The sequence below is a fragment of the Mustela erminea genome, chromosome 8 (genome assembly GCF_009829155.1).
Source record: "Mustela erminea isolate mMusErm1 chromosome 8, mMusErm1.Pri, whole genome shotgun sequence".
In the NCBI taxonomy this organism is placed as follows: Eukaryota; Metazoa; Chordata; class Mammalia; order Carnivora; family Mustelidae; genus Mustela; species Mustela erminea.
This window is the reverse complement of record NC_045621.1, coordinates 79975593-80047681: the sequence shown is the minus strand read 5'-3', so window position 1 is coordinate 80047681 and position 72089 is coordinate 79975593.

The following is a 72089-nucleotide window of genomic DNA, read 5'->3' as shown; positions in this document are numbered from 1 at the left end:
TTTAATTTCTTAAGGAATCTCCAAACTGTTTTCCACAGTGGCTGCACCAGCTTGCATTCCCACCAACAGTGTGAGAGGGTTCCCCTTTCTCCACATCCTCTCCAACACTTGTTGTTTACTGTCTTGTTGATTTTGGCCATTCTGACTGGTGTAAGGTGGTATCTCAATGTGGTTTTGATTTGAATTTCCCTGATGGCTGATGATGATGAACATTTTTCATATGTCTGTTAGCCATGTGTGTGTCTTCTTTGGAGAAGTGTCTGTTCATGTCTTCTGCTTATTTTTTGATGTAATTATCTGTTTTGTGTGTGTTGAGTTTGAGGAGTTCTTTATAGATCTTGGATATCAGCCTGTTGTCTGTAGTGTCATATGCAAATATCTACTCCCATTCTGTGGATTGCCTCTTGTTTTGTTGACTGTTTCCTTTGCTGTACAGAAGCTATTGATCTTGATGTAGTCCCAAAAGTTCATTTTCTCTTTTGTTTCCTTTGCCTTTGGAGACATGTCTTGGAAGAAGTTGCTGTGGCCGATGTCGAAGAGGTTACTGCCTATCTTCTCTTCTAGGATTTTGATAGATTCCTGCCTCATGTTGAGGTCTTTTATCCATTTCGAGTTTATCTTTGTGTATGGTGTAAGAGGATGGCTAAGTTTCATTCTTCTACACATAGCTGTCCAAGTTTCCCAGCACAATTTATTGAAGAGATTGTTTTTTTTTTTTCCCACTGTATATTTTTTCCTGCTTTGTCAAAAATCATTTGACCAGAGCGTTGAGGGTCCATATCTGGGCTCTCTACTCTGTTCCACTGGTCTATGTGTCTGTTTTTATGCCAGTACGATGCTGTCTTGGTGATCACAGCTTTGTAGTAAAGCTTGAAATCAGGCAACGTGATTCCCCCAGTTTTAGTTTTCTTTTTCAACATTTCCTTTGCAATTCGGGGTCTCTTCTGGTTCCATACAAATTTTAGGATTGTTTGTCCCAGCTCTTTAAAAAATGCTGGTGGAATTTTGATCAGGATGGCATTGAAATTATAGATTGCTCTAGGTAATATAGACATTTTAACAATACCACTGTTATTCAACATAGTACTAGAAGTCCTAGCAACAGCAATCAGACAACAAAAAGAAGTAAAATGGATTCAAATTGGCAAAGAAGAAGTCAAACTCTTTCTCTTCGCAGAGAGAAGAAAGCCCAAAAGACTCCACCCCCAAACTACTAGAATCATAAAGCAATTTAGTGATGTGGCAGGATACAAAATCAATGTACAGAAATCAGTTGCTTTCTTATACACTAACACTGAAAATATAGAAAAGAAAATTAGAGAATCAATTTCATTTACCGTAGCACCAAGAACCATAAGATACCTGGGAATAACCCTAATCAAAGAGGTAAGGGATCTATACTTGAGGAACTACAGAACACTTGTGAAAGAAATTGAAGAAGATGGAAGAGCATTCCATGCTCATGAATTGGAAGAATAAACATTGTACTATAATTTTGATTGGAATTGCATTGAAGCTATAGATCAAGTTGAAGCAAATGGCTATCTTATGGTATTGTCTTTTACTCCCTGTAAAGTTTTCCATTTAAGGATATTTACAAGTATTTCTCTCAACTTACTAAGTTGCTTTTTCATTTTTCTGATGTTATTTATACTTTTTAAATTTTGAAATACTCTCCACCTCACAAGAAATTCGAGGTTTCCCCAATTGTTTCCAGTATTTTCCATTTTCCATTTATTCTCTCTCTCCATACACACCTGTAAGTTCCCAGATATTCACCCCTATTAGATTTTTCTCAATTAATTGATAGTAATTTGAAAGCATGATATATCATTATTGCTAAATACTTAAGTGTATAATTACTTAAAATGCAAGGACATTCTCTATATAAATATTACAGTAATCAAAATCAGAAATTTAACATTAATATTAACACATATTGCCTTCTAATCCAAATATCTCATTTAAATTTTGCCAGTTGTCTGAAGATGCTATTATGGCAAAACAAAACAAGCCAATAAATAAATTCTAATCCAGGCCTCAGGATCTGGGATCTGATCCAGGATTCCAGGATCTGAGATCATGTGTTAAAGGAGTCATGTCTACTTTGTGTCCCTCACTACTTTGAATAAGTAACAGTTCCTTAGTCATTACTTGTCTTTTGAGTTCTTGATACAATTTTAGGTGAAGACAGTTATTTTGTAGAATTTTCCTCATTTTGTTTTTGTATATTTCCTTGTGGTTAGATTCAGGTTAAGCATATTTGACTAGAATACCACAAATGCTGTCTGTATTATTCTCAGTATATCTTATTAAAGTTAATTGGTCCCACTACTTAGTTATCTAGTGAAGGTAGTATTTCCGGTTTTCTCTAATAAAAAGCCTCTGTTGATAGGAACAGTGAAGTGTGAGTTCTCATACTACCACAATATATATGACTTCCTAGGTTGCACTTAAATAGTAAGGATTCTGCCACTCCCAAGAATTTTTCTTTGCCTTTCTTATGAGGATTGTGTACCTCTTCATTTACTGTCCTTCCTGAGTGGTCCAGAGACCCTACGGAAAAAAGAGACTAGGAATTTGCTTAATAAGCATTGTCAGTATATACTTTTTAAAATTAGCATATAATGTATTATTTGTTTCAGGAGTACAGGTCAGTAATTCATCCGTCTTACACAATTCACAGTAATCCCCATAGCACATACCCTCCCCAAGTCCAACCCAGCCACCCATCCCTCCCACCCTCTCCATTCTAAACAAACTGTCAGTTTGTTTCCTGAGTCTCCTGTGGTTTGTTTCCCTCTCTGGTTTTGTCTAGTTTCATTTTTTCCCTCCCTTCCCCCATGATCCTCTGTTTTCTCAAATTCCTCATATCAGTGAGATTGTACGATAATTGTCCTTCACTGATTGACTTACTTCACTTAGCATAATATCCTCTAGTTCCAGCCATATTATTGCAAATGGCAAGATTTAATTTTTGACAGCTGCATAATATTCCCTTGTGTATAGACACCACATCTTCTTTATCCATTCATCTGTTGATGGACATCTAGGTTCTTTCCATAGTTTGGTATTGTGGTCATTGCTGCTATAAACATTGGGGTGCACATGCCCCTTTGGATCGCTACATTTGTATCTTTGGGGTAAATACCCAGTAATGCAATTGCCAGATTGTACAGTAGCTCTATGTCAACTTTTTGAGGAATCTCCAAACCGTTTTCCAGAGGGGCTGCACCAGCTTGCATTCCCACCAACAATATGTGAGGGTCCCCCTTTCTCTGCATCCTTGCCAACATGTGTCATTCCCTGACTTGTTACTTCTAGCCATTCTGACTTGTGTGAGGTGGTGTCTCATTGAGGTTTTTGATTTGTATCTCCCTGATGCTGAGTGATATGGAACACTTTTTCATGTGTCTGTTGGCCACTTGGATGTCTTCTTTGTCAAAATGTCTGTTTGTGTCTTCTGCCCATTTCTTGACTGGATTATTTGTTCTTTGGGTGTTGAGTTTGATAAGTGCTTTATAGATTTTGGATACTAGGCCTTCATCTGATATGTCATTTGCAAATATCTTCTTCCAATATGTTGGTTGTCTTTTGGTTTTGTTGACTGTTTCCTTGGCTGTGCAAAAGCTTTTTATCTTGAAGTCCCAGTTGTTCAATTTTGCCCTTGCTTCCCTTGCCTTTGGCGATGATTCTAGGAAGAAGTTATTGTGGCTGAGGTTGAAGAGGTTGCTGCCTCTGTTCTTTTCAAGGATTTTGATGGATTCCTGTCTCACATTGAGGTCTTTGATCCATTTTGAGTCTCTTTTTTTGTGTGGTGTAAGGAAGTGGTCCAGTTTCATTCCTCTGCATGTGGTGGTACAATTTTCCCAACACCTTTATTTCTTTTCAGAGTAACAGAATTCATTATTTTTGCACCAGTGCTCCATGAAATACGTGCCCTCCTGGGCAATACCTGGCTCCCCCAACCTTCCACCCCCGCCCCTTCAAAACCCTCAGATTGTTTTTCAGAGTCCATAGTATTTCATGGTTCACCTCCTCTTCCAATTTCCCTCAACTCCCTTCTCCTCTCCATCTCCCTATGTCCTCCATGTTATTTGTTATGCTCCACAAATAAGTGAAACCATATGATAATTGACTCTCTCTGCTTGAGTTATTTCACTCAGCATAATCTCTTCCAGTCCCATCCCTGTTGATACAGAAGTTCCCTAACACCATTTTTGAAGAGACTGTCTTTTTTTCCATTGGGTATTCTTTCCTGCTTTGTCGAAAATTAGTTGACCATAGAGTTGAGAGTCCATTTCTGGGCTCTCTATTCTGTTCCATTGATCTGTGTGTCTGTTTTTGTGCCAGTACCGTACTGTGTTGATGATTACAGCTTTGTAATAGAGCTTGAAGTCCAGAATTGTGATGCCATCAGCTTTGCTTTTCTTTTTCAACATTCCTGTGGCATTTGGAGTCTTTTCTGTTTCCATACAAATTTTTGGATTATTTGTGCCAGCTCTGTAAAAAAAGTTGATGGTATTTTGGGTATTTTGATAGGTATTGCATTAAATGTGTAGATTGCTCTAGGTAGCATAGACATTTTCACAATTATTTGTTCTTTTAATCCATGGGCATGAAGTGTTTTACCATTTCTTTGAGTTTTAATTTCTTTCATGAGTGTTTTATAGTTTTGCTGAGTACAGATTCTTTGCCTCTTTGGTTAGATTTATTCCTAGGAATCTTATGGTTTTGGGTGCAGTTGTAAATGGGATCAACTCCTTAATTTCTCTTTCTTCCATCTTGTTGGTGTATAGAAATGCAACTGATTTCTGTGCATTGATTTTATATCCTGACACTTTACTAAATTCCTGTTTGAGTTCTGGTAATTTTGGGGTGGAGTCTTTTGGATTTTCCACATAAAGTATCATATCATCTGCAAAGAGTGAGAGTTTGACTTCTTTGCTGATTGGGATGCCTTTTATTTCTTTGTGTTGTCTAATTGTCAAGGCTAAGCCTTCTAGTACTATGTTGAATAGCAGTTGTAATGGTGGACATCCCTGCCATGTTCCTGACCTTCGGGGAAAAGCTGTCAGTTTTTCCCCATTGAGAATGATATTTCCTGTGCATTTTTTGTAGGTGGCTTTTATGATATTAAGGTATGTACACTCTACCCTGCACCATGAAGAGTTTTGATCAAGAAGGAATGCTATATTTTGTCAAATGGTTTTTCTGATTCTATTGAGAGTATCATCAGTATATACTTTAAAATTGTATGTAAGATTTGAAAGTTTAACATAAATGTTGGAAAAGTAAACTTAACATATTCTATAAAACTCAGGTAGGCAGGACTTTGTTTAATCAATAATTATTTACTGGGATTCTAATGTTTTCAGACCTTACTAAATAGTCTACCTATAATGGATACTAAGACACATTCTCCTTTTCAAGGAACTTATTTTCAATAGGTGAGACATTTTAGCTAGGCACTTAAAGTACAGTGACTGCTCTTCATGAATACTATGTGGGGATATAGAAGAGTCTTGACAAAGCACTGGGGAAAAAGGAGATCTTAGCCAGAGAAGACATCTAAACATTTGCAATGGATCAGTATTGAGAGAAATCAAAGTAATGAGGAGCTATACAGAATTCAAAATAATTGTATTTCATAAAAAAGGTGAGCTCATTGAAGAGTTTTAAGGAAGATAATATGATCAACTCTTGAGTTTTAGAAAGATTAGTCACACAGTGCCTTGTCTTATAGTATATAGCTAAATAAATAGTAGATTCAATGAATGAGCGAAAGAATGCAGTACAAAGATGAATTACAAGAGTTCAGTTATAAGAAACAGGTAGCCTATAGTTCACATGCTGTTGCAGTAAGCTAGCTATAACAAGCTAGGGATCATGGGGTTAGTTGAATATTGTCTTGATGATGGAGAAAAGGTATAGATTCTAGAAATAATGAAGAAGTAGAATAAAGAATACTTTGTGATTTATTTAATTAGCATAAGGGTAGACAAAGCAAAGAGAGGAGTTAAGACCACATCCACATTTGTGGCTTAAACAAGTTACAGAGAATGGAAATATGGGGGAAGAGAAGATATGAGCATCAGTGAAGAGAAATTCCAATGATACTTTCATTAAAACTTAATGTTTGTGGGAGTTTTTATAGGATAAAAACATTTCTGTTTTATAATATTCAAGTTTTAATTAATGTCTAACATTTTAAAACAAGTAAGGAATATATATTTGTACTATATTTATAATTCAGATTATAGTGTGCTGGTTTTACATATTAGCAACAGGGTTCTTCCATGGATTTAAGAGTATAGTTCTCTAAATATGTAATTATGTTTGACTCTATATATGACAGTTCTATGTGGGTAAATGTGAGGGCAGACCTTGTCTTATGTAATATATACAACAGTCTCTATTATGAATGCTGTAATTTAACCAGCTAGTTAAAACAATAAAACTAGTAGATTTTTCACAAGAAGTTGATATTTTGAAGTAAGTTTTATACTTCTAAAAAGTTAGATCAAAGAAAATTCTAACTATTATGTTCTCTAAACAAAAATGCTCCTTTAATCTGTGCAATATATAATCCCATTGTAAATACTTGGTGACTAACCATGGACATGCAAAATCATATTTGGAACACTCCATTTATATTATTGACACCATCTTATGGAACCAATATAGGGACCTGATCTTAAGTTGGGTTCTTGTTCTATGATAGGAATGGGTTTTCAGAGACCGTTTAATATCAAATGAATACCATTTTTTTCTTAAACTGGTCCCTGATTCTTTTGAAAAACAAGTATTTTTGCAGTACCCAGGCTGGTAGCAGATAGAACCTTATGTCTGAATCATTATGTTTTGATTTATTTTGTTTTTTAAAGAGAAATTTTCTGAGATACCCAGCCATGAGATCTTTGTTTCCTTTTCAATGTTGAATTTATATAGGTAACTAAATAACAAAAGAAGTAATCCAAGTCAGTTAAAAATTGGTTTCCATGTATTTTAAGCATGAGATATTTTTAATACCCAACTATTTCAATGATTTATCATGCTAGTCTTCACATTTTTGGACTGAGTTGATTGATGGAACATATTATGAATAATAGGTATATAGATTCAGTTGTTCTTTAAACATACTATATATTTTAATAGAACAGATGATTCAGCAGTGACATCAGCATCATGCCTGTATAAGTCATTCCCTTTGTATCTCTCCTTCAAATTTACAACCGGTAGGACACACACAACCCAACAAAAGTTTCTGTGCATACCTGGATGCTGAAGAGATGCACAGATCTATACATCTGAATGTGGGTGGATTAGACATCATGGAGACAGCATAGCCGGGAAGCAGTGACTGTACTGGTGTCTGTAAACCAGGAGCACCTGGTGTCTGTTCCAGGAGCACCAGCGGTACCTCTGACCCTGGCAACAGAAACGGTACCCACAACTCTTGACTATCCCAGCAGTGGCAGTGGCATTGAGGACCCTAGCAGCATAAGCAATGACCTTGGTGCCGGTGGCCCTTCTTGCAGAGGGGGTGGAAAGGGGAAAGTGCACACTTCCAAATACAGTCACAATACAAGCTTAGGTAATAGAAACTAAAGACTTGTGCCGTGGTGTCATCTGCTAGAAAATAAAAGAAAGACCTCTAGTTCCCAACCTGTAGAACCATTAAAATCAAACAAAACGTTACATAAATAAAAGATGCACTGGCAGAGGCATATTTCATCAGGTACCATAAAAAATTACAGTAATGCAGTATTACAAAAAGAAAATGACTGTTGTGGACATTGCTGCTATGAACATTGAGGTGCATGTGTCCCTTCTTTTCACTACATCTGTATCTTTGGGGTAAATACCTAATAGAGCAATTGCTGGGTTGTAGGGTCGCTCTATTTTTAACATCTTGAGGAACCTCTATACTGTTTTCCAGAGGGGCTGTACCAGCTTGCATTCCTACCATGTAAGAGGGTTCCCCTTTCTCCACATCCTTGCTGACATTTGATGTTTCCTGTTTTGTTAAGTTTTGCCATTCTAATTGGTGTAAGAGTATTTCATTGTGGTTTTGATTTATATTTCCTTGATGGCTAGTAATGTTGAGCATTTTTTTCATGTGTCTGTAGAAGGAGCCAGGATGCCCTTAAGAGATCAATGGATAAAGAAGATGTGGTACATATATAGAATAGGATATTATTCAGTCATCAGAAAGATGAATACCAACCATTTGCATCGACATGGTTGAAACTGGAGGGGATTATGTTAAGTGAAGTAAGTCAAGCATGGTTTCACTCATATGTGGAACATAAGCAGTATCACGGAGGACCATAGGGGAAGGAAGGGAAATCTGAATGGGGAGAAATCAGAGAAAACCATGAGAGACTATGGACCCCACGAAACAAACTGAGAGTTTCAGAGGGGAGGGGGTAAAGAAAGGGGTAACAGGGTGATGGGTATTAAGGAGGGCACGTGTTGTGATAAGCACTGGGTGTTACACATAACTAATAAATTATTGGACACTACCTCAAAAACTAATGATGTACTATACAGTAGCTAACTGAACATAATAATTTTTTAAAAAAAATAAAATGAAAATTCTTCAGCAACCCAAATCAAAGTTATAGAAGAGTGGGATCTAACTGACAGAGAATTCAAAATAGATGTTATGAAGAATTTCAGTGAGCTACAAGAAAAAACAAAGGCAAGTTGATGAGCTCAGGAATAAAATTAATGAACAGAAGGAGTACCTTACCAAAGATACCGAAAATTTTTAAAAAGAACCAAACAAATTCTGGAACTAAGAACTCAATAAATGGAAGAATGCATTAGAAAGCTTTGGAAATAGAGCAGATGAGATGGAAGAGAGAGTAAGTGATCTAGAAGATAGGAATCTTGAAACGATTTAGGTGGAAGAGGAGAGAAAACTAAGATTTAAAATAAAGAAAAGACCTGATAAGAGCTATCAGATTCCATTAGGAAAGTCACCATAGGAATAGTGGGTATACCAGAAGAAGAAGGAGAAGGAGGCAGAGAGGTTTGTAAAGAAATAATAGAACTTTCCAAATGGGGGCAGATAATTAACCATGCAAGTCCATGAAGCTAATAGGTCACTTTACTATCTCAATACAAAAAGACCCTCTCCAACATACATTATCACATGAAGCTGTCAAAAGTCAATGATTGAAAAAAAAAATCTTAAAGGCAACCAGGGAAAAAAGAAAGTAATCTACAAAGGAGTTCCTATTAAACCATCAGCAGATTTCTCAGTAGAAACTCTATAGGCTAGGAGTGAGTGGAATGACATATTTAAAGTACTGAAAGATAAAAATTGCCAGCCAAGAATACTCTTAAATTTAATTTAAATTTAAATTTAATTGAGTAAATTGAGTAGTATAAAGGTTAAAGGAAAAAAGGCATTTAAAATAAGTATAGCTATTGGGGCTCCTGGGTGGCTCATTGGGTTAAAGCTTCTGCTTTTGGCTCAGGTCATGGTCCCAGGGTCCAGGGATCAAGCCCCACATTGGGCTCTTTGCTCAGCAGGGAGTCTGCTTCCCTCTCTGTCTGCCTGCCTCTCTGCCTACTTATGATCTCTGTCAAATAAATAAAATATTTTTTAAAAAATAAGTATAGCTATTACAATTGGTAACAGACTCAGCGTAAAAAGGATAATTTGTAACAACAAAAATATAAAAAGGTAGAAGGAAAATGACAGAACCTGTAGGCAAATGAAGACAAATTGTGATCAATAGAAAAAAATACTCTCTTATCTATGAGGCATTTTATACAGACCTTATGGTGATCACAAAACAAAAATCTAAAAAAAATTAAAAAAAAGAAAGAAAGCAAGCAAATATGTGAAAAGGGGAAATTGAGTAAATCATCACAGAAAATCACAACCAAAAAAGTAAATAAAAACACAAAAACAATGGGGCTTCTTGCAATACCAAGAAAACAAAATATAAAATGGCATTAGTGAGTTTTCATATACTAAAAATCACCCTAAATGTGAATGGATTGAGCTTACCAGTCAAAAGCCACAGCATGGCTGGATGGATAATAAAACAAGTGTACTATAGGTCCAGAAACAGACTTAAAGTGAAGGGGTAGAAATCACATGGTAGAAAACAGATGTAGCCATACTTAGAGAAAAATAGACTTGAAGCCAGAAATGGTAACAAGAAACAAAAAAGTCATCATATAATGATAAAAGGGTCAAAACATCAAGAAGATATAACAAACATAAATACAGTTTACTCTTAATAGGGGATTGGGGTATGAATCCCCCATGGAGTAGAAAATCTGTTCTATGTGACTCCCCTAAAACTTAGCTATATATAGCCTGCGGTTGATGGGAAGCCTTACCAATAACATAAACTATTGATTAACATGTGTTTTGTATATTTTTACAAACTGTATTATTAACAATATAGTAAGCCAGAAAAAAGAAAATGTTATTAATAAAATCATAAGGAACAGAAAATTAATTTACAGTACCATATTATATTTATATTAAAAAAATGTGGACCCACACAGTTCAAACTTCTTTTTTTCAAGGATCAACTATATATATATGCTCCCTACCATCCAAGCACTGAAATGCATTAAGCAAATGCTAATAGACCTTAATTAATAAATAGACTACAATATAATAACAGTAGGACATTTTAGTATCCACTGTCAGCATGAGTAGATTGGGCATAAAATTAGGAAGGAAATGTTGGAATTGAGCAACTCTTTAGAGCAACTGGACTTAGTAGACATATATAGAACATTTCATCCAACAACAGCAGAATACACATTCTTCTCAGGCACGCATGGAACATTCTCCAGGATAGGTCCTAATGAATATTAGTCCATAAAACTAATCTTAGCAAATTTAAGAAGATTGAAATCATATTGGCTATCTTCTCTGACCACAGTGGCATGAAATTAGAAATCAACAGAATGAAAGCGAATAGATCTTCAAATCTATGGGAAACTAAACAACATACTTCTAAAAAACTAATGGATAAGAGAAGAAATCAAAAGGGAAATAAAATTATCTTGAAATAAAAGAAAATGAAAATACAACATGTCAAACTTTGTGACATGCAGCAAAAACAGTTCTGAGAAGGAATTTTATAGGAATTTTGGTATAAAGAGATTAGAAAAATATCAAATCTAACTTTGTATCTCAAAGAAATAGTAAAAGAGGAACAAATTAAACTTAACTTGTTAACTGATGGATGAATGGATAAAGAAGGTATGTTATACACAATAAGATATTATTCAACCATGAAAAAACAGGGAAATCCTATCATTTATGACAACTTGGAAGGACCTTGAGCATATCATGCTAAGCAAGATAAGTGAGACAGAGAAAGACAAATACGGTATGACATCATTTATTTGTGGAATCTAAAAAAGTCCAACTTGTAAAAAATAGTAAAATGATGGTTACTAGGGGATGGAGTGTGAGGGGATTAAATTAATGGTGTTTAAAGGTATAAGCCATAGAGATCTGATGCACAGTGTGATTAATATAGACAATAACATTGTACTATAATGATATAATGTGATAAACATTACTTCAATGGCAATCATATTACAATATATAAATGTATTAAAGTAGCATGCTGTATTCCTTGAATTTACAACATATAACATGTCAAAATTATTTAAAAAACAAACAAACAAAAAAATCCCACCGAAAAACCACACCAACTAATAACGTAAAGAATATACACATTTAGGATGACGGGGGAGAAGTTAAGATGGCAGATGAGTAAGGGATGCTAAGTTCGTCTCATCCCTTGAATACAGCTAGATAGTTGTCAAATCATTCCTGAACACTAAGAAATCAATCAGTGAGTGGTCTGAGAACACAAATGCTGCAAAACTAGAAGTAGAAAAGCAACCACTTTTTCAAAGGTAGGAGGTGTGGAGATTTGAATCCAGACTGATATACATGTGGATACAGAGGCTATTGCAAAGTACTGTAAGTACTTTGTACGAAAGTACTCCAAAAATCAGAACTTTTAGAAGTTTGCTATAGGCTTCAAAGTACTCAGGTGACAGAGCAGGGTAGAATTCCAGGTGTGACAGGTGGTCTTAGGATCTCCAGGGTCATAAGAGAAATAGGGGTACCTGCATGTGGCAGAGTTTCCAGGCATAGGAGTGGGGAGGCCAGCTGAAAACAGTGAGTCTAGGTGCTGTCTTTCTGCTTTGTGTTGCCATAAACTTCAAACCACTGCATAGTTGTGCAACTGCTTTCATGGCAGGAGTCTAGCAAAAGGCAGAAGCATGTCAAGACCCCTGCTTGAGTAGCATGGATCCACAGCACAGTTTCAGAGTTTGGGATTTGGAGTTTTCAAACTCAGTACTATACCTGAGATAAAAATTCTTGGTCACAGGCAGGGAAACACAGAGTTCTGATGGGAACCAAAGAGACAAGAGTGATAACTGCATTTCTGTGAGGGCTCACTGAAGAGTGTGGGGCATGAACTTTCAGTTTTGGGACTAGAGCATTGTCACCACCATATTCATCCCACCTTCAGTGCTGAAAGCCTTCAGGGAACAAAACAGCACCACTTAGTGGAATTCACAGCTGCTTACACAGCATGTAACCTCCTGGCAAGGAATGCACATTTCCATAGGGCAAGTGCTCGTGAGAATCAGTGCAACAAGCCCCTTTCCCAGAAGACCAGTAGGAACAACTGGCTGGCACTGAGTTTACTAGTCATAGAGGACTGCAAAACTTTAGCTTCTGGGGGAAAACATTACATAGCATTCTTTCTTTTTATTCTTTAGTCTTTAAGCATTATGTTTTCAATTATTTAAATTTTTTTTAATTTTTAAAGTTTTATTTAAATATTAATTTAATTCAATTTGTATTTTCATATATATGCTATATATATTTATTTTTTGTTTCCTTTCATTGTATTGTGTTTTATTATATATATATTTGGTCTGCTAGTTAAAAGAAAGAAATCTTTTATATTTCTTCAACAAATGATATTGGGAAAATTGGACAGCCACATGCAGAAGAATGAAAGTGAACCATTTTCTTACATGTGCACAAAAAGAAATTTCAGAATGGATGAAAGCCTACATGTAAGACTAGAAGCAATCAAAATCCTAAAGGACAACACAAACAGCAAGCACTTTTACCTAGGTTGCAACCACTTCTTGGTAGACATATGACCAAAGCAAGGGAAATAGGAGCAAAATGAACTTTTGGGACTTCATCAAGATAAAAAGCTTTTTGCACAGCAAAGGAAAAAGTCAACAAAACTAAAAGGCAACCTACAGAATGGGAGAAGATATTTGCAAATGTCTTATTAGATAAAGGGCTTGTATCCAAAATCTATAGAGAACTTATCAAACTCAGCACCCAGAAAACAAACAAAAAAAAATCCATTCAAGAAATGGGCAGATGAGATAAACAGATATTTCTTCAAGAATACATACAAATAGCCAACAGATACATGAAAACATGCTCAATGTCACTCGACATCACAATGAGATACCACCTCACACCTGTCAGAATGGCTAAAATGAGTAATTCAGGAAACAACAGATATTGGTGAAGGTGCAGAGAAAGGGGAACCCTCTTACACTGCTGGTGGGAATGCAAACTGGTGCAGCCACTCTGGAAGACAGTATGGAGGTTCTGCAAAAGGTTAAAAATGGAATACCCTATGACCCAGCAATTGCACTACTAGGTGTTTATACAAAGGATACAAATATAGTGATTTTAAGGGATGCATGCATGCCAAATGTTTATAGCAGAAATGTCCAAAATAACTAAAATATGGAAAGAGCCCAGATGGTCCATTGACAGATGAATGGATAAAGAAATATTTTATATATACATATATATATATATAGTATTAGCAATCAAAAAGAATGAAATCTTGCCATTTACAGCAACATGGATGGAGCGAGAAAGTATTATGCTAAGCAAAATAAGTCAGAGAAAGACAAATACCATATGATTTCACTCAAGTGGAATTTAAACAACAAAACAAACAACAAAACAGATGAACATATGGGAATAGAATGAAAAATAAAATATGAAAACTAGAAAGGCAAAGAATAAGAGATGCTTAACTCTAGGAACAAAATGATAGTTGCTGGAGGGGAGGTGTGTGGGGGTTGATGTAATTGGGTGATGGGTATTAGGAGCATACTTAATATAATGAACAATGAATCACTGAATTCTACCCCTGAAACTAACAACATAGTACATTAACTAAATTGAATTTAAATTAAGAATTAAAAAAAGTTAAGATGACAGAATATATATAACCAGTTAAATTCAGCTTTAGAGATTATAGAATGCTCTTATTTATATCTTTAGAAATGTAATATTTCTTTTAAATTTTCTATCCAAACCAAAATATGCATTGATATTTCATATTTTCTTTTTCTTTTTTTTTTTTTAAAGATTTTATTTATTTATTTGACAGAGAGACACACAGTGAGAAAGGGAACAAAAGCAGGGAGAAGTAGGCTTCCAGCTGAGCAGGGAATCCAATGTAGGGCTTGATCCCAGGACTCTGGGATCATGACTTGAGCCAAAGGCAGATGCTTAATGACTGAGCCACCCAGGGACCTCATTTCATATTTTCAAACCGAGATATATTTCATTTTTGTATGTAGGCACTAGATTATATATGTATGTCTGTTGTGTGTCTCTGTATAGAAACAACTTGAAGGACAATGTAAACTCCCTGACATTAAGTTCATTTGGGGAAACACAACATAACTGTGTGAAAAATAGAAATAATGCCACAAATGAAAGGTCACAGGTGGCACATGATTAATTCTAAGTGAATGACGTCTGATGATATCATAAGCGAGCATATGTAAAGGTTTTATGAAAGTAGTATGAAGCAAAAATGATTGGATTTCACTAAGCAGAAGGACTTTTTTTCAGACCGATATTAAATTTAATGTGATTTTTAATGTATTAAAATAGTAGTAGAATAATTCAAAAGAATAATTGCATTTTTAAGTTAAATTTATTGCAAAATACATAAAGTTGTATACTTGTGAAATAATCACAGGAAGTCTGAGATTTATATTACTTAAGTTAAATAATATTTAAGTCCATTATTACTAAAATCTGGATTAGACATGTCTTTATTAATTCACAAGATATAAAATCCATTTGATATGAAAATGAAAGAAATTGACACTTGAGTTGATTTTAATCAGCATGTTAGACAATGGTTCATCAAATTTTTTTTTAATTTTTTTTAAAGATTTTATTTATTTATTTGATACAGAAGGATCACAAGTAGGCAGAGAGGCAGGCAGAGAGAGAGGAGGAAGCAGGCTTCCTGCTGAGCAGAGAGCCGGATGCGGAACTCAATCCCTGAGATCATGGCCTGAGCCAAAGGCAGAGGCTTTAAGCCACCCAGGTGTCCAGGTTCATCAAATATTAACCTAGGTAAAATTTAAGGCATATTTATTCTTGGTGTCATATTGTATACAAATGAATAAAATCCTTTCTTTTTTTTACTTTTTAAATTTTGTATGTGGACATTATTCTATAAGTTTACTTATTTTATGAACCCATTTTGTATCAGAAGTGTATCTTAAAGTTCCAACTTACATTGATTAAAAAAATACTAAATTACTGTGAAAACTTTTTAAGTTGACAGTTACATAGTAAAGAGAATATATTTACTTATTCTGCTTAAGTCCTGTTTGTATATCACATATTTGCATATTTTGCTATCAGAGCCATGTGGAAAAATTCAGTAGGTAGGTTAAGCTTAGGCAGTAGCAGACATTTAGGGTTCATATCTCTAACAAAATATTTAGTACATTGTAGACATATGTTAATGTTCATTTTTCCCAGTTCCTTTATCTGCATCCTGTCTCCTTTTTTCAATGTCATACTTGTCTAAATGTAAGAGTCACAAATGGCTCAGTCAGTTTGGTATCTGACTCTTGTTTTCTGCTCAAGTCATGATCTCAGTTTTGTGAGACTGAGCCCTGCGTGGGGCTCAGCCTGGAGTCTGCTAGACCTTCTGTGTCCTTCCCCCTGTACCCCTACCCCCATGTGCTCACACGTGGATTCTCTTCGTCTGTATCTCTGAAGTAAATATCTTAAAAAAAAAAAAAAAAGAGTTGTAGAGATAAATGCTACTACTGAAATAGTTGGACTGATAGAATGGTTGCTTATAATAGATACAGGATAAAGTTCTTGAATTCATTTGACAGTGGTTCAGTAATATAGTTAAATGAAAGCAAAAGGTCCATAAAAATACCTCTGGATTAGACATGTCTTTATTAGTTCACAAGATATAAAATCCATTTGATATGAAAATGAAAGAAATTGACACTTGAAGTTGATTTTAATCAGCATGTTAGACAATGGTTCATCAAATATTTTTTTAAATTTTTTTAAGATTTTATTTATTTGATAGAGAAGGGTCACAAGTAGGCAAAGAGGCAGGCAGAGAGAGAGGAGGAAGCAGGCTCCTCTAGATAGGCTAGTCTCCTTACTAATTAGCTGATATTTTAGTGGATGCTAAAAGTAGCTTATACATATTCTGCCAGAATTTGTTGTTTGGCTTGGAGGAATGAGCATCTAAGACACTAGTCCTTACACAGGTAAGTTATTAGTAACGCTGGGGGAAAATAAAACACTACTTTAGTGCTCAATAACTTAAAAAATGTAGGTGATTTTTTTTTTTTTTGGTGGGGGGAGGCAAAACTTAGGAGAATAAATCAAAATTGAATAATTCCCACCATAGTTCCAAAAGTGGCAGCACCAGATTCCAAAAGTTTAAAGGAAAATGTGAAATCTTTCAAGCTGGAGGAACTCAATGAAGGAACCCCAGTAAACCAGAGCTACTGGAGTGGGGGAAGGAGTCACCAGAAAAAAAGAAAGCCAGGAGAAAACTCCTGATTGTTTCCTAAACACAGTCCATTTCTCTGAATGATCCCTGAACAAGACATATGAAGGTCAAATTGAAAACAACTTGCAACCAACAATTAAGAAACTGAACAGAAATCCAAGCTGCCATTCAGTGCAGGTATGAAGAGTCAGCAGTTTAAATCAAACAAGCTAAAACAAAAACCTTTATATCCTAGGCAAGATGACAGAATCTAGGATGTACCCAATGTGCTATTCGTAATGCTTAGAACAAAATCAAATTATTCAGTCAGGAAAATGTAATCTACTATCAAAAAACTATCAACACATGGTAAATGCTAATTAACTCAGATGTTGCAACTGTCAGACCAAGACTTTAAAACAACTATTTTGACTATGTTTATTGAAGTAAAGAAAAATATATTAACAAAGGAAGAAAATATAGCAAGTATCAGCAGAAATAGCAAAAAAAAAAAAAAAATCCAGTGGAAATATTAGATCTGAAAATTCAGAAATGAGGAGCTCCAAATCCTATGTATAAATTCAGAAAAAAGTCTCTGACTTACTTTGAAACCATGCATAACTAAAGCAGACTCAAAGCAGCACAGATCAACTTGATTCTTTATTAAAGAAATGCAATTTAAAACTCCAATGAGATCTGCTACACATCTATCAAAATGTCTACAGTTAAAATGACTGCCAACATTAAATGTCAGCAAGAATGTGAAATAACCAGACCTATTTGATTTTTGATTGGCATAGCCAGCCAGTATAGAGTTGGTTGAATATAAAATGGTGAAACATCTTTGGAAGACAATGTGGAAGTTTTTCTTTTCTTTTTTAAGTAAAAATAAACTACTTTTTGACCTAGCAGTCCCCACCTAGGTATTTATTCAAGAGAAATGAAACTTATTTTTAAAATATAGGTGTAGATAAATGTTAATAGCAGCTCTGTTTCATAATAGCCAAAACCATGGAAACAGACCAGGTGTCCTACAATAGGACAATTGCTAAACAAATGTGGCATATTTACACAATGGAATGCTACTCAGCAATGAGAGGGAACAAACTAATGATAATACACAACAGCAGGGTCAATCTCAAGAACGTTTTGTTGAGTGAAATAAGCTTTCTGTAAAGAATGTATACTGAATGATTCCAATTACATGAATTTGTAGAACAAGTAAAACTAATGCTTATGGAGGAAAAATCATGGCAATGCAAGCATTTGAAGGAATGTGGGTGAGAACTAAGTGGGAAGGGAAATAAAGGAACTTTCTGTCTGATGATAGTGTTCTCTATTTTGATAAGGATTTGGGTTACACAGGAATATTCACTCATTAAAACTCAACTAAGGTACACTTAAGATTCATGTATTTTATTGCATGTGAATATTATATCAAAAAATCTTGAGCAAATATTGAACTTTGTTCATACTCCAGTATTCAGAGATAAGTATGATACTTGCATTCACTTTGAAATGCATGAAGGAAAAGATAAAATGAATTATGGGATACCTACTTAAAATAAAGAGCCACAAATAGCTAAATGGTAAGAAAATTATAAGAAGAAAACCCGTGAATATTTGATTTAAAAGTTTATTTTAGTTTGATGCAGTTTGTTATGTCAGCTCCCAATAGAAAAAAGAGAAAGTTGTTGTTCAGACTGATGGAGAATGACAAATGACAAATCAAATAATAACCAGATATTACACATTTTGAATTTGTAAGATACATCAACTTGTTCTCAGCAGAACGTTAGAATATTAAGAATATCTATGTAGAAGTCAAGATAGTGTTTTTTAAATTCTCATGATATAGCATATGGGCAGATTAAATAAATTCTTGTTATAGATCAAGGATTTTACAGTTCAGATGTGAGGTAGCATTCTGAAATGGACAATATATGATTGGAGGAAAAAGAATCAGAAATTGAATTATCTGGATTCTAATTTCATATAAACTTGAGGTTTCATGAAGAAAGAAAATGCAATACCACTATTGAGTATATGCATGTCCTCAGATGGAAGACAGGAACATTTAGTGGATCTTCAGATATTTTGACAGGAGAATAATGTTTATGTGGAAGGGATTCCTTTGTTTGCCTTGGAAAACAAAAGCTATTAATACAGATAAAAGGAGATTCTATTACTTTGTATGGAGGAACCCAGAAAGAAGTTACTAAAATAAACATTTGGGTATACTAATTACATCCTGGATTTCCAGTGTCCCCTCTCTCTTTACTACCCATACTTTTGTCCAGGGAGGCATATGTTCATTTAAATATATTCACCTCCTCAGACTGTCTTGCAGCTAGTGTGGTCGTGTATTACAGTTCTGGATAAAAAGATGTAAAATCAGTAGATCTGAGTTTCTGGGAAGAATTTGGCTTCATCCTGTTGTTTTCTTTACACCTGAAACATCGATAGACTGGTCAGAATACTCTTCTTGGACCACGAGGGAAAAAAGTCACAGAGTTCAAATGCTGAAAGATAGAAGGATTTTTTTTTTTTTTTTTTTGACAGCTAAATGAGCTCTGGACTTCCTATCCAGACTTCTAATTGCGTGAGAAAAATGGTCTTGTTTGTTAAAGCTTCTGTAAGCAGGTCTCTCTCTCTTTTCTTTTTTAAACTAAATCCAATGTTAAATTGATAGAGAAAGGATGACCAAATATCCAGAAGTAAATTCTGAAACAAAAAGAGGAATATAAAGCTTGGATTCCAGAGACTCAGGAAAACAGTGATAGTATTCAAACAATCAGCACAAAACAGAAACAAAAATATGAGTTATGTTTAAATGGAAATTAGTTTTAATGTAGTACCTCAAAAATAACCTTCAGATTTACCTCTTACATCTAGAGAATTATAGCAAAATACTTATTGTATAGAAATGCAAACCTAAAAAAATAAAAAAGAATATTTGAGCATAGGATGAGTATACATAGGATTTAAATGAGCTTTATGTAACAGATGGTTCAGAGTTAACATAAAGGGCTATTTCAGTCGAGAAGGAAATTCCCTTTACAGCTATAGGAGCTGAATCCTGACTTTTTGGGAAGTGAGGTGAGGTAGAGATTTTAGCTGATATAGACCAAAAAAATTATAAAAGGTTTTTGAAACTGAGACAACTGAACATATCTTGAAAGAAGAAGTGACACTAAGGCTCAAGGAAGAACCTGTCTTAGGATATAGCTTTCTGGGACTCACTGTTTGCTCTGATTTTCTATTTGCCCCATCTATTAAAAAAAAAAAAAAAAAAAAAAAAAAAAAACAAAAAAAAAAATTTAGCATTCCATGCTATCTCCTCTATGGATTCATATCTGTATCTCTTTGATATATTTTTAGTCAATGCTCTGAAGAATACAGGTTGCATCTTTATTCTTCCACAGTCTACCTGCAAATACTACTAAACAACTTTATATAGCATAGTGTAAGAATCCTATAAGCATATAAGACTGTGAATCAATAAAGATGCAAATTGATCTTTGATATATACTTAGAAGCAGTATTGCTGGGCCAAATGGTATATTCCATGTTTAACTTCGTGAAGAATTGTCAAAGTGTTTTACATAGAGACTATACCATTTCATATTTCCACCAGTGCTGTATGAAGCTTTCAGTTTCTCCACTTCCTTGCCAAAACTTGTCTTTTATTTTTGTTTTTTCATAGTAGGTATCCTAGTGGGTATGAAGTTGTATTTCACTGTGGTTTTGAAATATTCCTAATGACTAATGATGATGAATATTTTTCATTCCATTATTATTAACATCTTGCATCACTGTGGTAAATTTGTTAACATGGTTGAGCCAATATTGATACATTATTATTAACTGAAGTACATAATTTACATTAGGGTTCACTTTGTTAAATTCTCTATCATTTTTAACCTATGTATAACATGTATCCACCATTATAGTCTCAGAGGGAGTAGATTTGGTGACGTAAAAATCCCTGTAATTCACATTTTTATCCCTCCTTTCCTTCCTCCCTCCTTTTTGTGTCCCTTTCTTACCTCCCTCTAAACGCCTGAAAACCACTGATTTTATTGTATTTTTGGTTTTGCCTTTTCCAGATGTCTTATGATTGGAAATGTATGTAGGCTTTTCAGATTGGCTTGTTTCACTTAACAATATCCATTTAAAATTTTCCCATGTCTTTTTGTGACTCAATAACTCATTTCTTCTTAGTGCTGAATATTATTCCATTTTGTGAATATACTACAGTTTGTTTATTCATTCACTTATTGGAGTTCATCTTGGTTGCTTCCAAGTTTTGACAATCATGAAAAAAGCTGCTATAAACATTTGTGTGCAGGCTTTTGTGAAAATATAAATTTTCAGTTCATTTGGGTAAATACCAAACAACACAACTGCTGGATCATGTGGTTAATAGTGTGTTTGATTTTGTAGGACACTCGCCAAAGTGTCTTTCAAGTGGCTATACAGTCTTATATTTTCAATAGCAATGACTAGAAGTTCCTGTTGCTCCACATCCTCACTAAGATTTGAGGTCAGTTTTAGATTTTAATCATTCTATACGTGTGTAGTGGAGTTTAGTTTTTTAAATTTGTAATTCCCTCATGATATGTGATGTTGAACATCTATTCATATGTATATCTACCATCTGTATATCTTTTTGGTTCAAATCTTTTGTTCATTTTTTAATTGAGTTATTTGTTTTCTTATTGATGAGCTTTTTAAAAAATTTTTTATATTATTAAGTTCTTTGCATATATATAGCAGTCTTTTATCAGCTATGTGTTTAATGAATATTTCTTCCAGTCTGTGGCCTGTTTTTCCATTCTCTTAACAGTCTTTCACAGTGGAGAAGTATTTCATTTTATTAAATTTCAGTGTATCAATTTTTTGTTTTTCATGGATCATACTTTGGGCTGTACCTAAGAAGTTATCACCAGACCCGAGGTTAGCTAGATTTTCTCCTATCTTCTAGGAGTTTTGTAGCTTTGCATTTTACATTTATGTCTATGATCCATTTGAGTTAATTTTTGGAAAAGTTTAAAGTTTAGATTCTTGGGGGTTTTTTTGGGTTTTGCGTTGGGAATTTTTTTTTTTTTTTTTTTTTTTGGGCTTATGGATGTCCAGATGTTCCAGCTCCATTTGTTGAAAAGACTATTCTTAGTTAAATTGCTGTAGCTTCTTTGTCAAAAAGCTGTTGACCTCTGGAGTTGTCTTTATAATTTCCTTCTCTATGATACTTCATTTTCAGTAATTTTTTTTTTTTTTTTTTTGTGCTTGAACTAGATTTCCTGTAAAGACTCGGTAAATCAGGAAAAAAAAGAAAACTGATTTTTGAATATATTATTTTATTAGTAAGCCAGGTTCTCAAATTTATTTGTTTCCCTAGGTAAATTACTTGAAGGAAATGTCCCAGAATTTGCACTTGAAGGAAAGGACACTAAAAGAGCATTCACAAAAATTTTTTAAAAAGGTGCTTTTCCCTTATTAATCCTAATATTATAGGAATACATTCAGAATAGAATTTCAAGTTCAGTTTATTAAAATATTATGAGATTTATAGCCTTGCTAGAATGTACAACTACTGTCAAAATTGCAATAGCAATGTTAATATCCAATATTACAATTTGACAAGTTAAATGAAGAAATAATTGGAAATTAATACAGCTCATTATTAAATAGGAGGTGGGCAATAGTAAGTCATTCTTTTATTTCTGCAAATTTAAATAATTAAGAATTGTACCCTGATGCCAGTAGATCCAAAGCAACAATCTCTTAATAATATATAGTATCTATAATAATCTTTTAAAGGTATAGAAATATGCAGAATTAATAATTTTTCTTATAGTCTCACTTCTCATTCTCATTCTCATCTTCTCATTCGTGATAGTTTAGTTCCCAGAATATTATTTTGTTATAAATTTTGATCAAGGTTATTATGCATAATTGTCTAGAAAATACATATTTCTCATTATGTCTAAATTATCCCTGAATATAATGTTACCATGGAACTGGTTCTGAAATATCATGAAATTTTAATTACAGTTTCAATTTATCATGACATATTAAAAAATAAATATTCACAAATTTTTAAAGAATGAAATGAGTTTTACTTAACAGTTTTGAAAATACATTTAGTAAGTGTATACCTGAGTAAGTGTATACTCATTTAGTGAGTGTATACCTCATATATTAATGCTTGATTCTACTGTACAAGATGCCTCAACTTTAATAAAAATAATTACTAGCAAAATGTACTCATATATAAAAGTTACAATTGTGTAGGAGTGAAAAAGATATATAATAAAATCCATAAATACAAACATGATAAACCCACTTTATTGATTAAGTTTGTATGGTTATTAGGAAAATAATTTATTTTGTGGTTAATATATTTTAATTATAGATTAAAATAATACAGAAAGAAATGTCTGTAGCTGCAGTGGGTGAAATTATGTAAACAGGAGTAATGCAAGAAACTGAGGTTCAGAAAACAAGAAAACATGGTGGTAGGAACTTAAACTATAGCCATGTAAAGGAGAAAAATAGGTGGATTTGAATGATACAGAGGTCTTACTCACTGATTAATTAAATGTTGAAGTTAGAAGAAGGAGCCATAAAAAATAACTTCCATATTTCTGGCTTGTACAACTAATTCGTTCAGAAAAGAGGTAACTGAGAAGAAAGAGCACTTTGGACAAAATGTATGCTAGGAGTAGATGAGGAAAGGGAAAATAAAAGAAATTATGAATGGTGATGTACATTGACAACGTTTAAAGAGAATACAAAGTTATAAATGTCTATATGATTGTTGAATTGTTGACTGTAAATGGCAAACTAAAGAAGCTATTATTTTTGATAAAGAAAATACATGATGTGATATAAAATACACAAGATATTTTACTATTATTCATCAGCACCGAACTTCCAGTGTATATCATAAAAGTCTAGGAAGTAGCTAGAGAGTATTTGTGGGATTGGCCAATAGATTTTCTTTCATTTATGATATTGCTGATCAGCAGAATTTAGTTTCAAGTTGGCTTAAATAACATAAAAGGTTTTCTTCTCAAATTTAGTAAAGCTTAAGGGCACCTGGTTGGCTCAGTTCGTTGAGCATCCGACTCTTGGTTTTGGCTCAGGTCGTGATCTCATGGGACATGATATTGAGCCCGACATAGGTTGCATGTTTGGTGGGGAATCTGCTTGAGATTCTCTCTCTCCCTCTCCCACTGCCCCTCCCACCTTTTCTAAAATAATAAATAAATTTTCTACAAAATTTAGTAAAGCTTCAAAACAATCTATATTTGGAAAGAATGAAACATATAAAGACAAAAAGCAAAAGAACCTAAAACCAGAAAGACTAAACCAAGATATAAAAAGCAAGTCTGGGTATACCACTTAATATGTATGTAATTGAACGAGGTCTCCTATATGGGGATGGGATGGGGTGGATCAGGGTGAAGATGGAGAAACCAAGATTCTTAGGTTTTAAAAAAAAATGTGTGGGGACAGAAGGTATTTGGGAAATCTCTGTACCTTCCCCTGAATTTTGTTTTGAACCTTAAAGGCTTTGAATAATAGTTGTAATTAAAAAAAAAATAACAGCACTCACCAAAGCACATACCCTCCCCAATGTCCATAATCCCACCCCCTTCTCCCAAACCCCCTCCCCCCAGCAACCCTCAGTTTGTTTTGTGAGATTAAAAGTCACTTATGGTTTGTCTCCCTCCCAATCCCATCTTGTTTCATTTATTCTTCTCCTACCCACTGCTGTGAAGTGTGTAAACCTGGTGATTCACAGACCTGTACCCCTGGGGATAGAGTATTATGCCTCCATCAGAAAGGATGAATACCCAACTTTTGTAGCAACATGGACGGGACTGGAAGAGATTATGCTGAGTGAAATAAGTCAAGCAGAGAGAGTCAATTATCATATGGTTTCACTTATTTGTGGAGCATAACAAATAGCATGGAGGACATGGGGACTTAGAGTGGAGAAGGGAGTTGGGGGAAATTGGAAGGGGAGGTGAACCATGAGAGACTATGGACTCTGAAAAACAATCTGAGGGTTTTGAAGGGACGGGGGGTGGGAGATTGGGGTACCAGGTGGTGGGTATTATAGAGGGCACGGATTGCATGGAGCACGGGGTGTGGTGCAAAAATAATGAATACTGTTATGCTGGAAATAAAAATAAAATAAAATTAAATTAAATTAAAAAAAAAAATAACATGCAATTTTTAATGTGGCATGCCTAAATTAAACTAACCATTTACTTTTAAAAGAAGACTTGTCCCAAGGAAAATTTAGAAAGATCTCATAGTGTTGGACAAAGAAAGAATCATCTCATAAATATGTCAAATCGAACATTCATTGAATTCCCATAGAGAGGGCGCCTGGGTGGCTCAATTGGTTGAGCACCTGCCTGCGGCTCAGGTCATGATTGAGTCCCACACTGAACTCCCAGCTTCATGGGGAGTCTGCTTCTCCCTCTGACCTTCTCTCTCAAGCTCTCTCTCACTGTCTCTATCTCAAATAAATAAATAAAATCTTAAAAAAAAATTCCATAGAGAGTTTAACAGAATCCAAAATTTCGGGAAAAAAAACCCTGTATGGTCAGTATAGTGACTTTTCTTCTGGATTTATTTGATCTATTTTGATAAAAACTTGGAATAAGATTAAATGAATCAGCAAGATGGTAATAGCCCAAAGCCAGATGACAGGTGAAGCCAAGGAGTCTGCACCATCATTTCCTCACTCTGTAGTTTCCTTCTGGAAGTGATGCCAAGATAGAGGATGTAAATATGTAGATTCTTAATATTTAAATTATTCACATTGATTATAACCCATGCCACTTCAGAGACCTATAGGGCTGTGATATCCTATAAATGCTTTAATTGCATTTTCATTATAGTATAATCTACTTAAAACCCAGGTCCATGCCATTCTGGTTTTATTCTTTCTTCATTACGCACTACTATTTTATTCTTTCTTCATTACGCACTACCCTCCAGAACTCTCCCTAATTCTTTCGTCAAATGGAGCCAGTTAAATCATATGTTACTGCCCATAATTAATTAATTAATTAATTAATTATTTTTGCCCATTGTGTTTCTCATCATCATATAGAAGAGAAAAAAATTGATAAAACCTTGAAATAATTATAATTAAAATAATATGTATTATTACAGAGGGAAAAATCTAATAGACACAACAAAGACAGAAACTAAAAAAATAGACACATTTCAAAAATGAGTGGTCAAGACAAACCATCAAAAATTAATATTAAAAACAAATGAGTATCTGATTCAAGCTAGCAGAGTACAAATTTACCCTTTCTCCTCAATAAAATCTAAGTGAAGTGAGAGTTGATATATACAAAATACTAATAATAAAAGTATAAATCCATTTCTAAATAAGAAATAGTGCCATCAACAGAAGAAAAACATTGACAGATTTCTAGAGGAGAGAGAGAGAGTGGATGATTATTGAATGAGACCCCTGAAAAGAATGTGTAATTCTGATTTTACACAGAAGAGAATACAGTAGAGAATCCGAATGCAGTGATGGACTATTGGAGAAGAATTCATGGTAATGAATTAAAGGCCTCTCTTTGAAAGTGTATATGTTCTGTGTATAAGGAACAACAGGCTGTAACATTTGCCCTGAGCTAAAACCAAGAAATACTTTCTAAATAGCCATTTCACAGAAGGGTACTAGTGTGAGAATTGAAGAGCAGACAGAGGTTAAGACAATTTTCAATCCCAAAATTAGTCAAAGAAGAAAAAAAAAAAGGATTTCATGTCTCTCACCTTTGAAATAAATATTAAGTATGCTAGTCCTAGAATAGCGCTATTATTATTATTATTTGAAGGGTCTTACACATCTCCCTAATAACATACCCTCAGTAGAAGGCTGCCTGAACTTAGAACTTGTCCATTTTTCAGCTTGGGTTTATTCCTTGCATAATGCAAAGAAAGTTGCAACCTCCCATCATTGTAATTTGTTTGCAACCCTCCACTATTGTAGAAGAATAAAATGCCAATACTGATACTAAACAACATAGTCCTTCATTTGTAAATATTGAAAACTAGAATTGAGGATTAACAGATATTTGAAGATAGCCAGCAGCAGAAAGAGAAAGATCAGAACAAAAAAATTGAGCCAGATTCCAAAACATATAGAGGTAATGTAAAGAATGGAAGAGAATTTTTAAAATGTAATTAATATTTTCTAACAGAATCCAGGGTAATGAATATCAGTTTTTTAAGAAACTGAAATATAACCAAAACAACAAAAAGTTAAATAATAGAAAGAATATTGTCACATGAAAAATTATAACATATGGTACTTAAAATATTTTATAACTACTATTATAATTTATTTAATAAAATAAGAAATTTAACAAAAGTGCGTGTTCATTCCATGTATTATCAGAACACCAAGTAATAGTTTGAATTTATTAAGCAATAATATTTGAGAAAATAATCAAATAACAGCATCATAATGTGAGTGATATAGATGATAAGAGAACATGTTATGATGATAGGACATAGCATGCTTCAGTGGAAAGAGGATTATGCTAGAAATTATGAGTCCCAAGTTGTAATTTAAGCCTTGCTTCAAATTTATGGTATTACTTAGACAACAATTTTCCATCATAGGTGACAGTTTTTCTCTTCGATAAATTCAGTTTCCTCATGTCTCAGTTTCTATATTTTTATCATACAATTCGCAATGATATTTCAGTTACCTATAATGTATTTGAATACAGAAATTTTATTTATCTAGATATCTAAGAGAGTTTTATTTTTTGCTTCTGTGAATATTTTATGGCTGTTTTGTTTTGCTTTGTTTTTGTTTTAGTTTTCTCCGTCTTTGTGTATTCTTCCAGTGTGGCAGCTGTAGTTTACATTTTTGTAGTTCATAATTCTTTCTGGTTACTGTGCCATATTTACTATGGTGCAGCAGCCAGCTCTTCTGCATCCACAGCTCTCACAGGGCTGGTGGACTAGAAAGAATGGGTGAAGAGCCTGTTTGCAGCCTTGGCACACTAAGACAAGTAAGCTTTCCATATTCTTTTGTTTGCTTAACAAATCATGTAGGACAAATTAAAGCAGCAGGCCAAACATGCTTTGCAGTCCTCTAGGGTGCAGTCCTCATATTCACGCATGGGCACATGCTCCATTGTGACCCTTTGCAGTTTGTCTAATGACTTATCATTTTCCTTGTCCTATATGCCAGATGTGCTCTAAGCATTTATGACCAAAACTCAAATTCCCTTCAGAAGATAAACAAACTCATGCACTATCAAACAATCCAATTTTCAATATTCATTTTCTGCCTTAATACAGGGGAGGATAAAAGAGTGAATTTTCATCCCCAAATTGATTTCAACCTACTATAATTATTTCTTCTGGGAAGGTGAATTCAATGAGTACAGAGTGTTTCTCTTATTGTTACTTATATGTAGAAGGCATTTAATAAGTATTTGTTACGAATTAACAAGCTGACAGACTCAGAATTCACATAATCATTTTGAATTAATTTTTTACTTAAGCAATTGATAATCATGTCCTTAAATAGTGATATCTGTGGCTCATTAAATAGTTTCTGGGAGAAAGGAATGAATCCATGAAAACAATGAAATCATTTTTTCCATTGTCTACAGAAATAACATAATAAAAAAAATCTGCCTTTGATTATGGAGAACATTTTATTTCAATACTTAATTTCTATAAACTATTATGTTTTTAAAAATGACACTGATTTAGTTACTTATTGCCATTAAAATATTAATTTAAAACTTATGAAATAAAATTGGCTTATCAGAATAATTTATTAGGTATTTGCATGAAAGAAAAGTTTTTCTATCTCTGTTTAGACAATAGATATTCTATGCTATCTTATTTTAGCATTACATATAAAATAACTTGAGAGCTGATTGTGAATTAAATGGAATAAATTCTCTTTCCTTTTTTTTTTTTTTTAAATTAATTTTTTATTTTTTATAAACATATATTTTTATCCCCAGGGGTACAGGTCTGTGAATCACCAGGTTTACACACTTCACAGCACTCACCAAAGCACATACCCTCCCCAATGTCCATAATCCCACCCCCTTCTCCCAAACCCCCTCCCCCCAGCAACCCTCAGTTTGTTTTGTGAGATCAAGAGTCACTTATGGTTTGTCTCCCTCCCAATCCCATCTTGTTTCATTTATTCTTCTCCTACCCACTTAAGCCCCCATGTTGCATCACCACTTCCTCATATCAGGGAGATCATATGATAGTTGTCTTTCTCTGCTTGACTTATTTCGCTAAGCATGATACGCTCTAGTTCCATCCATGTTGTCGCAAATGGCAAGATTTCATGTCTTTTGATGGCTGCATAGTATTCCATTGTGTATATATACCACATCTTCTTGATCCATTCATCTGTTGATGGACATCTAGGTTCTTTCCATAGTTTGGCTATTGTGGACATTGCTGCTATAAACATTCGGGTGCACGTGCCCCTTTGGATCACTACGTTTGTATCCTTAGGGTAAATACCCAATAGTGCAATTGCTGGGTCATAGGGCAGTTCTATTTTCAACATTTTGAGGAACCTCCATGCTGTTTTCCAGAGTGGCTGCACCAGCTTGCATTCCCACCAACAGTGTAAGAGGGTTCCCCTTTCTCTGCATCCTCGCCAGCCTCTGTCATTTCCTGACTTGTTGATTTTAGCCATTCTGACTGGAGTGAGGTGGTATCTCATTGTGGTTTTGATTTGTATTTCCCTGATGCCGAGTGATATGGAGCACTTTTTCATGTGTCTGTTGGCCATCTGGATGTCTTCTTTGCAGAAATGTCTGTTCATGTCCTCTGCCCATTTCTTGATTGGATTATTTGTTCTTTGGGTGTTGAGTTTGCTAAGTTCTTTATAGATTCTGGACACTAGTCCTTTATCTGATATGTCGTTTGCAAATATCTTCTCCCATTCTGTCAGTTGTCTTTTGATTTTGTTAACTGTTTCCTTTGCTGTGCAAAAGCTTTTGATCTTGATGAAATCCCAATAGTTCATTTTTGCCCTTGCTTCCCTTGCCTTTGGCGTTGTTCCTAGGAAGATGATGCTGCGGCTGAGGTTGAAGAGGTTGCTGCCTGTGTTCTCCTCAAGGATTTTGATGGATTCCTTTCGCACATTGAGGTCCTTGATCCATTTTGAGTCTATTTTCGTGTGTGGTGTAAGGAAATGGTCCAATTTCATTTTTCTGCATGTGGCTGTCCAATTTTCCCAGCACCATTTATTGAAGTGGCTGTCTTTTTTCCATTGGACATTCTTTCCTGCTTTGTCGAAGATTAGTTGACCATAGAGTTGAGGGTCTATTTCTGGGCTCTCTATTCTGTTCCATTGATCTATGTGTCTGTTTTTGTGCCAGTACCATGCTGTCTTGATGATGACAGCTTTGTAATAGAGCTTGAAGTCCGGAATTGTGATGCCACCAACGTTGGCTTTCTTTCTCAATATCCCTTTGGCTATTCGAGGTCTTTTCTGGTTCCATATAAATTTTAGCATTATTTGTTCCATTTCTTTGAAAAAGATGGATGGTACTTTGATAGGAATTGCATTAAATGTGTAGATTGCTTTAGGTAGCATAGACATTTTCACAATATTTATTCTTCCAATCCAGGAGCATGGAACATTTTTCCATTTCTTTGTGTCTTCCTCAATTTCTTTCATGAGTACTTTATAGTTTCCTGAGTATAGATTCTGTGTCTCTTTGGTTAGGTTTATTCCTAGGTATCTTATGGTTTTCGGTGCAATTGTAAATGGGATTGACTCCTTAATTTCTCTTTCTTCTGTCTTGCTGTTGGTGTAGAGAAATGCAACTGATTTCTGTGCATTGATTTTATATCCTGACACTTTACTGAATTCCTGTATAAGTTCTAGCAGTTTTGGAGTGGAGTCTTTTGGGTTTTCTACATATAGTATCATATCATCTGCGAAGAGTGATAATTTGACTTCTTCTTTGCTGATTTGGATGCCTTTAATTTCCTTTTGTTGTCTGATTGCTGAGGCTAGGACCTCTAGTACTATGTTGAATAGCAGTGGTGATAATGGACATCCCTGCCGTGTTCCTGACCTTAGCGGAAAAGCTTTCAGTTTTTCTCCATTGAGAATGATATTTGCGGTGGGTTTTTCATAGATGGCTTTGATGATACTGAGGTATGTGCCCTCTATCCCTACACTTTGAAGAGTTTTGATCAGGAAGGGATGCTGTACTTTGTCAAATGCTTTTTCAGCATCTATTGAGAGTATCATATGGTTCTTGTTCTTTCTTTTATTGATGTGTTGTATCACATTGACTGATTTGCGGATGTTGAACCAACCTTGCAGCCCTGGAATAAATCCCACTTGGTCGTGGTGAATAATCTTTTTAATGTACTGTTGAATCCTATTGGCTAGTATTTTGTTGAGTATTTTTGCATCTGTGTTCATCAAGGATATCGGTCTATAGCTCTCTTTTTTGATGGGATCCTTGTCTGGTTTTGGGATCAAGGTGATGCTGGCCTCATAAAATGAGTTTGGAAGTTTTCCTTCCATTTCTATTTTTTGGAACAGTTTCAGGAGAATAGGAATTAGTTCTTCTTTAAATGTTTGGTAGAATTCCCCCGGGAAGCCGTCTGGCCCTGGGCTTTTGTTTGTTTGGAGATTTTTAATGACTGTTTCGATCTCCTTACTGGTTATGGGTCTGTTCAGGCTTTCTATTTCTTCCTGGTTCAGTTGTGGTAGTTTATATGTTTCTAGGAATGCATCCATTTCTTCCAGATTGTCAAATTTGTTGGCGTAGAGTTGCTCATAGTATGTTCTTATAATAGTTTGTATTTCTTTGGTGTTAGTTGTGATCTCTCCTCTTTCATTCATGATTTTATTTATTTGGGTCCTTTCTCTTTTCTTTTTGATAAGTCGGGCCAGGGGTTTATCAATTTTATTAATTCTTTCAAAGAACCAGCTCCTAGTTTTGTTGATTTGTTCTATTGTTTTTTTGGTTTCTATTTCATTGATTTCTGCTCTGATCTTTATGATTTCTCTTCTCCTGCTGGGCTTAGGGTTTCTTTCTTGTTCTTTCTCCAGCTCCTTTAGGTGTAGGGTTAGGTTGTGTACCTGAGACATTTCTTGTTTCTTGAGAAAGGCTTGTACCGCTATATATTTTCCTCTCAGGACTGCCTTTGTTGTGTCCCACAGATTTTGAACCGTTGTGTTTTCATTATCATTTGTTTCCATGATTTTTTTCAATTCTTCTTTAATTTCCTGGTTGACCCATTTATTCTTTAGAAGGATGCTGTTTAGTCTCCATGTATTTGGGTTTTTTCCAAACTTCCTTTTGTGGTTGAGTTCTAGCTTTAGAGCATTGTGGTCTGAAAATATGCAGGGAATGATCCCAATCTTTTGATACCGGTTGAGTCCTGATTTAGGACCGAGGATGTGATCTATTCTGGAGAATGTTCCATGTGCACTAGAGAAGAATGTTTATTCTGTTGCTTTGGGATGAAATATTCTGAATATATCTGTGATGTCCATCTGGTCCAGTGTGTCATTTAAGGCCTTTATTTCCTTGCTGATCTTTTGCTTGGATGATCTGTCCATTTCAGTGAGGGGAGTGTTGAAGTCCCCTACTATTATTGTATTATTGTTGATGTGTTTCTTTGATTTTGTTATTAATTGGTTTATATAGTTGGCTGCTCCCATGTTGGGGGCATAGATATTTAAAATTGTTAAATCTTCTTGTTGGACAGATCCTTTGAGTATGATATAGTGTCCTTCCTCATCTCTTATTATAGTCTTTGGCTTAAAATCTAATTGATCTGATATAAGGATTGCCACTCCTGCTTTCTTCTGATGTCCATTAGCATGGTAAATTCTTTTCCACCCCCTCACTTTAAATCTGGAGGTGTCTTCGGGCTTAAAATGAGTTTCTTGGAGGCAACATATAGATGGGTTTTGTTTTTTTATCCATTCTGATACCCTGTGTCTTTTGACAGGGGCATTTAGCCCATTAACATTCAGGGTAACTATTGAGAGATATGAATTTAGTGCCATTGTATTGCCTGTAAGGTGACTGTTACTGTATATGGTCTCTGTTCTTTTCTGATCTACCACTTGTAGGCTCTCTCTTTGCTTAGAGGACCCCTTTCAATATTTCCTGTATAGCTGGTTTGGTATTTGCAAATTCTTTCAGTTTTTGTTTGTCCTGGAAGCTTTTAGTCTCTCCTTCTATTTTCAATGATAGCCTAGCTGGATATAGTATTCTTGGCTGCATGTTTTTCTCGTTTAGGGCTCTGAAAATATCATTCCAGCTCTTTCTGGCCTGCCAGGTCTCTGTGGATAAGTCAGCTGCCAATCTAATATTTTTGCCATTGTATGTTACAGACTTCTTTTCCCGGGCTGCTTTCAGGATTTTCTTTTTGTCACTGAGACTTGTAAATTTTACTATTAGGTGACGGGGTGTGGGCCTATTCCTATTGATTTTGAGGGGCGTTCTCTGAACCTCCTGAATTTTGATGCTCGTTCCCTTTGCCATATTGGGGAAATTCTCCCCAATAATTCTCTCCAGTATACCTTCTGCTCCCCTCTCTCTTTCTTCTTCTTCTGGAATCCCAATTATTCTAATGTTGTTTCTTCTTATGGTGTCACTTATCTCTCGAATTCTCCCCTCGTGGTCCAGTAGCTGTTTGTCCCTCTTTTGCTCAGCTTCTTTATTCTCTGTCATTTGGTCTTCTATATCGCTAATTCTTTCTTCTGCCTCATTTATCCTAGCAGTGAGAGCGTCCATTTTTGATTGCACCTCATTAATAGCTTTTTTGATTTCAACTTGGTTAGATTTTAGTTCTTTTATTTCTCCAGAAAGGGCTTTTATATCTCTCGAGAGGGTTTCTCTAATATCTTCCATGCCTTTTTCGAGCCCGGCTAGAACCTTGAGAATTGTCATTCTGAACTCTAGATCTGACATATTACCAATGTCTGTATTGATTAGGTCCCTTGCCTTCGGTACTGCCTCTTGTTCTTTTTTTTGTGTTGAATTTTTCCGTCTTGTCATTTTGTCCAGATAAGAGTATATGAAGGGGCAAGTAAAATACTAAAAGGGTGGCAACAACCCCAGGAAAAAATGCTTTAACCAAATTAGAAGAGATCCACAATCTTGAGGGGGGAGAAAGGGGATAAAAAGAGGTTCAAAAAGGAAGAAAGAAAAAAAAAGAAAAAAGAAAAAAAAAAAGAAAAAAAGAAAAGAATTTAAAAAAAAGAAAACACCTAAGAAAAATGTAAAAAAGAAAAAATATATATATTAGATAAACTAGTAAAAAATCGTTAAAAAAGAAAAAGGTAACAGTTAAAAAAAAAAATTTTTACCCGAAGGCGAGAAAAAAAAACAAAAAATGAAAAAGAAAAAAAATTAAATTAACTTCAAGACTAAAAAAAAAAATCACAGGGAAAAAGCCATGAGTTCCGTGCTTGGCTTTCTCCTCCTCTGGAATTCTGCTGCTCTCCTTGGTATTGAAACCGCACTCCTTGGTAGGTGAACTTGGTCTCGGCTGGATTTCTTGTTGATCTTCTGGGGGAGGGGCCTGTTGTAGTGATTCTCAAGTGTCTTTGCCCCAGGCGGAATTACACCACCCTTACCCGGGGCCGGGGTGAGTAATCCGCTCGGGTTTGCTTTCAGGAGCTTTTGTTCCCTGAGCGCTTTCCGTAGAGTTCCAGAGGACGGGAATACAAATGGCGGCCTCCTGGTCTCCGGCCCAGAGGAGCCGAGAGCCCAGGGCCGCACTCCTCAGTGCGCCCTCAGAGAACAGCGCCCAGTTACTCCCGTCTGCCTGACCTCCGGCCGCGCTCCGAGCTCACCGAGCCTGCGACCAGTTCAAGGTAACACCGAGCTGCGAGCTTACTGTCGGCTCTGTCTCTGTAGCCGGCCTTCCCCTTCCAATACCCGCAAGCTCTGCGACACGCAGACACCCCCGATCCTTCTGTGACCCTGCGGGACCTGAGGCCACGCTGAACCCGCGTGGGCTTCGCCCCGGTTTAGCCTCTGGAGCGATGTCCCTCAGCGGAACAGACTTTTAAAAGTCCTGATTTTGTGCGCCGTTCTCCGCCGCTTGCCGGGAGCCGGCCCCTCCCCCTGGGGTCTATCTTCCCGTCGCTTTAGATTCACTTCTCCGCCGGTCCTACCTTTCAGAAAGTGGTTGTTTTTCTGTTTCCAGAATTGCTGTTCTTCTTCTCCGCGACCTGCCGATGGATTTTCAGGTGTTTGCAATCTTTAGATAAGCTATCTAGCTGATCTCCGGCTAGCTGAAGCAGTCTCAGCCTGCTACTTCTCCGCCATCTTGACTCCTCCCACAAATTCTCTTTCCTTTAAAGTCAGTTTGAGCTAACCTATCTAGAATAGACTTCTTTTTTCTTTATTGTACTGTATCTGAAAGTCAGTGGTACTTAAATTCTAGTGTGCCTAAGAATCAGCTTGGAATCTTGCTAAATATGTAAATTCCCATAGACTTAGATAGGTCTCTCATGTCATTATTGAGGCCTTGATCTATTATTCCATCAAAATGAATTAATTGTATCTCTCTAGAAATATTTTTACCATTTTCTCATCAGCATTCCTTACTCCCAAAGATAAAAACTTCATTCAACTTGTCTTTTATATGAAAGAAAATTTATCCCACAATAGCTTTAAAATATATTTTGAAATCTGTGATGACAACTCAGTTCCTGCCTGATGGAACCAGAAAGGGTAGCTACATAAGTATTAAAAATCCACACATTCATACCTTCTTCGCGATCTAAATTTGATTCAAAACTAGACCATCTTCTTGCATCTGTTTTTCTGAGTTTATTTATTCTTTTTCTTTCTGGCACTTATTCTTTCTATTTATTTTTCTATCAGTACATATTGAATATTTTATGCTTTATTTAACATGTGTTTTTGCTTTTAGGCAAAATGTGATTTGCCCTTATGAACTTCATATAATATTGTGCTTTTTCTATTGTTATTATTACTAGATGTGCATCTTTTTCAAGAAAAATGAGGTAATTATGCTAAGATATTTTCCCTTTCCTAGGTATTACCTCTCAATTCAGTAGATCCATATTGGGTACTTGTAATCTTTATTTCTTAAGATATAGGTAGGTAATATATAATTCATGGTCATCTAAAGCTTTCCACTGTTGAGTCTGCATTGTGGTAATTCAAGCATGTATTCTTTATAGAGTTTCTTGTCCCATAGGACTTGTACAGGTATCCTGGTGCTTCTCCATTTATTTTTTCCAACTTGTCTTTATTATATATTCATCCTCATTTAAAGCAATCTCTGTGTAGTTTTATATTCAGAAACTATTAATTCATTTTTACTTTTTTCCCTTTAGATATGTTTCTTAATAAATTATAGTTTATATTTTAATATAAACTATTTAATATTTAATATATTTAACATGTACATTTATCTTAATATATTTAATATATATTTAATATAAACTATTCTTAATAAAATATAGTTTGTATTTAATAATAAATCTGAGAAATCCCATCTGTCCACATTTTCAGCATTTTTTTTTAATTTTTTATTTTTTATAAACATATGTTTTTATCCCCAGGGGTACAGGTCTGTGAATCACCAGGTTTACACACTTCACAGCACTCACCAAAGCACATACCCTCCCCAATGTCCATAATCCCACCCCCTTCTCCCAAACCCCCTCCCCCCAGCAACCCTCAGTTTGTTTTGTGAGATTAAGAGTCACTTATGGTTTGTCTCCCTCTCAATCCCATCTTGTTTCATTGATTCTTCTCCTACCCACTTAAGCCCCCATGTTGCATCACCACTTCCTCATATCAGGGAGATCATATGATAGTTGTCTTTCTCTGCTTGACTTATTTCGCTAAGCATGATACGCTCTAGTTGCATCCATGTTGTCACAAATGGCAAGATTTCATTTCTTTTGATGGCTACACTGTTGGTGGGAATGCAAGCTGGTGCAGCCACTCTGGAAAACAGCATGGAGGTTCCTCAAAATGTTGAAAATAGAACTGCCCTATGACCCAGCAATTGCACTATTGGGTATTTACCCTAAAGATACAAACGTAGTGATCCAAAGGGGCACGTGCACCCGAATGTTTATAGCAGCAATGTCCACAATAGCCAAACTATGGAAAGAACCTAGATGTCCATCAACAGATGAATGGATCAAGAAGATGTGGTATATATACATTTTCAGCATTTAGTTTGTTGTATGTGTCAGATGGAGATACAATTAAAAAAAAAGACAAAACAAAACTTTGTTAAATTGATTAATGATGGTGGGCTGTAGGAGCTAGAACAAGGGAATATACAAAAGTGTAGTTCAAGGGTTAAGATATCCAAAGTTATTTTACTTAAAGCAACCAGTCCCATGACGGCATGAAAGCAGTAATTAGGCCTATACGTTTACTATTGGCCTGACAAGTATTGTACAGAATATAAAAGGAAGTCATGGATGTCTAAATGAAACATTTGTATTAATTCACAGTCATATTTAGTATTTTAAATTGCTTCTCACAAGATTATCATTACTTTGGACATGAGCACAAACAGGAAAAATCAAGTTATAATGGAATTCATGGTTACGATGCAGATATTCGTTGAGTCAGAAAATGTTCCCTTTATCATTGTGTTCATTTGTTTTTAATACACTAGAAATAGAGTTACCTTTGCATCCATCCATCAGTCTTAAGACATTCGATGTTTGTCATGAGGCTCAGTTGTTTTTTCTTTTTAAATCAGGATGAATAACTTCATAGGATTTAATGTGGAATAATTTTTAAACTACCTTTTTCTCATACTGATTTTTCCTTTTCCTTCTCAAATGTGATATGAACATAGCTGAACAAAATAAATCTAAAGACAATTTCCTAATTTTTGCATGATATAGGTTTATAATGAACTACTTTTAAATTCTAAGTGTAAATCATTGCATTGTTTATTTACAGTCATATTTCACAATAATAAAAGCTACCTATGAATGTAAACTATGAATGTAAAGACTAGCATATTATATACAATTTGAAATGAAAGGAATTCTTTTATTTGAAGCTTGAAGCTTTGTATACTATATGGTCTTTCAGAGTTGCTCTCTCTTGCTTTTTCCTCTTAACTGCAGGGAAAACGGCCTGCAGCATGCACATAAATGGCAGCCTCATTTTGGAGAATTTGTCAACTGAGAGCTCCATAATCTACTTGTAAGTTGCTTATGAACAACCCTGAAGTGAAAGTCACTGTATTTTCAGAAGGTGAGCTAGTTTATGCCTGGTTTCCACTTAAGGTGTCCAGTTCTGGGAGTGCATATGTACATCTTGAAAGAAAATGGGGTTGACATTTATTACCTTCCTCCAACCAAGGGGGCCTATATCAGACAAGGGAAACAGTTGGGAGGTGCCTCTAATATGGTCTTACAGAAGACCATAAGATTTAGGGTCCCAGTTTAGATTAAATAATTGTGTCTAATTCTTGGTTTTGGCAGTGTTAAATACAAAAGATCATTAATACTTCTGTACTGTCATTCCTCCCAGGAAATAAGGTATCCCTAAGATATCCCCGGTGCCAAATTGTTCCTGCCCCTAAATGCCCACAGAATCTATATGCCCCATTATAGTAATTGTAACTTTACCTTTTGTCCAGTTATCTCCTATAGACACAGAGACCTTTCATTCAGAAAAGTCAGGTGCAGGAGGACAAGGGCATTTATTCGGAACTTAACCAAATGTTTTGTGATGTAGAAATATGTAAAATAATGCTTCACTTATGGAACTATAAAATGATAGAGTCATTCTAAAGAATAGTCTGGCACCACTCAATCTAATTAATTATACTGAGACCCTGTTTCCTTGTAATTATGTCCCTAGGTATATTGTATTCCCTCTTCCCTCTATCCCACCAAACTTCTCACACAGTTCAATAAAAGGGCATCATTACAATGTTTATTAAAGTGTTATCTGTGGTGCCAAAGACATGGAGATATTGTCAGTGTCTATTACTAGGTAGTGAGATAGGTAAGAGAGGTATTAGTACAACACAGGGAGTTCTGTGCCCCCAAAAGAACCTATGGATTAGATGGGCATGATAGATTAGAGTAACATGGATGAATCTTTTTATAAAAAGTTTATCTATCTATCTATTTCATAATACTGTTTCTATAAGTTTAAATAGGGAAAATTAGAAACAATATTAGGGGTATTAAATCTACACTAGACCCAAAAAATAGAGGGGTGGAAGAGCACTGAAACTGAATTTTAAAGGAATCATATATGTTTTGTTTACTCATTAATTCATATCCTATTTAATTCTTGATGAGGATGATATAAATGATTATTTTAAAAAGCACTATAAAGACTAGGGGCAATTTGGTTGTTTCCTTTTCCTTTGTGAATCCTAAACTGACATTCTAAGATTTGCTATTTAATCCATAAAGTATAAATTCTGTGATATTTATGGATAAGACAGGTAATGCAAATGATTATAGTGGGCATTGACAAAATTTGTCATGGATTATGTTTCATGTCTACTTAAAGTATTCTAAATGTAATTTTTAAACCTCCCATATAGGATAAACAAATCCCATCTATTGCTTAAATTGCTTGAATTTAGTCCTTGCCAGCAGCTTGCAACCATTGGCAATCAAAGCAAGGAAAATGTTTTATTAAAATAAGATAGTGGGGTGATTGTTTGAGCCAACAAGGGAAATTGAAGCACTCAAGATAATCTTAGACAGTCACAAAAACAATTTTCAGCAGATTAGAGAAAAAGAAGAGAATTTACCTGCACTTTTAAATTTTTTATTCCAACCAGCCAAACATTCCAACCCTAGAGGGAAGCCTTGGTAATTAGAATCTGAAGTAGCCAAGAGTTAATTAGGGTTTTTAATTTTGAATGAGGAAATACACTGCTTAAATTAATCCCTGAAATTAAATATGGCACTTTTGGTTCCTAACAAGATAACACACTTATCAAAGAGTTGTCTTCCTTTCAAATAATCAACATTGGATATTCCATCCAAGAAATGGTTATGGATGGGCACACAGGAGATTCTAAAACTAACATTAATATTCTAAGTACTAAACTGGATATGAGAAACTTGGACGTTTTACTATTAATATTACCAGCATGATATAATTGTATATGTATATACATACATTTAACATCAAAACATATATATCTGTTTATATTTAAAAATACATAGTATAAGCATATGCTATTTAAAGAATAGCAGTATATATATTTTAGAAAGTGAAAAAGATGAATGCAATGTAGAATATTTTGCGTAAATAATGAAAAGGATGGTCAAGAACTAAAGCAAGATGTAGTACCTTGGTTGGATATAATTGTCATTGTTGAACATGATTAAGGTAAAAATTGGAGAAATATTTTGAAATTAAAAATATTAAAAAACGAGATACTCTTAAAAATATCTGAAGAATAATGAAAGAAGAATACAATTGACATTTGATTGTTTCACAAAGTCTGGTGTATTTGTTTTTATTGCTATGTAACAAATTGCCACAAACTTACTGTATTAATTTCTCAGCACCCATAACAAAGTGCCACAGACTGAGTAGTTTAAACAACATGAATGTATTGTCTCCTAGTTCTGAAGACTAGAAGTTTGAACTAAAAGTGTTGGCAGGGCCATGCTCTCTGAAACCTGTAGGAGAGAATTTCCTTGCTTCTTCCCAGGTGATGATGTTTTCCTGGCTACCCTTATTGTTCCCTGGCATGCATCAGGTGCCCCAATTCAATCTCTGCCTCCAGGGAACTTAATGTTCTCTCTGTTTCTTCACATGGTATACCTCTACTGTGTGTGTGTGTGTGTCTGTGTCCAAATTTCCCTCTTATAAGTATCCCAGTCACATTGGATTAATTAACGACTCACTCTAGAGTCTTTATCTTAATTTGATCACATCTATAATAACCCTATTTCCAAATAAGGTCATAGTCACAAGTATCAGATACCAGGAGCTGAAACTTCAATACATCTGTTAAAATAAAAAACAAATAGAAACTAGCCTTGAAAACTTCCTGAGCAGACAAAACCAGTGTAGTCATACAAAACTTCATTTGGCTTATTTTGTAAGGCTAACTTGAGCTGGGTCATTTCTTGCTTATGTGTCCATAAGATTTCATAAGGAAATATTAAACTGTTTCTCAAGATTGATATGAAATAACTGTTGACCAATTCCCTGTCATTCATCTTTTTGAAAGTTTGTATTTAAATACTATTTAGTTAACATACAGTCAATCACAATTTCACTAAATTCAGCACTTCCACACAATACCCAGGGCTTATCACAAGTGCACTCCTTAATCCCCACCACACATTTAACCCATTCTCCCACCTACCTCCTCTCTGGTAGCCATTAGTTTGTTCTCTATAGTTAAGAGTCTGTTTCTTGGTTTATCTTTCTCTTTCTTTTATTCCCTGCTTTGGGTTCATTTGTTTTGTTTCTTAAATTCTATGTATGAATGAAATCATGTGGTATTTGTCTTTCTCTGACTGAATCATTTCACTTAGCGTAATACACTCTAGTTTCATTGTTGTCACAGCAAATGCCAAGATTTGGCATTTGGCGTTTTTATGGCTGAGTAATTATACCACCTCTTTATCCATTTATCAGTCAATGGACAAGGGCTGTATACATAATTTGGTTATTGTAGATAATGCTACAATAATCATCGGGGTACATGCATTGAACTAGTATTTTTGTATTCTTTGGGAAAATACATAATAGTGCAATTGCTGGATTGTAGAGTAGTTCTATTTTTAGTTTTTTGAGGAAGACTCCATACTGTTTTCCAGAGTGGCTTCACTAGTTTGCATTCCCATCAACTGTGTAAGAGGGTTCCCCTTTTTCCACATTCTCGCCAACATCTGTTGTTTCTTCTGTTCATTTTAGCCATTCTGACAGGCATGAGGTGATATCTCATTGTAGTTTTGATTTGTATTTCCCTGATGATGCGTGATGTTAAGCATCTTTTAATGGGTCTGTTGGCTATCCAAATTGGATGTCTTCTTTGGAAAAATGTCTATTCATGTCTTCTCATTTTTAATTGGATTATTTGGTTTTGGGATGCTGAGTTTTATAAGTACTTTATATATTTTGGGTACCAACCTTTTATCAGATATGTCATTTGCAGATATTTTCTTCTATTCCATAGGTTGCCATTAAGTTTTGTTGATTATTTCCTTTGCTATGCAGAAGATTTTTATCTTGACGAAATTCCAATGTTCATTTTTGCTTTTGTTCCCCTTGCATTGGAGACATATCTATAAAGAATTTGCTTCTACCAATGTTGCTTCCTGTGTTTTTCTCTAGGATTTTGATGGTTTCCTGTCTCATATTTGGGTCCTTCATCCATTTTGAATTTACTTTTATGTATGGTGTAAGAAAGTGGTCCAGTTTTCTTTTTCATGTTACTTTCCAGTTTTCCCAATACCATTTGTTGAAGAGACTGTCTTTTTCCCATTGGATATTCTTTCCTGCTTTGTCAAAGATTAATTGACCAAATAATTATGGGATTATTTCTGAGTTTTCTATTTTCTTCCATTGATCTATGTGTCTGGTGCCAGTATAATACTGTCTTGATCACTACAGCTTTATAATATAACTTGAAGTCCAGAATCGTGATGCCTCCAGTTTTGTTTTCATTTCAAGTTTGCTTTGGCTATTCAGCATCTTTTTGGTTGCATGCAAAATTTAGGGTTGTTTGTTCTAGCTCTGTGAAAACTGATGATGGTATTTGATAAGGATTGTGTTAAATGTGTAGATTGCTTTGGGTAGTATGGATGTTTTAACAATATTTTTCTTCCAATCCATGAGCATGGGAGTTTTTCCATTTCTTTCTGTCATTTTCCATTTCTTTCATCAGCGTTTTATACTTTTCAGAGAACAGGACTTTCACCTCTTTCGTTAGGTTTATTCCTAGGTACCTTATGGTTTTTGATGCAATTACAAATGGGATTGATTCCTTAATTTCTATTTTTCCTGTGTCATTATTAGTGTATAGAAATATAACAGGTTTCCATGCATTGAATTTGTATCCTGTGACTTTACTTAGTTTATATTTGTATATATTTGGTTAGAGTGTTTCAGGTTTTGTATATAGATTATCATGTCATCTGCAAATAGTGAAAGTTTTGCTTCTTTCTTGACTATTTGGTATCCTTCCTTTCTTTTTGTTGTCCAGTTGCTGTGGCTAGGACTTTCAGTACTATGTTAAAATATAGTGATGAGAGTGGGCATCCATGTCTACCTGATTATGGAGGGAAATGCTCTCAGTTTTCCCCCATTGAAGATGATTTTAGCTGTGGGTTTTTCATAGACGGTCTTTATTGTGTTGAGATATGTCCTTTAAACATACTTTGTTAAGAGTTTCTATCATTAATGGATTGTTGTACTTTGTCAAATGCTTTTTCTACATCTATTGAAGTAATCATATGGTTCTCATCCTTTCTCTTATTAATGTGGTGTGTCATGTTGATTGATTTGCAAATATTCAACCACCCTTGTTAATCCCAGAATAATTCCACCTGATTGTGGTGAATGATTCTTTTAATGTATTGTTGGACTTGGTTTGCTGTTGAGAATTTTTACATTCATGTTCATCAGGGATATTTGCCTGTAGTTCTCTTTTTTAGTGAAATCTTTATTGGTTTTGGTATCAGTGATTCTAGTCTCATACATGAATTTGGAAGTTTTTCTTCCTTTTCCATTTTTTGTAATCATTTGAGAATAATAGGTACTAACACTACTTTAAATGTGTGGTAGAATATGCTTATGAAGCCAACTGGCTCTGGACTTCTGTTTATTCAGAGTTTTTTGATTACTGATTCAATTTATTTGCAGGTTATCAGTCTGTTCAATTTTTTTGTTTCTTTCTGTTTTGATCTTGGTAGTTTTTATGTTTTTAAGAATTTGTTCTTTTCTTCTAGGTTGTCCAATTTGTTGACATTTAGTGTTTCATAATATTCTCCTATAATTGTATTTCTGTAGTGTTTATTGTTATTTCTCTTCTCTCATTTTTGATTTTATTTGTTTGGGTCCTTTCTCTTTTTTTCTTGATAAGTCTGGCTAGAGGCTTATCAATTTTATTGATTTTTTTAAAGAACAATTCCTGGTTTTATCAGTCTGTTCTATTGGTTTTTTAGATTCTATATCATTTATTTCTGCTCTAATCTTTATTATTTCCTTCCTTCTGCTGGTTTTAAGTTTTTGTTTTTGTTTTTATATTTTTCTAGCTCCTTTGGGTGTAAGGTTAGGTTGTTTATTTGAGATTTTTCTTGATTCTTTAAATAGGCCTGCATTGCTGTGTACTTTCTTCTAATGACTGCTTTTGCTGTATCCCAAAGGTCTTGGACTATTGTGTTTTTATTTTCATTTGTTTCCATATATTTTTAAATTTCTTATTTGATTTCCTGGTTGACCCATTCACTGTTTAGTATCATGTTGTTTATCCTCCATGTATTTGTGGTCTTTCCAATTTTTTTCTTGTGGTTGACTTCTAGTTTTATAGTGTTATGGTCAGAAAAGATGCATGGTATGATTTTAACCTTTTATATTGGTTGAGACCTGTTTAATAGCCTAATATGTGATCTGTTCTCAAGAATGTTTCATGTGCAGTTGAAAATAATGTGTATTCTGCTGTTTTAGGGTGGATTGTTTTGGATATATCTGTTAAGTTCATTTGGTCCAGTGTGTCATTCAAAGCTATTGTTTCCTAGTTTATTTTCTGTTTAGACAATCTGTCCATTGATGTAAGTGAGGTGTTAAAGTCCCCTACTATTTTTGTGTTATTGTCCATTAGTTCCTTTATATTGTTATTATTTTATATACTTGTGTGTTCCCATACTGGCTCCATAAATATTCACAATTCTTATATCTTCTTGTTGGATAGGCCCCTCTATTATGATATAGTGCCCTTCTTTGTCTCTTTTTACTGTCTATGTTTTAGTCTAGTTTGTCTAAGTCCAGCTTGCTTTTGACATTCATCTTCATGTTAAATGTTTCTTCACCTCCTAACTTCCAATCTGTAGATGTTTTTAAATCTAAAATAAGTCACTTGTAGGCAGAATATAGATGGGTCTTTTTTTTTTTAATCCTTTCTGACATCTTGTATCTTTTGATTGGAGTGTTTAGTCCATTTACATTCAAGTAATTATTATTTTTTTTAATTTTTTATTTTTTATAAACATATATTTTTATCCCCAGGGGTACAGGTCTGTGAATCACTACGTTTACACACTTCACAGCACTCACCAAAGCACATACCCTCCCCAATGTACATATTCCCACCCCCTTCCCCAACCCCCCTCCCCCCAGCAACCCTATGTTTGTTTTGTGCGATTAAGAGTCACTTATGGTTTGTCTCCCTCCCAATTCCATCTTGTGTCATTGATTCTTCTTCTACCCACTTAAGACCCCATGTTGCATCACCACTTTCTCATATCAGGGAGATCATATGATAGTTGTCTTTCTCTGCTTGACTTATTTCGCTAAGCATGATACACTCTAGTTCCATCCATGTTGTCGCAAATGGCAAGATTTCATTTCTTTTGATGGCTGCATAGTATTCCATTGTGTATATATACCACATCTTCTTGATCCATTCATCTGTTGATGGACATCTAGGTTCTTTCCATAGTTTGGCTATTGTGGACATTGCTGCTATAAACATTCGGGTTCACGTGCCCCTTTGGATCACTACGTTTGTATCTTTAGGGTAAATACCCAGTAGTGCAATTGCTGGGTCATAGGGCAGTTCTGTTTTCAACATTTTGAGGAACCTCCATACTGTTTTCCAGAGTGGCTGCACCAGCTTGCATTCCCACCAACAGTGTAGGAGGGTTCCCCTTTCTCCGATCCTCGCAAGCATCTGTCATTTCCTGACTTGTTGATTTTAGCCATTCTGACTGGTGTGAGGTGATATCTCATTGTGGTTTTGATTTGTATTTCCCTGATGCCGAGTGATATGGAGCACTTTTTCATGTGTCTGTTGGCCATCTGGATGTCTTCTTTGCAGAAATGTCTGTTCATGTCCTCTGCCCATTTCTTGATTGGATTATTTGTTCTTTGGGTGTTGAGTTTCCTAAGTTCTTTATAGATTTTGGACACTAGTCCTTTATCTGATATGTCGTTTGCAAATATCTTCTCCCATTCTGTCAGTTGTCTTTTGATTTTGTTAACTGTTTCCTTTGCTGTGCAAAAGCTTTTGATCTTGATGAAATCCCAATAGTTCATTTTTGCCCTTGCTTCCCTTGCCTTTGGCGTTGTTCCTAGGAAGATGTTGCTGCGGCTGAGGTCGAAGAGGTTGCTGCCTGTGTTCTCCTCAAGGATTTTGATGGATTCCTTTCGCACATTGAGGTCCTTGATCCATTTTGAGTCTATTTTCGTGTGTGGTGTAAGGAAATGGTCCAATTTCATTTTTCTGCATGTTGCTGTCCAGTTTTCCCAACACCATTTATTGAAGAGGCTGTCTTTTTTCCATTGGACATTCTTTCCTGCTTTATCGAAGATTAGTTGACCATAGAGTTGAGGGTCTATTTCTGGGCTCTCTATTCTGTTCCATTGATCTATGTGTCTGTTTTTGTGCCAGTACCATGCTGTCTTGATGATGACAGCTTTGTAATAGAGCTTGAAGTCCGGAATTGTGATGCCACCAACGTTGGCTTTCTTTTTCAATATCCCTTTGGCTATTCGAGGTCTTTTCGGGTTCCATATAAATTTTAGCATTATTTGTTCCATTTCTTTGAAAAAGATGGATGGTACTTTGATAGGAATTTCATTAAATGTGTAGATTGCTTTAGGTAGCATAGACATTTTCACAATATTTATTCTTCCAATCCAGGAGCATGGAACATTTTTCCATTTCTTTGTGTCTTCCTCAATTTCTTTCATGAGTACTTTATAGTTTTCTGAGTATAGATTCTGTGCCTCTTTGGTTAGGTTTATTCCTAGGTATCTTATGGTTTGGGGTGCAATTGTAAATGGGATTGACTCCTTAATTTCTCTTTCTTCTGTCTTGTTGTTGGTGTAGAGAAATGCAACTGATTTCTCTGTATTGATTTTATATCCTGACACTTTACTGAATTCCTGTACAAGATCTCGCAGTTTTGGAGTGGAGTCTTTTGGGTTTTCCACATATAGTATCATATCATCTGCGAAGAGTGATAATTTGACTTCTTCTTTGCTGATTTGGATGCCTTTAATTTCCTTTTGTTGTCTGATTGCTGCGGCTAGGACCTCTAGTACTATGTTGAATAGCAGTGGTGATAATGGACATCCCTGCCGTGTTCCTGACCTTAGCGGAAAAGCTTTCAGTTTTTCTCCATTGAGAATGATATTTGCGGTTGGTTTTTTATAGATGGCTTTGATGATATTGAGGTATGTGCCCTCTATCCCTACACTTTGAAGAGTTTTGATCAGGAAGGGATGCTGTATTTTGTCAAATGCTTTTTCAGCATCTATTGAGAGTATCATATGGTTCTTGTTCTTTCTTTTATTGATGTGTTTTATCACATTGACTGACTTGCGGATGTTGAACCAACCTTGCAGCCCTGGAATAAATCCCACTTGGTCGTGGTGAATAATCCTTTTAATGTACTGTTGAATCCTGTTGGCTAGTATTTTGTTGAGTATTTTCGCATCTGTGTTCATCAAGGATATTGGTCTATAGCTCTCTTTTTTGATGGGATCTTTGTCTGGTTTTGGGATCAAGGTGATGCTGGCCTCATAAAATGAGTTTGGAAGTTTTCCTTCCATTTCTATTTTTTGGAACAGTTTCAGGAGAATAGGAATTAGTTCTTCCTTAAATGTTTGGTAGAATTCCCCCGGGAAGCCGTCTGGCCCTGGGCTTTTGTTTGTTTGGAGATTTTTAATGACTGTTTCAATCTCCTTACTGGTTATGGGTCTGTTCAGGCTTTCTATTTCTCCCTGGTTCAGTTGTGGTAGTTTATTTGTTTCTAGGAATGCATCCATTTCTTCCAGATTGTCAAAATTGTTGGCATAGAGTTGCTCATAGTATGTTCTTATAATAGTTTGTATTTCTTTGGTGTTAGTTGTGATCTCTCCTCTTTCATTCATGATTTTATTTATTTAGGTCCTTTCTCTTTTCTTTTTGATAAGTCGGGCCAGGGGTTTATTAATTTTATTAATTCTTTCAAAGAACCAGCTCCTAATTTCGTTGATTTGCTCTATTGTTTTTTTGGTTTCTATTTCATTGATTTCTGCTCTGATCTTTATGATTTCTCTTCTCCTGCTGGGCTTAGGGTTTCTTTCTTGTTCTTTCTCCAGCTCCTTTAGGTGTAGGGTTAGGTTGTGTACCTGAGACCTTTCTTGTTTCTTGAATATAGGCTTGTACCACTATATATTTTCCTCTCAGGACTGCCTTTGTTGTGTCCCACAGATTTTGAACTGTTGTATTTTCATTATCATTTGTTTCCATGATTTTTTTCAATTCTTCTTTAATTTCCCGGTTGACCCATTCATTCTTTAGAAGGATGCTGTTTAGTCTCCATGTTTTGGGTTCTTTCCAAACTTCCTTTTGTGGTTGAGTTCTAGCTTTAGAGCATTGTGGTCTGAAAATATGCAGGGAATGATCCCAATCTTTTGATACCGGTTGAGTCCTGCTTTAGGAACGAGGATGTGATCTATTCTGGAGAATGTTCCATGTGCACTAGAGAAGAATGTGTCTTCTGTTGCTTTGGGATGAAATATTCTGAATATATCTGTGATGTCCATCTGGTCCAGTGTGTCGTTTAAGGCCCTTACCTCCTTGCTGATCTTTTGCTTGGATGATCTGTCCATTTCAGTGAGGGGAGTGTTAAAGTCCCCTACTATTATTGTATTATTGTTGATGTGTTTCTTTGATTTTGTTATTAATTGGTTTATATAGTTGGCTGCTCCCATGTTGGGGGCATAAATATTTAAAATTGTTAGATCTTCTTGTGGGACAGACCCTTTGAGTATGATATAGTGTCCTTCCTCATCTGTTATTATAGTCTTTGGCTTAAAATCTAATTGATCTGATATAAGGATTGCCACTCCTGCTTTCTTCTGATGTCCATTAGCATGGTAAATTCTTTTCCACCCCCTCACTTTAAATCTAGAGGTGTCTTCGGGCTTAAAATGAGTTTCTTGGAGGCAACATATAGATGGGTTTTGTTTTTTTATCCATTCTGATACCCTGTGTCTTTTGACAGGGGCATTTAGCCCATTAACATTCAGGGTAACTATTGAGAGATATGAATTTAGTGCCATTGTATTGCCTGTAAGGTGACTGTTACTGTATATGGTCTCTGTTCCTTTCTGATCTACCACTTGTAGGCTCTCTCTTTGCTTAGAGGACCCCTTTCAATATTTCCCGTAGAGCTGGTTTGGTGTTTGCAAATTCTTTCAGTTTTTGTTTGTCCTGGAAGCTTTTAATCTCTCCTTCTATTTTCAATGATAGCTTAGCTGGATATAGTATTCTTGGCTGCATGTTTTTCTCATTTAGTGCTCTGAAAATATCATGCCAGTTCTTTCTGGCCTGCCAGGTCTCTGTGGATAAGTCAGCTGCCAATCTAATATTTTTGCCATTGTATGTTACAGACTTCTTTTCCCGGGCTGCTTTCAGGATTTTCTCTTTGTCACTGAGACTTGTAAATTTTACTATTAGGTGACGGGGTGTGGGCCTATTCTTATTGATTTTGAGGGGCGTTCTCTGAACCTCCTGAATTTTGATGCTCGTTCCCTTTGCCATATTGGGGAAATTCTCCCCAATAATTCTCTCCAGTATACCTTCTGCTCCCCTCTCTCTTTCTTCTTCTTCTGGAATCACAATTATTCTAATGTTGTTTGTCTTATGGTGTCACTTATCTCTCGAATTCTCCCTTCATGGTCCAGTAGCTGTTTGTCCCTCTTTTGCTCAGCTTCTTTATTCTCTGTCATTTGGTCTTCTATATCACTAATTCTTTCTTCTGCCTCATTTATCCTAGCAGTGAGAGCCTCCATTTTTGATTGATCCTCATTAATAGCTTTTTTGATTTCAACTTGGTTAGATTTTAGTTCTTTTATTTCTCCAGAAAGGGCTTTTATATCTCCCAAGAGGGTTTCTCTAATATCTTCCATTACTTTTTCGAGCCCGGCTAGAACCTTGAGAATTGTCATTCTCTAGATCTGACATATTACCAATGTCTGTATTGATTAGGTCCCTAGCCTTCGGTACTGCCTCTTGTTCTTTTTTTTGTGTTGAATTTTTCCGTCTTGTCATTTTGTCCAGATAAGAGTATATGAAGGAGCAAGTAAAATACTAAAAGGGTGGCAACATCCCTAGGAAAATATGCTTTAACCAAATCAGAAGAGATCCCAAATCGTGAGTGGGAGAAAGGGGATAAAAAGAGGTTCAAAAAGGAAGAAAGAAAAAAAAAAGAAAAGAATTTTAAAAAAAGAAAACAAATAAAGAAAAATATAAAAAAGAAAATATATATATATTAGATAAACTAGTTAAAATACGTTAAAAAAGAAAAGGGTAAAAGTTAAAAAAAACATTTTACCAGAAGGCGAGAAAAAAAAAAAAACAAAAAAATGAAAAAGAATAAAATTAAATTAACTGCAAGACTAAAAAAAATCACAGGGAGAAAGCCATGAGTTCCGCGCTTTGCTTTTTCCTCCTCTTGAATTTTGCTGCTCTCCTTGGTATTGAAACCGCACTCCTTGGTAGGTGAACTTGGTCTCGGCTGGATTTCTTGTTGATCTTCTGGGGGAGGGGCCTGGTGTAGTGATTCTCAAGTGTCTTTGCCCCAGGTGGAATTGCACCGCCCTTACCAGTAGCCGGGCTGAGTAATCCGCTTGGGTTTGCTTTCAGGAGCTTTTGTTCCCTGAGCGCTTTCCGTAGAGTTCCGGAGGACGGGAATATAAATGGCGGCCTCCTGGTCTCCAGCCCGGAGGAGCCGAGAGCCCGGGGCCCCACTTCTCAGTGCGCCCTCAGAGAACAGCACCCAGTTACTCCCGGTCTGCCTAACCTCTGGCCCCGCTCCGAGCTCGCCGAGCCTGTGGCTGGTTCAAGGTAACACTGAGCTGTTAGCTTATTGTCGGCTCTGTCTCTGTAGCCGGCCTTCCCCTTCCAATACCCGCAAGCTCTGCAACACTCAGACACCCCCGATCCTTCTGTGACCCTGTGGGACCTGAGGCCATGCTGACCCTGCGTGGGCTTCGTCCCGGTTTAGCCTCTGGAGCGATGTCCCTCAGCGGAACAGACTTTTAAAAGTCCTGATTTTGTGCTCCGTTGCTCCACCGCTTGCTGGGAGCCGGCCCCTCCCCCCAGGGTCTATCTTCCCGTCGCTTTGGATTCACGTCTCCTCCAGTCCTACCTTTCAGAAAGTGGTTGTCTTTCTGTTTACAGAATTGCTGTTCTTCTCCTCTTCGATCTGCTGATGGATTTGCAGGTGTTTGCAATCTTTAGATAAGCTATCTAGCTGATCTCCTGCTAGCTGAAGTAGTCTTAGCCTGCTACTTCTCCGCCATCTTGACGACTCCTCCCTCTCAAGTAATTATTAATAGAAACAAAGTTAGTGCCATTTCATTATTTGTTTTATCATAGTTTCTGGAGATTTTCTCTGATCCTTTCTTGTCTTTGTCACCTTTGGAGTCATATTTGCACACAGAGTCTCCTTCAGTATTTTTCTCAAGGCTGATTTAGTGGTCATGAAATCTTTTAGGTTTTGTTTGTCTGGAAAAGTCTTTATCTGTCCTTATATTCTGAATTATAACCTTGCTGAATAGAGTGTTCATGGCTACAGATTTTTCCCATTCATTAGTTTGAATATATCATGTCACTTTCTTTTGGTTTGTCAAGTTTCTGTTGAGAGATCTGCAGCTAGCTTTATGGATCTGCTCTTATAACTTAAGGACCTCTTATGTCTTTCTGCTCTTAAGATATTTTTATCATTATGCTTTGCAAATTTAATTACAATATATCTTGGTTATGGTCTGCTTTTGTTGATTTTGATGGAGATTCTCTGTGCCTCCTGGATCTGGATGTCTATTTCCTTTTACTAATTGAGGAAGTTTTCAGCTATTATTCTTGAAATGAATTTCCTGTTCCCTTTTCTCTCTTCTTTTTCTGGGACTCCTATGATATAAATGTTATTGTGTTTGATGGAGTCAACTGAGTTTCCTAAGTCTATCCTCAAGTTACATAATTCTTCTTTCTCTGTTTTCTTCAGCTTCATTATTTTGTCTTCTATGTCACTAATTTTTTTCTTCTGCTTCTTCTAGCCTGCTGTTCATTGCATCAGATGTGTTTCCAATATTTGTTATTGCATTCTTCATCTCTGATTGAGTCTTTTCAAATCTTTTATCTGTGTGGTAAGGGTCTCTTATGTCTTCTATTCTTTTCTCAAGCCCAGTGAATATCTTTATGAATGTTGCTTTAAATTCTCCATGAGGCATATCATCTGTTTCATTTAGATTTCTGGCTGTGGACTTACCTTGTTCTTTCATCTGGGATAAATTCCTTTGTCTTAGTACTTTGTCTAAGGCTCTGCCTTCTTTGTGTTGAAAAAGCCAATTATGTCCCCTGCTCTTTCATTGATGTGGCCTCTTCTCTCCCTTTAGTTGTGGAGTTTGTTCTGTCAGTCTTCAGATTGATTTCTGAGTTACTTAGTATGATTTGATAAGTTATCTCGTTGTGTTTGTGGGCCAAGATAGGCCTAGGGTCCTCCTACTCCACTGCCATCTTCTCCTGCATCATCATTTAAGAAACTTCTAATATTAAAACTACTCACTGTGATGAATAAACAGTCACTTTTTTTCCCATTATGTACACTGCTTTATAACAATATGCAATGATCTGATGTCATGTATTGGTTTGAGTTTCTTTTTGGTGGTGTAAGGTAAATTTTTACTAATTACTGGTTCATTGATTTATTGATTTTACTTCTGTTACTTAGGAACTTTTGGCACATTTTTTAAATTTTTTTTAAAATATTTTATTTATTTATTTGAGAGAGAGACAGTGAGAGAGAGCATGAACAAGGAGAAGGTCAGAGGGAGAAGCAGACTCCCTGTGGAGCTGGGAGTCTGATGTGGGACTCGATCCTGGGACTCTGGGATCATGACCTGAGCCGAAGGCAGTCATCCAACCAACTGAACCACCCAGGCATCCCCTTTTGACACAGATTGTGTGATTACATAGTTTCCATGTGTCAGAAGTCTGGGCAATTTTTAGTTGGGTGTTCTGTTTATGATCTAACAAAGCTCACACTGTTATCCAGGTTGCATTCTCTTTGAACTTAGATTTTCATTCCAAACTCATTCAGACCCTCAGTAGAATTGTTTTCAGCAGTGGCAGAAACTGAAGTCTCAATTTTTTTTTTTCTGAAGCTTTATATTTTTAAGATTTTATTTATTTATTTGACAGAGATCACAAGTAGACAGAGAGGCAGGCAGAGAGAGAGAGAGACAGAGGAGGAAGCAGGCTCCCCACCGAGCAGAGAGTCCAATGTGGGGCTCGATCCCAGGACCCTGGGATTATGACCTGAGCTGAAGGCAGAGGCTTTAACCCACTGAGCCACCCAGGTGACCCTGAAGTCTCAATTTTTTTGCTGCCTATAGGTCAGCGATTGCTTGTAGCTTTTGATGCCACCCTCAGGTTTTTGCTTTGTGGCTCCCTTCATAACATGGAAGCTTGCTTCTTCATGGCCAATGGGAAATTACTCAGATTTCTTCCAATCTCTAACCTGTACATCCTCTTTAAAAGTGATCACTTGATTATTTCAAGGCTACCCAAGATAATTTCCCTTTTTATTAGCTTAAAGTCAATTGGTAAGGAACTTAATCAGATCTTAACTTTTGCCATATAATATAACCCAGTCTGGTAAATAAAAACCATAAAAATTGAATCACAAGATTGCCAACATAGCCATTTTAATAAATGTCTAAAAATGTTTGAGATTAAGTATCCTAAGAAACATAAATAATATTGGTAAAATTCATAAATGTTTAAGAAGTTATTATGACTCTGAAAATATGTATACCTAACAACATAGCATTAAATAATTATTGATAAAACTGCAGGGAGAAGTAGAAGAATTAAATTATTATTGGAGATTTTAATACTCCATTTTCAGTACTTGTTAGATCAAGGAAAAAAATAATTTTTTTAAATAAATGGTTAATAAGCTCTTGGGGGAATCTTAGGGGCCATCTTAGAATTGTACCTACCATAGCCTTCCCTCTGGCATAAAAAATTCACATTCCTCCTACAAGCAGCATACACTGACCTCCCCTCAAATACCCAAGAGTTTGATCCTATATATTATAGCATCTGCTCCAACTCCCTAATCATCTAAGTCAGGTATAGATGAGGCTGCTTAGTAGAACCTATTATGATGGCATAATTTGTGGCCAGCGACATAATTGTAGCCACATATAGAACTGTGAAACTGAAGAGAGGAGTTTTCTGCCCCCAACACTCCCAATTAAGTAGGACAAGTATAGAATAACCATAGGCATTGGTCAAAATAAGGGGGAAATGGAAGTATAAAAGGGTCAATGGTCTAAAATTATTCTGAAATCCAGCCAGGCAAATGGAATTCTCTTCATTAGCTTTTAAGGCCTACAATAATTTTCCCTCACTCTCAGCTCTGCTTTCTTGGTTCCAGGTTTCCTTCTTTATCAAAAAAATTAGTGCACGTTTGTGACTGAGTTATCAACTTTCTTCCTGCCAGTAGAATTTTGATTGTCTGACAGTCTCCTTTCATTTGTACTTTTTCTGTCTCCTTTAGTCCAAGTTAGAAGTGTCTCTGCTGAAACAATTTTCTCAAGAATTTTGGGAGTGTTCCATGCATTTCTCTTGTATTTACCTCATTTGGTTAAAGATCCATAGATTTGTTGGAGGTAATCCCTTCTCTCTTATCCCTTCCTGCTGAGATAGCTGAGGGTCAGGATCCTTAAACTTTAGATACCCTTTTGTTTGGTTGAGCTCTGTGACTCATCCTTCATTCCTGGAGAGAAACCTTCATATAGTGAATATATGACTTTTTTATCTTTTTAAGGTTTTAGCAAAATCTCATAGAGTTACATACTCAAACATTTCTGTATGCCACACTTTCAGCAGCCATTTCTGACTTTTGGGATATTTTGCCATTTTGGAGGTCCTGCAAATTTTTGAAATTATCCAGTCCTGGTTCTTTTTTGTTAAACTGTTCTTTCCTCAATTATTATCTGTCTCCTCTTATATTTTATTATGTCTAACAAGAAAAAACCAGATGGTGCTTTCATCATTATGCTCAGAAATCTTTCTAAATTTTATATCAAAATTATCATTTACAAGTTCCCCTTTGCACATAATTATAGGACATAATTTCAGTAAACCCACTGCCACTATATACCAAGGATCTCCTTTTCCCCAGTTTCTAATAGCATGTTCTTCACTTCCTTCTGAGTTCTTACCAGGAGCATTTTTAGCAGTCTGTTAGAAGCAGTATAGGCTTTCTTTACCAAAATTACTTCAGCCTTCATCCTTGTCAGATCCAAAGCCACTGGTACATTTTTTAGGTATTTTTTGAAGCACCACCCCACTTCCAGGTACCAAAATGTGCATTAGTTTTTTTTTTTTTTTAATATAACAAATTACCCCAAACTTGATTTAAAGCACAGATTTAGAGTCGGAGTACAGGTGCAATTTAGCTGGTTTCTCTGCTTAGGTCATTACCAGGCTGAAGAAGCTCAAAGTTCTCTTTCATGATCACTGGTTGGTAGAATTCGTTTGCTTTTGGCTGTATGGTTTAGGTCCCGTTTTCTTACTAGTTATTGGTTGAAGATTTTTCTGAGTTCTTAGAGACCTAGAAAGGGTGAGAAAATAAACAATAGCAAAAATAAATTATGTTAAGATATAGGAACATCTAGAGAAAGTTATAATATAAAGCCAACTTGGGATTACTAGACAGAATACTTTAAATGCAAGCCATTTCTAGGATTTGTTTTTTGTTTTTTTGGTTTTTTTTTTAAGATTTTTATTTATTCATTTGAGAGAGAGAGAAACAGAACACAAGCAGGGTGAGAGGCAGAGGGAGAAGGAGTCTCCCCACTAGGCTGGGAGCTCTCTGCAGGGTTCAATTCCAGGACTTGGAGATACCTGAGCCAAAGGCAGATGCCCAACCATCTGAGCCACTCAGGCACCCTCCACACAGAATGCTTTATTAGATAATGTAAAGCATAGTTAGAATGGAAACACTTACTGTTATAGAAGTTCAGTTGTGTCCCTAAGATAAAAAAAAAAAATTTGTCTCCTTGGATTTTGTCATTTCTTGGTATAAATTCCAAGAAAAAAATCCTTGTGTTTTCTTCTAGAGAGAGAGAATCTTAAGCAGCGCAGCATGGGGCTTGATCTCTTGATTTTGACTCTGAGATGATGACCCGAGTCAAAATCAAGTCAGGTGCTTAATCAGCTGAGCCACTCAGGTGTCCCAGTAAATCCTCATGTTTTAATAAAATGATTAAAATTGATTACTTAAAAATAATTCAGTCATCATAAAAGGGGAGAGAAGTGATCAAGGTATTTTAATAAATAAACAAATTTAGAATATGAAACTAAAAAGGAAAGAATGAAGCAGCTGTCCTGACAACAATTTTTCTTTTGTGATGAAGGGAAGTTAGAAACAACTTCTGTATTTCTAATGAATGAAGTTCAAAGAGATGGTGTCATAGTGAGAAAAGTTAATTAAACTGGAAGAGGCAGATAGATATATTTAGCTTTTGTGTCATTATTCTCAATTAAATAAAATAATGTATTAAATATTAGTTTCCAAATAATTTTCTTGAAAAAAAAGTGAGAAATTCATATTTCCAGGTGATAGCCACCTTCTTCCCTAAATTTTGATGCTATAAATTTCAGATAGGACCAAAGAAACTCACATTGTAATAAGTAATTGAGGTGATAAATGATATAGTTGGGTCACTGAACACAATTTTGAACCGCAACTGTGAAAAATCATGCGACGCATTTATGGAAGTCAGAATGTTATGTGGTAATTCTGTTGTATTTTTTACTTAATAATTTTTCTTGTTTGATAATATTTTGTTACCATTATTAAATTATAGGTGTATTCTGTTTGTGAATTGTCTAGTGTATTCATTATAAAACTGATACTAAAGACTTTATTTACTACTATAGGTTTTTTTTTTCTTTTAATTAGGGAGGAGAGCAGTTACCCAAACCAAATGTTTTTTATCTGCACATGGAAAAATGTCTTTATCTGTATGTGGGCGGCTTTGTATTAATTTAACCAGATCTCCAATTACTATAATATTATTCAATTCAAAAAGGCATATTGTATCTATAATAAAAATTTGGTTGGGTCAGTTGAATACATTACAACTTCCAAGGCTTACATAAAAGCCTAAAATGGATAAAAGAATCACCAGAGCTTTCACCTAGTTATTTCTTGAATAGGATTGAGACATTCCTGTAGATGGGAACAGTGCATCAAGGCACATACTCAGCCTGTAGATGGGAACAGTGCATCAAGGCACATACTCAGCCTGAAGTGAGCATGAACACAGCAAATCCTGGTTTCACATAAATATATGCTTTGCAGTCCATCATTTTGTGAATTTCGTTGCAAAATGTGAATCAGGGTCTTAGAAGTGAGTTGGCATTTTATTTTTTCATTTATGTGGAAACATATACACTCCAAAAAATGTTTTCTGATTTCTAATTTTGTGTGAGGGTATTCTTAAATTTAATATTCCCATGAATTGGCTAAAAACTTGTATTATAATTTTTTAAAAATATACAAGTTATTTTTAAAAGACTGCCATTCTGACATGTTTAAAGTGATATCTCACTGTCATTTTAATTTGCATTTCCTTGATGATTAGTGATGTTGAGCATATTTTCATGTGTTTGCTGGCCATCTGTATATCTTTATAAAAATGTCTATTCAGGTCTTGTACTCATTTCTAATCAGATTTTTTTTTTGGTGTTGAATTGTATAAATTCTTTATAAATTGTGGATATTAGCTCCTTAAAGAATATATCACTTGGAAATATCCTCTCCAATCAAGTAGATGTCTTGTTTATTGATGTCTTCCTTTTGCTTTGCAATAGCTTTTTTTTTTTTTTTTTTTTGGTGTAGTCCCAGTAGTTTAATTTTGTTATTTCCCTTGCCTGAGGAAACATATCTAGAAAAGTGTTTCTGTGGCCTAAGTCAAAGAAATTATAGGCCATGATCTCTCTGAGAATTCTTATGGTTTCAGTCTCACATTTAGGTCTTTAATCCATTTTGAGTTTATTTTTGTGTGTGGTATAAGAAAATGGTCCAGTTTCATTCTTCTGCATGTAGTTGCCCAGTTTTCTCAACACCATTTGTTGAAGAGATTGTCTTTTCCCCCATTGTATATGCTTGACTCCTTTGTCATAGTTTAAATGACCATGTAATCATGGGTTTATTTCTGGACTTGCTATTCTCCTCTTTAAACTGTCTTTTTTTGTGCCAGTACCATACTATTTTGATTACTACAACTTTGTAGTATATCTTAAAATACGCAGTTGTCATAACTCGAGCTTTGTTTTTCTTTTTTAAGATTGCTTTGGCTGTTTAGGGTTTTTTTCTGATTCCATACAAATTTTAGTATTATTTGTTCTAGTTCTGTGAAATATGCTGTTGATATTTTGATACGTATTCCATCAAATCTATAGATTGCTTTGGGTAGTATGGGCATTTTAACAATATTTGTTCTTCTAATCCATGAGCATAGAATATCGATTTTTTTTGTATCATTTTCAATTTATTTCATCAGTGTTTTATAGTTTTCAGAGTACAGGTCTTTCACCTCCTGGGTTAAGTTTATTCCTAGGTATTTTACCATTTGGGGGCAACTGTAAATAAGATTGCTTTCTTAATTTCTGTTTCTGCTACTTTGTTATTACTATATAGAATTGCAACAGATTTCTGTATATTTTGTATTGTGTGATGTTACTGAATTTCTTTGTTAGTTCTAGCAATTTTTTTTGGTGGAGTGTTTAGGGATTTCTCTATATAGTATTGTGTCATCCACAAATAGTGAAAGTTTTATTTGTTCCTTAACAATTTGGACGCCTTTTAGTAATTTTGTTGGCTGATTGCTGTGGCTAGGGCTTCCAGTACTATGTTAAATAAAATTGCTGAGAATGGACACCCATTGGGGAAAAGCTCTCAGTTTTTCACCACTCAATATGATGTTAACTGTGGGTTTTTCATATATGGCCTTTGTTGTGTTAAGGTATGTTCCCTCTAAACTTACATTTTTTTGAGGGTTTTAGTCATGAATGTATGTTGTATTTTGTCAAATGATTTTTATGTATCTGTTGAGATAATCATATGGCTTTTATCTCTTCTCATGTTAGTGTGATGTAAATTGATTAATTTGTGAATATTGAACCACCCTGGGATCTCTGAAATGAGTCCCACTTGGATGTGGTGAATGATTTTTTAAAATATGCTTTTGGGATTTGGTTTGCTAATATTATTTGAGGATTTTTGCATCTATGTTCATTAGAGATATTGGCTTGTAGCTTTCTTTCTATTTTCCTTTTTTTTTTTTTTTGTAGTATATTTATCTGGTTTTGGAATCAAGATAATGCTGTGTTTAATCTCTGCCATCTAAACACATATTATTATCTTTATAAACTATGTGTTTCTGAACTTTTTAAAACGTAATTTTTATTGCGTACACAAGGTACCAGATACTCCTTTGTCTCTTGGGATATACATTAATGATCAAATCAAATAAAAATTCTGGCCTTTCATAGGTGTTTTATAGTTTTCAGGAAGAGATCCTTTATCTCTTTGGTTAGGTTTATTCCTAGATATCTCGTGGTTTTTGGTGCAATTATAAATGGCATCAATTCCTTGATTTTTCCCTCTTTTGTTTCATTGGTAGTGTATAGAAATGCAACTGACTTTGTGCATTGATTTTATATTCTGTGACTGTGAATTTCTGTTTGGGTTCTAGAAATTTTTGGGTGGAGTCTTTTGGGTTTTCTACATAGATTATCATGTCATCTGTGAAAAGTGAAAGTCTGACTTCTTTCTTGCTGATTTGGATGACTTTTTTTTTTCTTTTTGTTGTCTGATTGCTGAGGCTAGGACTTACAGTGTTATGTTGAACAGTGGTGAGAATGGATATTGCTGTCATGTTCCTGACCTTAAGGGAAAAGCTCTCAGGTTTCGCCATTGAGGATGATAATCGCTGTGGGTCTTCTGCATATGGCTTTTATGATATTGAGGTATGTTACCTCTATCCCTGCTTTGTTGAGGTATTTGATCATGCTGTATTTTGTCATTGCTTTTTCTGCATCTATTGAAGGATCATATGGTTCTTTCCTTTCTTTTATTAGTGTAGTGTATCACATTGGTTTGAGAATGTTGACCCACCCCGGCATCCAAGGCATAAATCCCACTTGGTCATGGTGAATAATCCTTTTAATGTACTGTTGAATCCTATTGACTGGGATCATGGTGAGAATTTTGGTATCCATGTTCATGAGGGATATTAGTCTGTAATTCTTTTTGTTGGGGTCTTCTGTTTTTGCATTAAGGTAATACTGGCCTCATAGAGTTTAGAAGTTTTCCTTCCATTTCTATTCTTTTAAACAGTTTCAGGAGAATAGGTGTTAATTCTTCTTTAAATGTTTGGTAGAACTCCCCTGGGAAGCCATCTGGCCCTGGACTCCTGTTTTTGGAAGATTTGTTGATTAGTACTTCAATTTCTTTGCTAATTATGGGTCTGTTCAGGTTTTCTATTTCTTTCTGTTTCAGTTTGTTAGTTTTTATATATCTAAGAATGTATCCATTTCTTCTGGATTGCCTAATTTGGGGGGCTTATAATTGTTCATAATATTCTCTTATAATCGTTTGTATTTTTTGGTGTTGGTTGTGATCTCTTTTTGTGTATAATGTCAGAAAGTGGTCCAGTTTCATTCTTCTGCATGCTGCTGTCCAGTTTTCTCAACACCATTTGTTGAAGATAATATCCTCTTCCCATTAAGTATTCTTTCATGTTTTGTCGAAGATCAGTTGACTATATCATATGGGTCCATTTCTGTACTTTCTATTGTCTATGTGCTTGGTTTTTTGCCAGTATCATACTGTCTTGTTGACTATAGCTTTGTAATATAGCTTGAAGTCCTGAATTGTGATGCCTCCAGATTTTTCTTTTTTTATCTTTTTCAAGATTGCTTTGGCTATTCGGGGTCTTTTGTGGTTCCATACAAAATTTAGGATTGTTTGTTCTAGCTCTGTAACAAGTGCTGGTGGTATTTTGATAGGGATTTCATTAAATGTATCAATTGCTTTGGGTACTATAGACATTTTAACAATATTTGTTCTTTCAGTCCATGAGTATAGAATGTTTTTATTTCCATTTCTTTGTGTCATTAAAATTAATTTTTAAAATTTTAAATCCATTCTAATATTAGCTTGACCATACATAAAATTCCTTTCTTAAGATTCCTTATTTATAATCCTTCTGCAGCTTTCTATATCCATTTGGGTTTTGTCCTGTATTTTTCCTTTTTTATTTTGTAACAATGATTTTATTTTAGGACAACATTACCATTTTTCTTTTACCGGAAAGAAAATGAAATCCATGTTCTTTATACTTTTTCTTATCCAAAAAACACACCCTATTTTCCTAACCTACTTTTTATATACATTTTTACCCCTATTATTTTTAGTAGTTTTATTTTTAAATACTGATTATAAACTTTTCCTATTAGTTATTACTGCTTTCCAACGAAAACTAGGAAACAAGCCATTTTGACCTACCAAGTATTCACATCCAGTAGTTGATTTGCAGATTTATTAAATACATTTCCTAATTTTTAGATCTATGGGCTTCCTCATAGTAAATTTTTCAGAGTGACAGAAAACTTGCTTATTAATAGATCCGAGTATCTTTTGTCTCTCTGTAAAAAACTACAAAACCAAAAGTAAATAAACTTATATTTAGCATGTAATGTTTATCTTATTTGTAAATAATTTAGATACTCATATAGATACTTATTATTTAGTTTATCTTAAAATAAACTTTCATCTTTTCTATATTACTGTTTGAGCAATGACTATAATGGGTTTCAAATAAAAAGAGACATTGGACAAAAATTATTTCCATCTACTTTCAATTTATAAAAGCTATTATCAAATTTAGATGTGTTATTAAGTGCTTCCTAGAAATTATATAATATTGTGGTGAATGAAAATATAAACTCCATAGGTGGTTTTTTACTGAACTATTTTTCAATCTTCATTATAACCTGTTAATTTATCAATAGGCAATAATTTGAAGTGCACAGATAAACACTTCTTAGAAGTACAAATGGAAATACCCCAAACCTTGCATGTGCTGTGCTAAAATACGTTTGGTTATTTTGCAAATAAATCAATTTGTTTACAAATGTTTATATGATACAATAAAAGTTTTATATGCAAGGTAAAAAGATACACTTAGCATTGAAGGCACTACTGTTAAAACAGATACTCATAATGAGTTTCTGAAATTTACACATAAATAATTAATAATTCTTCGGTTAACAGAGTGATAGTATAAAACTAATATTTTGAGTCATTTTCTTAATTTGGGTGAGGATTTAACTTTATTTTTTTAAAGTCCCTGGAATTTTCCATTATATTAATGAGATTAAAAATAGTATCTTATTTTTCAATCCCTAAACAAGGTTTTTCTATCACTTTGGATAAATCTTTTCTAATATTCTACTTTTGCACCATTTGTAAATGAGTCAGTAGTATGTGCTAAATAATCATTAGCCGATAAAGTGTACCACATATCTGCTGATGTCTTTACCTCATTTTGGGGATGTCTTTGTAGTGATAGTTACAACTTAGAGTTATATCCAACAGCCATATAAATGACATGAAGAGATGGAATACCAGAACCAAGAATGCACCTGAGTAACTCTTTCTCATGAGTTTATTACCACTTGAGAAAGTAAGTGACTAATTCTCTGTTCAGTGAGTTTCTGTGGAAGTAGTATATTTCATCTGACAAAGACCTAGTAAAATTATCTTTTTAAGACCAGATATTTTCTTGTCACCTCTTACTACAATTCTGTTTACTTCAAGTGTCTCAAATTCTTCACCAGTGTTAGAGATGGAATACTTAAAAATCTCTGACTCTTCCTGGTCTCTGCATACATCTGTCCAAAATCTTGGGCCCTAGGTCTACCCACTATCATGCTTATTCTTTTTTTTTTTTTTAAGATTTTATTTATTTATCAGAGAGAGAGAGAGAGGGAGAGAGCGAGCACAGGCAGACAGAACGGGCCGGCAGAGGCAGAAGGAGAAGCAGGCTCCCTGCTGAGCAAGGAGCCTAATATGGGACTCGATTCCAGGACGCTGGGATCAGGACCTGAGCCGAAGGCAGCTGCTTAACCAACTGAGCCACCCAGGCGTCCCTCATGCTTATTCTTTAACATCAGCCACCCTCCAAAAGTCAACTCCAGCCAATATTACCATATAGTTTCACATACAGTCTATATTTACATATACTTTCTCTTCATTCTGTTGTTTATATTCCATCTCTTATGTCTTCTAATTTAAAACCCACACCTCACCTTCCAGATTTCCTCACAAAACAACCTTCATCCCATTCCCATAACAAACCTGGCTCTCCGAAGAGAATGGTATCTTCTCCATAATACTTTCATGTGTATCTTGCTCACTAAACCTGTACACCACAGCAAGTGCACTCCTTAATTTCTGTCACCTGTTTTACCCTTCACAGCTTCCCTCTGTTAACCATTAGTTTGTTCTCTGTAGTTAAAAGTCTGTTTCATTCTGTTGATTTTTCTCAGGTACAGTACTGCAAGCTAGCTGCAATTTGCTTGTAAATTCAGCAATTAGGATGATAATAAATTTAGTTAAGTGAAAGTTCTGTACATTCCAATTGTCAGTAATTATTGTATTCATCATCATTACCATATTACAATTTTTAAAATTTCGGTTTCATTTAAGAATGTTCTTGATAAAGCAGTAAAAGATTTAATCAAATCTTGATCCTTGAGTAAAATTCTTTTGAATAGGTTGTGTGATAAAATGGGAAATATGAGTGAAGCAGAATGCTTTATGTAAGAATGTGATATTTGTTCTCCAGGAAAAGAATTTGTTCGAACTGTTGAGTGGAACCAGTTGTTTGTTCATAGAACAGCAATTTGACTAAATAATTATTTAGATCTCAAAAGTGAGTAAAGTGAGCTTGTCACTTTGAGGAAAACAATGAAGACGTCTTGCTAATGATAAAATATAAGATTTAGTTATAATTAGAACTTTGGAAAACTGCTTCACCGTCATAAACAAAATGTGGCCTAGTGATATAATAAAATATTATTCAGCTATAAAAAGGAATAAAAGACTGACACGTGCTAAATACAGATAAACCTCAAAAACATTATGCTAAGTGAACGAAGCCACACATAAAAGGTTATTTATTGTATGATTCCATTTAAATGAAGTAGCCAGGATAAATAAATACCTATTAGGCCATAATGCATATTGGTTCCAGGGCCTGGAGAGTGAATGTAGAAAACAAGGAATGGGGAGTAAATGTTTACCATGTAGAGCGTTTCCTTTTGAGGTTATGAAAACATTTTAGAACTAGGTACACATGATGAAATTGCACTTTGCAAATGTACTAAACATTTGTATATGTATGAAATGCCACAAATTATTGTCTAAAATGACTAAGTTTACACCATGTAAATTTTACCTCTATAAAAACAAAATATTCAAGTGCTTAGGGAGGTGGGGTGGAAAGTGAAAGCCATTTGACGGAGGAATGAGCTTCTGGAAGAGTCAGAAGATGGAAACAGCTAAAAACAAAGTTTTAGCACAGAAAGTATTTTGAATCTTTGCATTCTGAAAAGACTTTTTTAAAAAGATTTTCATTTATTTGACAGAGAGAGAGAGAGTGAGAGAGGGAACACAAATAGGGGAAGCTGGAGAGGAGAAGCAGGCTTCCCACTGAGCAGGGAGCCTGATGTGCATGGGGCTCAATCCCAGGACTCTGGGATCATGATCTGAGCCTCAGGCAGATGCTTAACAAATGAGCCACCCAAGGATCCCTGAAAACTTCTTTATACCATCATTTTTTATTGGTAGTTTGTGTCAGTATTGATTCTATGAATTTAATTTAACCAGAATTTTTAATACATTCTTCTATATTTTATTGCTTCCATTGAATAAATAATTGCTTCCAAAAATTAATAAATCTGATTGTCATTATGCTTCTTGGTGCCTTAAATTCTGTAATTTTGCAGAGATGTGTCTCATGTTAGACATTAAAGTTGACATAAAATATCAATCTGCAGAATAATATCTGTCCTTTCCAGAGATTTTTAAATCTTTGATAACTATTCCCACCTTTGCCTTTCTTCTGGAAATCATATTATTTAGGCATTGTACCAATAGAATTGAGATCCTGAACTTATTAATATAAATATTTCCAATTCTTTGCAGTCTAAGCTTATATTCCTGCCCTCACATTTTGTACTTGTATCTGACTTTTACTGAAGCAGGAAGTGAAGATAATGTAAGTGAATTTCTTTGACATGACTCATCTTATAGTTGATTAACAACCTGTCTGCTTTCTTCCTTCTACTAAGACATAAGCATCACTCCTGTCCAAGTCTAACATCTAATATTTGGTACAACTGTATTGAGAGGAAGGAGGGCAGTGAAACTTACATTTAGACATGTGGAGAAAGTCTGTATTTCATGTAAGCTAAATAATTTTCTATAATAGGGAACCGATAGATATATTTGAAAGACAAAAATCAAGAAATAGCAGTAAGTAATTATTATTTAGAAATAATAACTGGAATATATAAAGATGTTGAGAGCCTTTTCTTCCAGGGAGATGGCAGTTGTGAATTAGGAGAATGCTATTTACATTATAAGCCTTGAAGCACTGTTTTATTCTTTTATAATGGGTGCATATATTAATAGCCAAATAAAAAATGTGAAATTAAATTTAAAAATCATCTAAAAGTCATTTTTAAAAATTTTATTTTCTTTTTTCAGTGTTCCAAGACCAAAACTTATTTTTAATAGGGCCATATTTTTAATGCTCAGTGGTATATAGAATTTTCCCTGTATAACACACTACTTAAAGTAGCCAAACCCTAAAATAGGAGATAGGATTTATAGCAATGCCTGGTCTTTAAAAGGTGCAAGTCTAAAGTCGATAATAATTTTGTCAGCACACTTTTTATGTGGCTTCCTTGAGGCATATTGTAGTATCAAGAAAAAATATTACACTTTAATCTTGAATCTAGATAGATTAGTATTTGAAGATTAGTATTAGCACTTCACCCCGACCACTACTGTGTTCAAAGTCTGAAAGTCCAGAATGTCTCAGGTCCATAAGCTCTAAAGGAAACATTTACCTCATGGCAGTGTCAGGGAACAGTAGGTATTTGTCTGCCAAAAGTTTCAGGAAATATAATCAGGGACATAATTATTCCATATATAGGCATTCCACCCACACAGCGCTCTTTCTGTAGGATTCATTTCTTATTAACATCTAAGATACATTTATTACAATATAAAAAATAAACTCTGGGACTTTGAACATAATGGTAAACCACCATGCTCCAGATTTTATCAGAACCATGTCAGACACAGCTAATGAGTGGCAGACACTTAGAAAATGGGGCTTTTTTGTTTGAGATGCCATGTAAACATCCGTAGGAGAAAAAGCCTACATCAAATTTACATGTTTATACACAAAAATATAGGTCAGAAAATCTAAAATTGTACTTCTTATTGATTCTTTTTAACTTACATTCCAGGGAAATTTAAAGTCAGAATCACAATTTATAAAGTATTACTATCCTGTAATAACACTGTTCATTTGATAAACATTTTATTTTTTAATTTTTTAATTATTTTTTTATTTAAAGATTTTATTTATTTATTTGACAGACAGAGATCACAAGTAGGCGGAGAGGCAGGCGGAGAAAGGAAAGGAAGCAGGCTTCCCGCTGAGCAGAGAGCCCAATATGCAGCTTGATCCCAGGACCCCGAGATCACAACCTGAGGTGAAAGCAGAGGCTTAACCCACTGAGCCACCCAGCCGTCCCACTGATAAATATTTTAAAGCATTATTTTAATTGTCTCACAATAATTTGTAAGTTTGTAGGAAAAAAATAATTGTGCAGTTGTAGAGAAAACCTAACATTTAGGAAGACGAGATGATCTAAAGATGGAATCATCTTGTTAAAGTGTTTAATCTAGTGCTAGTTTCTGCCATCAGTATAGAATAATCTGTGCAGTTGCTAATGTTATTTGAATTTTCTTGAGGAATAATTTAACCTTAATAAGGACAGGATAATGATGAATATGACAACTAAAGGCTTTTTCATCAATTGTTCCTCCATTTATTTGCATAGAAAATTAGTGTTATAAAAAGTATAGAATAAAGACCAAATACATTTGATATGGGTAAACATCCCCTTATGCACTTAATCTTAAAGTTCATGTGTATAATGCTAAAGTGATTCTTTGTTATTTGAGTTGGCATATTTCCTCTGAATATATAACTTAGAGGAGACATTGTATGCAGTGACTAATTGTATCTGTGAAAGACTGATTTTATCTGTAATTATAGATACAGATTAAATTAGTGCAGGAAAATTAGGCCAAGTGTTAAGAAAGAGAAAGAAAGAGGAAAAAGAGTCAGGGGAGAGAAGGATTATTAATATTAAGGCAGAATTTTAACTGGATTTTCAAAGGAATGATAATAAAAATATGTTCTGGACATATGAGGACCTTCTTTTGAAATACTACATTATGATAAAAGAATCTCGTTTCTTTTTTTAACAGGGTGTTTTATTTTGTTTTTCTCATCTTTTCTCTGCCTTTTTGGCTAAGAGAAAAGTAGATTTTTCCTGACATATATATTCAAGAAGGTGTGCATATCAAAAGTTTGAAGTCTAGTCAATTTCCTCAAAGTAGAGAACACTATCTGAAATAAACAAAAAACCACTAACCCAGTTTCCCAGAGGTCTTCCTCTGAAAGTTCAGTGTTTACCCCCACCCCAAGTAATCTCATCTGATGTCTAAAACCAAGACCATTCTGTCTATTTTTGAATGTTATATGAATGGAATCATACCCTTTTTTGATTATCTGTATTATTTTGCTTAATATTTTGTACTATTGTGTGATTATACAATGTTTCCATTCTACTCCTGGTAGACATTTGGATTCTTCTTAGTTACCATTAGGAATATTGTGACATTCTTGTACACATGTCTTTTAGTGTACATAGTTGGAAGCATTTCTCTAAGTTCATTGATGAAGAGTGGAATTATTTGAATAAGGGGGTAAATATAAGATCAATTTTATTGTTATCCAAAATGGTTCTACCAAATTAAGATTCTACTCATTATGTATAATGTAATACACGGTATAACTCTGTATTTGTGTTAACATGTTTACTATCAGCCTATATTTCTCTTTAAATTTTAGCCTTTTTTTAAAAAATATTTTATTTATTTATTTGTCAGAGAGAAGGAGAGAAAGAGAGAGCAAACAAGCAGGCAGAGAGGCAGGCAGAGGCAGAGAGAGAAGCAGGCACCCTGCCGAGGAAGGAGCCCACGCGGGACTTGATCCCAGGACCCTGCGATCATGACCTGAGCTGAAGGCAGTAGCTTAACCCACTGAGCCACCCACGTGTCCAAATTTTAGCCTTCTTGATACTGTCAGTTCTTCACTGTACTTTGAATTGAATTTTTTGTAACTAATGGTATTATGCACATTTCATATGTTTATTATTCATTTAAAATTATTATCAAAGATTTTATTTATTTGTCAGAGAGAGAGAGAGAACAAGCAGGCAGGGGCAGGCAGAGGCAGAGAGAGAAGCAGGCTCCCTGCTGAGCAAGGAGTTCGATGTGGGACTTGATTCCAGGACTCTGGGATCATGACCTGAGCCTGAAGGCAGACGCTTAACTGACTGAGCCATCCAGGTGCCCCTCATTTAAATTTTTTTATGTGAATTGTTTGTTCATGTCTTTTTATCAATTTTTCTGTTTTTCTGTTTCATATTGATTTCTTGGAATTTTTAAGAAATTATAAACATATTTACAATTTTATAATTTACATAATTTATTTCTTTGACCAGTGTTGAATTTATTCCTGTGTATGGTGTAAGAAAGTGGTCCAGTTTCATTCTTCGGTATGCTGCTTGCTGTCTAGTTTTCCAAACACCATTGGTTGAAGAGACTGTCTTTTTTCCATCGCCTATTCTTTCCTGCTTTGTTGAAGTTTAGTTGACCATGTAGTTATAGGTCCATTTCTGGGTTTTCAATTTTGTTCCATTAAAGTATGTATCTGTTTTTGTGCTGGTACCATACTGTCTTGATGACTACAGCTTTGTAATATAACTTGAGGTCTGAAATTGTGATGCCTCCAGCTTTTTCTTTCTTTTTAAAGGTTGCTTTAGCTATTTGGGATCTTTTGTGGTTCCATACAAAATTTAGGATTGCTTGTTCTAGCTCTGTGGAACATGGTGGTGCTATTTGGATAGGGATTGCATTAAATGTATAGATTGCTTTGGTTAGCTTAGAGATTTTAACAATATTTGTTCTTCTGATCCATGAGCATGGAATATTTTTTCATTTCTTTGTGTCATATTCAGTTTCTTTCATCAGTGTTGTATAGTTTTCAGAGTACAGACCTTTTACCTCTTTGGTTAGGTTTATTGCTGGGTATCTTATGGTTTTTGGTACAGTTGTAAATGGGATTGATTCCTTGCTTTCACTTTTGCTTCCTCGTTATTGGTGTATAGAAATGCAACGAATTTCTGTATGTTGATTTTAAATTCTGCAACTGTTGAATTTGGGTATCAGTTCTAGCAATTTTTTTATGGAGTCTTTCAGGTTCTGTATATAGAGTATCATGTTGTATGGGAATAGTGAAAATTTGACTTCTTCCTTGCTGATTTAAATGCCTTTTATTTGTTGTTGTCTGATTGCTGAGGCTAGGACTTCCAATACTATGTTAAATAACAATGGTGAGAGGGGACATCCTGTCTTGTTCCTGACCATAGAGGAAAACTTTCAGTTTTTCCCCATTGAGGATTATATCAGCTATGGGTCTTTCATATATGGCCTTTATGAAATTGAGGTATGTTCCCTCTATCCCTACTTAATCAGGTGATTTTTTTTTTTTTAATCAAAATGATGCTATACTTTGTTCAATGCTTTTTCTGCATCGTATAGTTCTTATCTTTTTTTTTTTTAATTAATGTGGTATATCACTTTGATTTGCAGATATTCAACCTTTCCTTCAGCTCTGGAATAAATCCCGCTTAATCGTGGTGAATAAGGTACTGTTGAATTTGATTTGCTAGTATTTTGTTAGAATTTTTACATTCATGTCAGCAGGGATATTGGCCTGTAATTTTTCTCCTGGGGTCTTTGTCTGGTTTTGGAATTAAGGTAATGCTGGCCTGTAGAATGAGTTGGGGAGTTTTCCTTCCATTTCTACTTTTTGGAACAGTTTGAGAAGAGTAGGTATTAACTTTTCTTTAAATGTCTGGTAGTTTCCCTGGAAAGCCACTGGCCCTGGACTTTTGTTTTTTGGGAGATTTTTGATTACTGACTCAATCTATTTGTTGTTTATTGGTTTGTTCAATAAACAACAAAACTTCCTGTTTCAGTTTTTGTAATTTTTATATTTCTAGGAATTTATTCATTTCTTCCAGATTGTCTGATTTGTTGGTATATAATTTTTCATAATATTCTCTTATAATTGTTTGTATTTCTGTGGAGTTGTGATCTCTCCTCTCTCAATTGTGTCTTTTTTATTTAGTATTTTTTCTTTCTGAAGTTTGGCTAGGGGTTTATCAATTTTATTAATTCTTTGAAAGAGCCAGCTTTTTGTTTCATTAATCTGTTCTACTGATTGCTTGTTTGTTTCTGTATTATTTATTTATGCTCTAATATTTATTATTTCAATTGTTCTTCTGGGTTGAGGCTTTATTTGCTCTTCCTTTTCTGGCTCCTGTAGGTATAAGGTTAGATTATTTGAGACTTTTCATGCTTTTTGAGATATGCCTGTATTGATATATACTTCCCTCTTATGACTGCATTTTCTACATCCCAAAATTTTTGGATTGTTGTGTTTTCATTTTCATTTGCTTCCATGTATTTTTTCCTTAAATTTCTTCTTCAACTTCCTGGTTAAATCATTCATTCTTTAGCAGGAGGAAATTATTCAACCTCTATGTATTTGTGGTTTTTCCAAATTTTTTCTTGTGGTTGAATTCAAGTTTCACAGTGTTGTGATCTGAAAATATGCATGGTATGATCTCAATCTTTTTGTTCTTGTTGAGGCCTGATTTGTGACCCAGTGTGTGATCTGTTCTGGAGAATCTTCCATGTGCACTCAAAAAGAATGTATAATCTCTTGCTTTAGGACAAAATGTTCAGAATTTATCTGTTAAGTCCATCTGGTCCACTCTGTTATCCAAAGCATTCCTTGTGGATTTTCTGCTTAGATGATCTGTCTATTGATGTTAGTTGATGTTAAAGTCCCCTACTATTCCTGTATTATTATCAATAACTTTCTTTATGTTTGTTATTAATTCATTCATATATTTAACTGCTCTCAATTTAGGGGCATAAATATTTATAATTATAATCCCCTCTTGTTGGATAGACCCCATTATTATGATATAGTGCCCTTCTTCATCTCTTCTTACAGTCTTTGGTTTAAAATCTAGTTTGTCTGATTTGAATATGGTTACTGTGGCATTCTTTTTGATGTCCATTAGCATGATAGATGATTTTCACTTTCAGCTCCAGATATCTTTAGCTCTAAAATGAATGTCTTTTGGCAGCATACAGCTGGCTCTTGTATTTTTATCCATTCTGAGATCCTGTTTCTTTGGTTTGGAGCATTTAGTCCATTTACATTCAGAGTGATTTTTGATAGTAATGAATTTAGTGCCATTATAGTAACTGTAAGTTGTTTCTGGAGATTTTCTCTGTTCCTTTCTAGTCTTTCTTGCTTTTGTTCTTTTTTCCCCACTCAGTTAGTCCCCTTTCATATTTCTTACAAGGTTGGTTTAGTGTTCAGGGACTCCATTAGTTTTTGTTTGGGAAACTCTTTTATCTCTCCTCTTCTGAAAAATAAC